Here is a 72,089-nt window from a genome sequence, read left to right as displayed (position 1 = left end):
AAGTTTTAACACATTTTAGAAACGCACATGTGTGAATGTGCACATAGTAAAAATTTTGAAATACAACAATGTGTGGCTTCTTCTTTCAATACCAGTTTTGTAAGTCATTTTGTGTTTACAGTGACAATGGGCTTATTTACTAAAGGAAAATCCACTTGGCACTACAAGTTCACTAGGAAGACCTAGGAGACAGCCAAAAGGAAAAGCAAGTAATAATGAAAATTCTAGATTTTATCAGAAAAATGTTTTAAGTCTAAAAATGTTATACATTGTCTGGCCTACCCATAAAATAATTAACATATCTCTCCCGAACTTCATGGGCTCTTTGGGGTGCCAAGCCAGTATGGGCAGTATCCAGGCCTGTCAGGGAATTTTCTGGAATAAATCTGGCCTCAGGCCCAACTGAGGCTAGATAATTATGGGAATGTTTATTCCGATGGGAAAACCGGTTGAGTGTACGCGGCATTAGTGTAATGCCCTGTGCACGCGGTCGAACTTTCCGACGGAAAATGTGTGATCGGACTGTGTTGTCAGAAATTCTGATCATGTGTGGGCTCCATCTGATTTTTACTGTCGGAATTTCTGGCACACAAAGTTTGAGATCTGGATCTAAAATTTTCCGACAACAAAATCCAATTGTTTAAATTCCGATCGTGTGTAGACAATTCCGACACACAAAGTGCCCCACAAGCTCAGAATAAATATTGAGACGAAAGCTATTGGCCTCTTTATAGTTCTGTCGTCTGTGTTGTACGTCACCTCGTTCTGAACGATCGGATTTTCCGACAACTTTGTGCAACCGTGTGTATGCAAGACAAGTTTGGGTCAAAATCCGTCTGAAAAAATCCAACGGATTTTGTCGTTGAAATGTCTGACTGTGTGTACAGGGCATAAGAGTGTTTTAGGTGGGATAAAAAAAAGTGTGCTATTGTTTCTCGGTCCTCTAATGGGTACAGGCAACAGCTAACATACACATATGTGGTATCGCTGTGACCATCAAGAGCAGAAGAATATATTTTGGGTTTATCTTTGGTGGTAAGTTTTATAGTAATAGCAAAAAATATAAATAACATTTTAAAAAATAATCTCAAAAGGCATCCAAGGGTATCTTAACCGATGAACCCCTTAAACAGACCCTAACAGGTCCTTACTGTGCTTGGATATGCACTCAATGTGCCCTGGGGCAGCTAAAAAAAAAAAAAACTCAGAATGCAGTCGGGACAAGAGACAGGAGACCAAGCATCCACAGGACAAGCACACATAGCCATAGCTGCAAAACCAACTAGTATAAGTTGCGATATAAGCTGCAGGGATACTGCATGGATAGTGCAAGGATAGTGTTGGGATGGTCAAGGCAGCTTGCACAATTTGACAGCTATGTTTCAGAGCACCAACACAAACAGCAGCAGCAGTGAGTACTTCACAATGATAGATGGTATAGGAACTTACTCTCTCCCAGAGTGGCACAGAATATCTTCTACAATGATGTTGGCTCCACAGACTGGACCTTGGATAGACACGCAAGCTGGTGATGCAGAGCTGCATCGGAGGAAGTTAGCAATAGCATAAGAGTGCGCAGTCTATTGCATTAGGGTGTGCAGCCCAAAGTGCAAACATTTAGGCATGTGTATATATATACTGACAGTCTCAGTAGGGCAGATATTGGTATCAGTAGGGGAGTAGATGGTGTCATTATATATTTTTTATTATTATTTTGTTTGCAATAGATTAATAGATTAGGTAATCAAGTGTCAGATCATTGTAAATATAATACAAAAAAAATTGTAAAAGGTAAATCCCAATTAAATTAAGCTACTGCTTGCTCAGGGAATACTATAATATAATCATATTATATTATGATTATGATCTGTAGCATAAACAATTCAGAAACATTACTCCAAAAAACATGCCTTCAACAGTTGATCCAACTCTAGCGCAATAGCATAATTAGAGATAGATCAACCATGGTGATAAAATGCCTTGAAGTGAAAGGAGCACTTATGTAGCTCCCACATTGACACTGAAAAATAAGAGGCACTAGGTGTCTCCATTTGCATCCATAAGGTAAATGTCATTAAGCATAAAAAGAGAGGAAAAGAAAAAAAAAGGGATGAAAGGAAGAAGAAAGAAGCAGGAGTTATGGGGCTTGAAGGTATTTAATCCAGGGGGACCAAACCTTTTTTGAATCTGTCTTGTTTGTCCCTGACCATGATCCAGGAAAGTTTATGTTTTACTAGATCTATATTGATCACTGAAGATTTCCATGCTCGTACTATAGTAATTTTAGCTGCTAAGAAAATTTTAAAAATTTGAGTTCGGAGATGTCTAGGGATCTCGTGCAGCAAGTCCGCCAGGGTACAATCTTGCCAAACTCACCCGGAACAGGTACAATTTAGACAGCACCTTGTAATTCGCTTCCACCAAGGAAGTATTGACTATTCCTCTGTGCACCATGGTCAACTACTACATCCATACCTCCTCCTTTATATTCTCACCCAGATCTGATTCCCATGCCGTTTAATAGGAGGTCTTAGTCCGTTAATTAATGAAGAGGACATAGAGCTCCTAGATCCCCCCCCCCCATGTGCCTCAGATCCACATATGCATTTGTTTTCAAACAAGTGATTATGTCTATCTGATCTGTATTCTCTGGTATCTGTAGCATGTCCAGAAAATAAGACTGTTGCCTAATCCCTTTATAATCTATGAAATGTGCTTTCCTGTAAAGGCCTTTGTTTACTCACCATGTGAATTGTTGGGGATTCTGTCCTGGAGGAAAACACTGGTTATTAATTATAAGGGCCACAGGGGTATGGGGAGACCTCAACGAGTGGCCTCCAGCTTTCAGTGTGTTAATTGTCAGTGAATCAGAGTTCTAATTTAATGGCTTGTTGAGGCGACAATAGTTACTTCTTAATTTCACTTTAATCATGAAATGTTGTTTCCAACATTACAAAGCACTTCTAATGATATTAACCGCACCTTGGATATAGGTTATGTTCTCTAAATTTGTCTTACAAAAACTTGTTTATTTCATCACCAGGATCCCAGGAAGGCCAGGTGCAACTTCAATGGCAATAGACACTTGGTTGGTGAAGTTGATTTAGAAAGCCTACATCTTTAGTGTTCCCCAAGAAGTTTCAACACAGCAATTATGTCACCAAAACTTTTTCATTGTAATAACCAGTTTTGCAAAGGGATTTTGTGCCTAAAGTAAAGAATACAATATATAATATATTAGAAGATCTGGATATTTTTTCTGCTAAATAGTTTCTTGAGAGGGGAAAATATTGGAGGTTTTTGTCCACTTTTTTTTGTTTTTTTTTTATTTCAGTATGTGTACACCTAGCCAGGTGCTTGGCTAGAGACAGAAAGTGATTTCGGACACTGTGTTGCCCCTTGCTCCCAATAGACGTTGGGTTACTATGATAGTTAATGGGCAATTAGGCTATAATTCCAAATGCAAACAGAGTATAAAGTGAGAGAGTTGTATTTTTCACAGGCTGAATACGAAGGGACTTTTTTTGCTGCAAGGAGACCAAGGTGTGCACGTTGCTGCTCCTGCGTGCACATCAACCTGCCACGAACCTGTGGCCATGTGCTGAGGACAGGCAGATCCAAAAGTGAGCTGACGTCGTAAAAGTGAGACCCCTGTTGCTGTATCACTGGGAGAGGTGAGAGGACACTGCTGCCATTAACCAGTTCCTGCTAGCAAAAACTAAGCACACAGGGTCTGGCCATCTAACAAGCAGCAATATTTACTGCATGCAGACTTTACTGGGACTGTGCTCATGTGTACCACCATAAAGACTGGACCCCAATGCTAGACAGCTTAGGAACTAGAGCTAAAAACTGCTCACTCAGATAGCTGCTTCACAAGAACTTTGCCTACTGTGCATAGTAAGAGGTAACTCTTTAGGGAGTTTTAAATTTAATCGCTGCCATTTATATAGAGTACACTCTTAAGGGGATATAGCCTACTCTTTGCGCAGTATTGATTTTCATTGCTGTTGCTGTTATGCTTTTACTATGATTTCTTTTTTTCTTTTTTTGTAGATCTAATTAGGTGATGTCGATTTTTATTGTATTTGGGTGATAATATGTTGGTTATGAGAAAGCTATGCAATTAGCGAAAGGCATAGACCAGCACATGACAATATACACACATCCTCTCCTAAGTTTTGAGTATAAATATATAAGAAAGAGGTGTCTGTATAGGGGTCTCAAACTTTATCAAATGACAAATTGTAACATGGCTGATTTTAAAATAGCCTACAAACACGTTGGCTTTAATTTAAGATTTTAAATACAAATTAATATTTTTTAGAACACAATTGCATTCTGTCTCATGTGGGTGCCAATAAAGTCCAACATCAAAAGGACTGGTTCCTGCAAAATTTTGTGTTTTCTAATGCTAATACTTATTGCTGATTTACCCAGTTTACTTTAATCTAGCTAACACAAAATAAAATAAAAAAGTAAAATGAAGCCCTCCTCCTCCTAATATCCTCTCTCTCTGGGAATTGTAGTCAGTCCATCACTCCACTTTCCCCAAGATCATTTCTCTAAACTACATCTCCCACAGTTCAATGCAGCCTGTACCAAAGTCTTTAGAGTTTCTTCTATTCCCTCTGCTGGCTGGAGGAGGAACAGTATTAACTATTTTGGTTTGACAGTTTGGTGAGAGCACACAGAGCAGCTGCATTACGATGTCCTTAATGGCTCCTCCTGTTTAGCCAGGTGCCTGGCAACATATAAACAGTACATCTCTGCAATAAATGCACATTTGCCTGTGTTTTATCCTTTTAAAAAATCTGCAAGTACAGAAAATTATCTGTTAATCCTGCCGAAAATCGCAGTTGTCTTATAACACCTTATAGTGAGCTAACAACACAACGCTTGTGCTGCACTAAAATCTCAGTGTTTTTAGCTATGCCCAGTTCTCCTCTGGACTAAAGAACTTATTCCCCATTATGGGCCGAACACCCCCTGTTTGGTTTGCACCAGAACATTTCGAACATGTTCTAGTGAACATACAAACTCTATTAAAGTCTATGGGACACAAACATGAAAAATCAAAAACCCTAGTTTTTAAGGCTTAAATGCAAGTTATTGCCATAAAAGGTGTATAGGGACCCGGTACTTCCCTGGGGGACATGTATCGATGCAAAAAAAATACTTTTAAAATAATCATTTTTAAAGGAGCAGTGATTTTAATGATGCCTAAAGTGAAACAATAAAAATGAAAAATTCCTTTAAATGGTGCCCGGGGGCCCTTATTCTGCCTATAAAGCGGCGCATCTGTACAACGTATAGAACTTGCTGCAGCAATAATTACATTCCTAAAGGAAAAAATTTAATTTAAACTTCCTCACAGTTGTAATGTCTTGCCGTCTCCCGGCAATACAGATTTCAAATATGCCAAAAATGGAACCCCCTTTAGGTCTGGTATGGAGTTTAAGGGGAACTACACGTCAATTTTTTTTTTAAATGGCGTATGAGCCCCCAGAAATCCATACCAGACCCTTAGCAGAGCGTGCAGCCTGGCAGGTCAGGAAAAGCGAAGGGTGAGCAAATGCCCCCCCCCCCCCCTCCTGAACCATACCAGGCCAAACGCCCTCAACATAATGATGGGGACAAGGGCCTCTTCCCGAGATTCCTGGGCTGTAGTTGTCAGAGTCTGCAGGTGGTGGGCTTATTGGAATCTGGAAGCCCCCTTTAACAAGGGGGGGCCCCAGATCCCGGACTCCCCTCTATGTGAATGGTTAGCCATTCACCAAAAAAAGACAAAAAGTCAAAAACACAGGAAACGTTTTTGACAACTCCTTTATTAACCACTTAATGATCAAGCCTCTTTGTAACACTTGTTATTTACAAGGTAAAATCCATTTTTTTTTGCTAGAAAATTACTGAGAACCCCCAAACATTAGATATTATTTTTTTAAGACACCCTAGAGCAGTGGTCCCCAACCTTTTTGGCACCGGGGACCGGCATTGTGGATGAAAATTGTGGCAAGGCCGAGGGGGGGGGGGGGGGGGGCACCTGGGTGACGATGTGGCTTTTCGCGGCCAATTTGTCAGGAAATGGCTGGTGTTAGCACTTCATCACAACATCGCCTGCCACCAGATGCAGATTGCCACATGCCATCAGATGCAGATTGACACATGCCACAGTCACATGTCACCAGATGCAGATTGCCACATGTCACCAGATGCAGATTGCCACAGACACATGCCACCAGATGCAGATTGTCACATGCCACCAGATGCAGATTGCCACAAACACATGCCACCAGATGCAGACTGGCAAAGACACATGCAACCAGATGCAGATTGCCACATGCCACCAGATGCAGATTGCCACAGTCACTTGCAACCAGATGCAGACTGACACAGTCACTTGCCACATGCCACCAGATGCAGATTGCCACTAGATGCAGCCTCTTAAATGCAAATTGTCACCAAGCACAAAGGCAGTGCAGTGGAGTGGAGTGGTGGGTTCCTCGTGAGAGAGAACAGAGGTGATGCGGGGCGGGCTGTGAGAGATGATGTAATCTCTCTGCTCCCCCGCTTCACCTCCAACAGTATACCGGCCAGGCTGTGTGGGCGGAACAGCGGTGATGTGGGCGGGCAGTGGGAGATGATGTCATCTCTCTGCTCGCCTGCTTCACCCCCAGCAGTGTAGCAGCGGGGCTGTGTGGGTGAAAGTGCGGTGATCTCTCTGCTCACCGCCGCCGCACCTCAGTGCACACTTCACAGGGGTTGGAGACCCCTGCCCTAGAGAATAAAATGGCAGTTGTTGCAAAATGTTGTCACACCATATTTGCGCAGCGGTCTTACAAGCGCATTTTTTGGGGGAAAAATGCACTTTTCTGACAGACTCCATGGCAGCCTACGTGTGGGTTAACCCCGCCTCCTCTCCAATGCTATATGACCCTATTCAAATAAAAGAGAGCTCACCGCTAGGTACTGTGTTCCTTTTTTGTCCTCCCCAATGGACCTACATCACGATTGTTCCTGTTGGCATCCGGTCGGAATGTTCCAGGATTAAGCATACCATTCATGCCGTGCAGCTCAGCGCCCAGCTACGAAAGGGCTAATAGTTTTTCATGGCACTAGATACCCCAGTGCTGAAGGGGAGGTTTCCTCGGTAAGCCTGAGGATGGACGCATCAACGGCTGGCAAGGACTGCAATTTCTTATTTTTCTCTATGGCAGCCATCTCTTTGTTTTGTGTTTTGTTCTCCCCGGTACTCTCTGGTACCTGCGTTTCCCCTCATGCACCTGGAACACTTCTCCGTTCCAGGCCGTCATGGTGCTTCCGGGTCGCGGCCGTTGCAGTTGCTCTGCACATGCGTGAGGCCTCCGCGAAAGCGAGGCTTGGCTCACGCATGCGCGGAGGGTCGGATGGTCTGTTCGGCTGTCTCCTGCGGCGTAGGCACGAGGTGGGGGGGGGGGCGGTGACGTCACTCAGGCGGGGCATTCGAAGGTCTGCCATCTCCTGTCAGAGCGGGAACTCCCGCAGACAGTGAGCGGCAGCTTTCCCCCGCCTGGTCTGCATTTGGCCTGGGACTAGTGGAATTTCCTCCCCTTAAAGGGGAAAGTAAAAAAAAAAAAAAAAAAGAATATATATATATATTGACATTATTAATATTATCTATACTCTTTTTGACAAAAAAAAGTGTGTGTGTCTATATATATATATATATATATATATATATATATATATATATATATATATATATATATATATATATATATATATATATATATGAGGGCCAGTATGGTGGCCCGTAATTTTGGGAGGAGCCCGGAGGGTATATAATCAGACCACCCACAACGGTCTGTGTCGGTTCCAGTGCAAGGTACTGCACATCAAGGGGCCGACTCTTCTCAGCTCGCTCATGGTCGACTATCTGTGCGTCCAATCGCAGGTGCACTTCGGCTTCTTCATTCGTGGTCTTCGTCGGCGGTTCCCGCTCATGGTCGCAGATAAGTAGTATCCGAATCTTTTCATATCATGTGCAAACTTGCGGCTTATGCTTACTATCCTGCACCCCTTTCGCAAAACCTACCTCTGAGTGGTTGACACTCATGTCCCGACATCTTTCGGCACAGGCATAGTACATTCGTAAATTCCTTCTACCAAACATACGATTCATTCATAGATCCAAGCCTCCGAGTCGCTGTCGGTCGTTCTCCAATATCACTCGCCATAGGCTTCACTAGTTATAAGATTCACTGTTCTCATCCTTTTTTGAGATAAACAGGTATTGTTTGTATGGGTTTCTGTGGCTGATTGAGGTGTAATTAAACCCACCTGATGTCTTTCCTGCACTTGACTAGCCTGGGGGGATGGGTGGTTGATAGGTGTTTGGTTTCACAGTAAGGAATGGCATACACTCTACAACCAATTTATATCAGATACTCCTTACTTTATATCAGATTCATCTCATACATTTTTTAAGCTGATTCGTGTCAAATGCATTGCACAGGCTGACTCTGCCAACTCACTGCGTGTCCACATAGTTGTACCTTTGAGATCGGTCGTATATCTTCATCGATTGTCCCATGCTCGGACCGCTACACACTCGCTGTTGCAGGTAGGACTTTGTTGTTACCGCTCCTCTAAACTCTAGTAGTTACGTTATCATGTTCGTTTATCATGTTAGTTTTGCAAAAAGTTGCACTTACGCCACCGTAAGTCTTTCTATGTCATCTTTCATGTATTTCATGCTTTCTACCCAACGCGGGTTTACTCGAGCCGTTCACTTCACGGCGATGCGGTCAAATCCGACATTCAAGCCCCTTACTCACCTCACATCTATGGCCGATTCGAATCTAGTCACAACTTCGCTTCTATGTTTCGGATCCTCGGCAATCACAAGCCCCTTCAAACCACCATCACCATTTAGTCGATTCAAACCCAGCCATATCATCGGCAATACGGTCGGATCCCATATATGAGCCTCTCAAGTCGCATCTACGGAGGATTTGAGTCTAGTCGCAGCATCGGCGCAACGATTCCAGTCCTTGCCAAACGCAACTCTAACAACCAATCCTTTCACTACATATTTTTACTTCACATACAGAATTTGACCTGCTCCTGAGGCGTTAGCAACTGTCACATACTTCTGTGCACTTCACTCTGTTTTCAAAGCACAAGCCTTCAATACGCAGACAAGGTCGCCTAATCTCCATACTTGCTGGCAGTGCAAGCATTAGTAGACCGAACCCACCTCAATTAACTACAGATCGCAACATTCCTACTTAGTATACCAGACTTCAGCTACCCACCCCAGTCCGCCCTGGGGCGCTCTGGTTCATTAGTCTGTGCCGAGCACAGACTGACACCCGAGCTATCGGTTACCTAGCCAGTCACCTCCTGGCTCATCTCGGTTGTCACGCATTCTTTTGAGTTTTCTAAAGTCACACTCAACAGTGCTCGAGCGCAAACCAACTGTCACTATGGCTGTCGTTCCTTGTCCTATTCTTCTTGTTTCCTTCCGCCTTTCATCTTATCTACCCAACGCAACTATCCCCTCCTACCTTTGCAACTTACCTCAAACATACGCACCCCCCGCCTTGCTTTTAGTTGACGCCATGTCGCAGGCAGACAGTGAGGACTTTGCCTCAGCCCTGCCATCACCCTTTACGGGCTCAGCAAGCGGCGGTTTACATTCTCACAAGAGCTTGGACCAATAAAAAAAAAAACTCATAGCAGAACGGTGTCGCAGGAGTAAATCCTACCCTGCCGCAGCCAGGAAACCAAGCTTTTAGGCTACTGTTTCCACCGCCAGTGGCAGCCCTTCCAGGCACCACTTCAGTCTATCTTCTTTGCGACTACTCAGCTGCACTCCTGGGTAACCACACTGTCAACATCAGTCGCCGAAGTCCAAGCAGAGTGACAGCCCTGGAGGTACGCTCAGCCGTGCCCCTACCAGCTCCAGTCACCACTGTCATTCCCGTACCTTCACTTACAGATACACCCAACTTCTGCACCATCGTCTTCCCTGCACACCTTGTCCTAGCAGGGCATCTAGGAGGACATCTTGGATGACAACGACGTTAACTCAGCATCCCTCCTCATAGCAGTACACAACTTGGCCTAGAACAAGTCATATTCTCAGGGAGATGTCTCCGTCATCCTGAAGACCAGAGACCCTTTACTTAATCGCAAGCTCACTGTCACAGAGTTTGTGCTGGCCTTGGGGACAGTCAGAGACATGCTAGGCAGAGCAACCCCAACAGGAGGGTAGAATTGGACCCGTATCTGCATACAGCAGGTCACAAGTATGCAGGGTGCCCATCCTTTGACTATCACCGCTCATTTTCAGCCAAGGCAGCAGCCAGACTCAAGGGGATCCTTTACCTCCCATCTTTTAGTGTTTCTCTTCCAGGTAAAGACCCTGACTAAATCCTTAAATTAAGATGTGCCAGCTATAGCAGATCTGCCCATGGGAGTCGAATTTCTCACAAATTGGAATGGCATGCCAATGTGTATTCCCTCAGCATCTCTCTCTTCATCTCAGGTAGTCATGGTCACCACAGCCTCCACAGGTCCTCGCCTCAATTTTTGGCCAAATTGGGTTCATAGGGCCATGGCCATCAGAAATCCTCTTGATTCCTGGGTTCAGTTAGTCCTCCTCTTTGTTCGACCTCTACCCCATTGTCGCAGCAGCTCAAGTCTGGTGCAACAACTGGGCAGGACAAACAGTGACATTCGCCACAGACAACCAAGCCACAGCGAGTATTATGAATAAAGGAGGTCCTAGTAGCCTACCATCATGGCCTTCCTGCGCAGGCTGGTGCCACTATCCCCACAGCACCAATCTAACGTCCTATGCGTTCACATCCCAGACAAACGAAATAATCTGGCCGACGCACTACCCGTTAACTTTGCTTCGTTATTTTTTGCAGGAACCTGGAACCGACCCGACCATGTCTCTTATCCCACACTGGTCGTAGCTAACCTCGGATTCAAACAACACTTTCATGACGCTACCTGCCTTATTAATCTTTCACTATCTCACAACAACCTGAAGGCCTACCGTGCAGCCTAGAGGTTCTATGTCAGGTTACTAGCCTCAAACCCCAGAGTAATACCAAGAGTTCTCCATCACATCCTGGTCTTCATATTATGCCACCACACACAGTTGGCATTGTCACACAATACCTTAGACCCCACTCAGCTGACATCCAGTATTGGTATATGTTGTTAGTATTGTGACGTGTTTATGTGTTCTTTCATATCTCTTAGAGCGGAGGGCTCCGACCATAAATAAGAGGGCCGGTATGGTGGCCCGTAATTATGGGAGGAGCCCGGGGGGGAATATAATCAGACCACCCACAACGGTCTGTGTTGGTTCCAGTGCAAGGTACCCACCCACCCATTTCCCTTCTCAGAGTACTTCACTTAAAACACGTTTCTCTACAGAAACATCCATTTACTTTCTTAAGGTATGCGGCCTTCTCTCGGCATATCGCCCAGCAGACCAGGGCTCACCGCCCAGCTCACCAGGGCTTACCTTACAGCAGACCAAGGGCACAATTCAGGTCTATTTTATGTTGTTAGTCTTGTGACGTGTTTATGTGTTCTTTCATATCTCTTAGGCCGCGTACACACGGGCGGACTGTTCGCCCAACCTTGTCCGCTGAACAGTGTTTGGGCGGACAGTCCGCCCGTGTGTGGGCTTTCAGCGGACAGTTTCAGCGGACAGTTGGACGGACAAAGTCTTTCGGAAATTCCGAAAAACTGTCCGCTGAAACTGTGTTTGAGCGAACAGTCCGCCCGTGTGTAGGCTACTTTCGAAATGAGCAAACTGTTCCCGCTCGGAAAGTCCGCCCATTTCGAGCGCGTGTACAGGTAGGCGGGGCCCGCGAAGGAGACGTCGCGGGCTCCGCCGCCTGGAATGGGCTTAAAGGGGAACCCCAACGCCGAAAAAAATCGGCGTGGGGGTTCCCCCAAAGTCCACACCAGACCCTTGTCCGAGCACGCTACCCGGCCGGCCAGGAAAGGGGGGCGAGCGAGCGCGCCCCCCCTCCTGAGCCGTACCAGGCCGCGTGCCCTCAACATGGGGGGTGCCTTGGGGAAGGGGGGGCCGCGCGGCCCCCCCACACCAAAGCACCTTGTCCCCATGTTGATGAGGACAAGGGCCTCTTCCCGACAACCCTGGCCGTTGGTTGTCGGGGTCTGCGGGCGGGGGGCTTATCGGAATCCGGGAGCCCCCTTTAAGAAGGGGGCCCCCGGATACCGGCCCCCCACCCTATGTGAATGAGTATGGGGTACAATGTACCCCTACCCATTCACCTGTGAAATAAAGTACAAAAAAAAACACAACACAGGGAAAAAATATTTTATTGCACAGCTCCTGGGGTCTTCCGTCTTCGGGGGTCTTCTCGCCGGACTCCTCCGCTATCTGTGTGTAGCTCTTTTACTAGCGGAGGAGTCCGGCTTTCTTCCTCCCCGCCGCCGGCCTCTTCTCCCGACTTCGGGGGTCTTGTCCCCCTCTTCGGTTCTTCTGCCGGGCCACCGCGCCTCCTTGTAGCTCTTTTGCAGGCGGTGGCCCGGTCTTCTGTCGCCGCTGTCGTCGCCGCCGCCGCCTTCCGTTCTTGTTCTTCTTGTTCTTCTTCTTCTTCTCCTGGAGATGTTGACTCGACGAGCTCTCCGGCCGGAATGCCAGGGACACGCTCCGCTGCCACTTATATAGTGACAATGGGGCGGTGTCACATGGTATATGTCACATGGGTTGGTCACATGGGTTGATGTCACATGGGGACTATGACATCGTAAGGGGGAGGGGTCACCATGTGACCAACCCATGTGACATATACCATGTGACACCGCCCCATTGTCACTATATAAGTGGCAGCGGAGCGTGTCCCTGGCATTCCGGCCGGAGAGCTCGTCGAGTCAACATCTCCAGGAGAAGAAGAAGAAGAACAAGAAGAACAAGAACGGAAGGCGGCGGCGGCGACGACAGCGGCGACAGAAGACCGGGCCACCGCCTGTAAAAGAGCTACAAGAAGGCGCGGTGGCCCGGCAGAAGAACCGAAGGCGGCGACAGAAGAACGGAAGGCAGCGGCGACAGAAGACCGGGCCACCGCCTGCAAAAGAGCTACAAGGAGGCGCGGTGGCCCGGCAGAAGAACCGAAGAGGGGGACAAGACCCCCGAAGTCGGGAGAAGAGGCCGGCGGCGGGGAGGAAGAAAGCCGGACTCCTCCGCTAGTAAAAGAGCTACACACAGATAGCGGAGGAGTCCGGCGAGAAGACCCCCGAAGACGGAAGACCCCCGGAGCTGTGCAATAAAATATTTTTTCCCTGTGTTGTGTTTTTTTTTGTACTTTATTTCACAGGTGAATGGGTAGGGGTACATTGTACCCCATACTCATTCACATAGGGTGGGGGGCCGGTATCCGGGGGCCCCCTTCTTAAAGGGGGCTCCCGGATTCCGATAAGCCCCCCGCCCGCAGACCCCGACAACCAACGGCCAGGGTTGTCGGGAAGAGGCCCTTGTCCTCATCAACATGGGGACAAGGTGCTTTGGGGTGGGGGGGCCGCGCGGCCCCCCCTTCCCCAAGGCACCCCCCATGTTGAGGGCACGCGGCCTGGTACGGCTCAGGAGGGGGGGCGCGCTCACTCGCCCCCCTTTCCTGGCCGGCCGGGTAGCGTGCTCGGACAAGGGTCTGGTGTGGACTTTGGGGGAACCCCCACGCCGATTTTTTTTGGCGTTGGGGTTCCCCTTTAAGCCCATTCCAGGCGGCGGAGCCCGCGACGTCTCCCTCGCGGGCCCCGCCTACCTGTACACGCGCTCGAAATGGGCGGATTTGCCTCCGCCTTACGTGGGCGAGTCCGTTCATTTCAAAAGTTGAGCGGACTGTTTGGCAAACAGTTCGCTGAAACAGTCCGCTCGTGTGTGGGCAAGTCCGCTCATGCAAATTTTGAGCGGACTGTTTGCCGAAACTGTTTGACGAACAAGGTCGGGCAAACAGTCCGCGCGTGTGTACGCGGCCTTAGAGTGGAGGGCTCCGACCATAAATATATATTGTACAGGACGCCGTGGCTGGGTCCTGGAAGGACGCTATGTTTCCCCTCAGTTTGGTTTGTGGTCCCTTTAAGGGAATAAAATTGATTAACCCACCTGTTAGCCCACGTACACACGGTCGGAGATTTCGGCAACCAAATCCGTCGGATTTTGCCCATCGGATTTAGTCCGACGGATTGTGTCCGAAACTGTTGCATACACACGGTCGGGCCAAGTTGTCTGATTTCGCAGGTGGCCAAGAACGCGGTGACGTAAGCCGTGTACGGCGGGACTAGAAAAAGGAAGTTCAGCTCCACGTCCAGCACCCTTTGGGCTCCTTCTGCTGATCTCGTGTGTATCTCGTGTTAGAGTTTGGTGAGAGACGATTCGCGCATTTCAGATTTGTGATTCAGATCGCTACAGCTCTTCAGTTTCTGCTTGTCGGTGCGTATCTGATAATCAGTGCGTGCAGTCAGTAAGTATTTGTTGATCATTGTGGACTATATCTTGGTATAGTACGCTTTGAAAGACAATTCTTATTGTCTGCTTGCTTCTGCTATTCAGGTCGTTCTTTCAGGCTTTGCTGTTTATCTGTGCTTTCTGGTGTCCACTCTGACCAGCCGACCGTTTTCTAACCATGTTTCCTCTACGTACTCGTCGTAGAGTTTCTGCTGTGCAGGGGCTTCGTATTGGGGTTGCTACTTTGACACAAGCCCGGTCCATGAACAGGGAGAGGAGGCGTTTGTGGACCGAGAATTGGTTGCGCCAGCATGACCAGTTCTCGCACATGCCTTTGCTCCGTGAGATCCAGGAGAATAATCCTGATGATTTCAGGAATTATCTCCGGATGACGGACCCCGTTTTTCACCGTCTGCTGGCTTTGCTGACCCCTTATATCACCAGGCAGGATACCTGCATGCGGCAAGCCATCACTCCGGAGCAGAGGCTCATCGCCACGTTGCGCTACTTGGCGACAGGGAGAAGCCTTCAGGACCTCAAGTTCTCTACAGGCATCTCCCCCCAGGCTCTGGGGATCATTATTCCAGAGACCTGTTCTGCTATCATTCAGGTCCTGCAGAAGGACTATATGAAGGTAAGTTTTATCCTTTAACATCACATTCTATGTATTTCATGATTGCTAATGTCTTGCATTTCTTTCCTCATTCCCTACTTACCATCATTGCAATATGCTCTAATTTATATGCTGTGCCCCTTTGTCCTCAGGCATATTTGCCTCTCTAACTTCCCCACCATGCTCTTCTTGGCCCCTAAAACTATAGTCTAGTCACTTAATGTCTTTTGGCAGCTCCATAGTATTGCTTTCCCCTAAACACCCCCTAAAATGTCTACAAATGTGATGTGTATGCTTCAGTTCATGCAGAGTGTTTTTTTTTTCTTTTTTTGGGGGGGGTTGTGCCAAACTCATTAAGAACCCCCCTCCCCCCAACTGCTAGGCCAGCTGATAGCAATCCTCTATCTGCTGACTTTACCAATACAAACTATACCTACCTTTTTGATGCTCACATTTATGGATGAATTCACCTAAGCATGTAGTGTAAGGGCCTGCCTCAATACTTTAACTTTTTATTTTTTTGGCTTTTAACCTATTAATTATCTGGATATGTAATAGCAGAATGTCAAAAAGTGCTTACATTTTGATACATTTTTTGTATTCTGACACTTCTTACCTGTCCGGTGGGCTGCCAATAGTGTAACTAAGGAGGGGCTTCCCAAAGTATCACACATTATTTAGCCATTCAGCTCTCAATCAAGTGGAGAGGGTTACCTGTCCTAAACATCCCCCCCTCATTTTTTAGCAAGGGCCCATCAGATGGGGGGGGGGATCCTCATAAGGGGACATTAGACTTTAGGCTTTAAATACTCAGTTCACAAAATGTTTAATGAATTTTGTCCCAAAATGTTTGTGTCTAATCTGCTTTGAATGTTTGGTCAAACTAATAATTTTTGTTCTTGTTTCAATCCACAGTGTCCTTCAATGCCACAGGAATGGCAGACTGTGGCCTCCCACTTTGCCAGTCATTGGGACTTTCCCAATTGTGGAGGAGCAATAGATGGGAAGCATGTCCGCATCGTCCCACCACTTGTCCAACTCGGGGTCATACTATTTTAACTATAAGGGGTTTCATAGTATCGTGATGTTGGCGGTGGTTTCTGTGACATATGAGTTTTTGTATGTGGACGTGGGGTAAAATGGACTGATGTCGGATGGTGGAGTGTTCTCACGGACGGAGTTCTACTGGCGTCTCCAGAGTGGCAGTCTGGGCTTGCCACCCCCAGAGGAGAATCAGGAAGGACTCCCGTTCGTCTTCGTCGTGGATGAGACGTTTGCCCTGACGAACCATCTGATGCGGCCTTTCCCCCAGAGGACCCTCACCCCAGACCAGAGGATTTTTAATTTCCGTCTGTCCAGAGCACGAAGAGTGGTGGAGAACACTTTTGGTATACTGGCCAGCCGGTTCCGCCTTTTTCTTACGCCTATTCACATGGCGGAATACAAACTCAATCATATAGTGCTGGCGTGCACAATTATTTGAAAAAAGTTTCTGCGAACTATGCGGTCTCAGTTGGCCAACAAGAAGCAGACTTGATGGACAATGCAGATAACCTCACGGGCCTTCAACGTGCTCATCCTGGCTTGCCCCCCCAAAGCACCCTGTGAGGTTAGAACCCAATACATGGACTACTTTGTGGGTAGGGGGGCCATTGATATGCCAGACAATGTCTGAGCAGCATTTTAAAATTAAATTTTTATATGAAACTCCTTCATTTACTGCTTGGCTTGGTTTTATGTGTCTCCTAGGTATAATTATGTTTGATAAAGTTGTGCCTTTTTCAACAACAGTGCAAACCCAAGTTCTGTGCGAGATGAGGGGACAGTCTCTTCTTCAGATAATGTTATTATGTTGTGGGTCTGCTACACACACACCTTCTTTTTTGTTAACTAATGTATGTAGTGCATTAGTGACCCAAATCGTGCTCATTTGGGTCATCATGGGGGATCAATGTACATGCTTTGGGGGTGCAACCCCTTCATCTCAGACACTAAACACAAAACACATACATTGATCCCCCATGATGGGAGATAATGCATGTTTCCACACTCTGTGCATCTTCCAAATGTCGAATTTGGAGAACTACAACATTTTGGTCTTAAAATTCCAAAAATAAGACCCTATCTAGTTTGGGGTGTTTCACACTCTCCCCAAAACATCAATGTTGTTTTTCCAATTTAAATTAACATCATTGATGTTTTTCAGGATATGTTCCCAATACCCATTGCACCCCATTATCTTCCTGATCTGGGCACTTTCACTGGTAAAACGGAAATCTTCTTCCACATCACCTATAAAACAAAAGAAAAAAACATGTAATTTAAATATGGTGACATACATTGATGAGCTTACCGGAAGCTGTGTTCTCCGACACTCACCTGTTGTGGTGACAATTTGCACATCCTGCACGATCTCTCCTTCCTCCTCCTCCTGCTTCTCTGTTTGTTCTTTTGGAAGTTGTCCTTCTTTGTGAGGGGTGGGGTCCCTGGTGTCCTCATACTTGCCGAGTCTTCTCTCCCCTATGAGATTTGTAAAAAATAAATAATTATCACACAGAGAGCATAATTAACAATATGAAACATTGTTTGGAAGTGTTGTTCAATTGTTTATTTTGGCCGAGCTTCAAGGTCATAACATTATTGGGGACACTGTGTTCAGCTAGAATACTTATCTGCATAACGATGTTTCCTACGAACGAATGAAACCATGAACTTGAAAGTGGCCATTTTAAAATGCACAACATGAACTCGAAGCACATGGAGCAGTATGCAAGCAATAATAATCATATGAACACACAACTACTTACTTTTGTCCAGAACACGCTTGATCCTTATGTACTGCTCGTGCTCCCTCAGTTTCAGGTCTGACCAGCGTTTTCTCAGTTGATCCATGGATCGGTGTACCCCAAAATTAGGCAGAAGACACTTCACAACTTTATTCATGATCTTGGCCTTTCTGATATTTGGGTTTGGGTAAGGTCCATATTTCCCATCATAGTCGGTCCTGTTCAATAAGTCGACCATCTCCAACATCTCTCCAAAAGACATATTTGTGGCCTTAAATCTTGTCTTCCTGGATCAGGACGTTTCAAGATCCGGCCTTTCCTCACCCTCCTCCTCGTTTAGTGTAATTATTATTGCGCACCTGTGTGCTCTGCCCACTGCACCGGAAGCGAAGGGGCGGGGAATAGTCTGGAAAGAACGTCAGGGGCGGGCGGAGTTGCACGCATGCGCACTGTATATAAAACGTAACACGCGTATGTCGTCCGTACGATCTGTGAACAGAGGGAGAAGCTGAGGCAACGAACGCGCAAACAAAGGTACAATTTTGAACTTGGCACATCACTAGGCTACACTGCTTCTAGATTGAGGCCTGCATTAGTGGAGTTTAGCCTGACATTAGTGTTTGTCTTGTGTTGTGTCTTGCAGACATGGACGGCTTTAATGACTACAGCTTCCTCCCTCTATTCATCGATAAATATCGAGACCTGCTAGTCCTGTGGCAAAACACCCATCCTTTTTACAGTAACAGAGCAAAGAGGCAGGCAGCAATAATGGAACTGGTTGAGTTTGTGAAGCCGGTGGTCCCCAGGGCAGATGAGAAATATATCAAAAAGAAAATTGGGAACCTCAGGAGTACATATCTGAAGGAGAGGAATAAGGTGGTGAAGTCCATGAAATCAGGAACTTCAGCAGCTGAGGTTTTATGTTCCCACCCTGTGGTATTATGACAGGATGAATTTTCTGTCAGACCAGGCTGAGGCCAGACAATCACTCTCTACTCTTCCTTCCACGCGTCCTATGCTCCATTCCACACCCGCTGAGTCTTCCGACGCACAACCTAGGCCTTCCACTCAGGAAGAACTGGAGGAGCCCAGCTTGAGCCAGGTATAGTATTGTTGTACATATTTGTGGAGTCAAAATGAATGATGTTAACTTGATTTCTGCTCCCTAATTGGTGAGTTTTGAAAGTGTTTCACAAATCAATAGACAGTAGTGGCCAAAACCTTTGGGACAAGAAAGAAAAATGCTGGGCTCAGAATGATAGTCTTTTCTATTGCTTAACAATTTGCAACAGTGTTGATGTAAAAATTGTGTGTGTTTGATGAACCAAAAACTCAAACGATGTCCCTTTTTCATACACAGGAAGAACTCAGCCAGGACCAGGAGGGTGTGGAATGCAGCAGCCAGGAGGTGGCTGTGGAAAGTGGCAGCCAGGAGGAGGCGGGGGTAAGCGTCAGCCAGGCGGTGAGGAGCCTCACCGAATGCCAGGTCCCTCCCCTCCGCCTTCCGCGCAAAAGGCGGAGAAAGGGGGGGGATGTGGAGGAGTCAGCCCTGAGGCTGATTGGTTAGGCTTCTGCAGCACTACAAGCAAAACGAACACACCAAGAGGCCTTGGCTGCCTTACATAGTTACATAGTTAGTAAGGTTGAATAAAGACATCAGTCCATCCAGTTCAACCTGAGTGAGTGTCTACAATTGTCCCTATCCCTTTACATTGCACACTCACATTGGTCCCTACCCTCAAGGAGCCACAATCCAAGATCCCCAGTTGTATACTAGGGCCAATTTTAGACAGAAGCCAATTAACCTACCTGCATGTCTTTGGAGTGTGGGAGGAAACTGGAGTACCCGGAGGAAACCCACGCAGGCACAGGGAGAACATGCAAACTCCAGGCAGGTAGTGTCATGGTTGGGATTTGAACCAGTGACCTTTTTTACTGCTAGGCGAGAGTGCTAACCACTACACCACTGTGCCGCCTTGATTGTGTGCAAGCTGGAGAAAATGGAGCAGGGGCAACAGATCTGGTGTGAGCAGGTTATTCTCCAAACCCTTAACACGGGTCTGTTGGGCCAAATGACACGAGAATCACACTTGTGTCATTTGGCCCATGCCCCTGCTCCTCCTCCTCCTCCTTCTGCCACACCTCCAGCACCACAGCCACAGCCTGGAAGGAAGCGTGTAAGGAAGACCAGAGTGTGATGACCTGGGTTCAGTCTGGTCTGCCAGAAGATTCATCCTGTTGTAGTACCACAGCCTGGGAACATAGATGTCATCTGCTGCTGTTCCGGGTTTCATGGACTTCAGGACCAGACTTCTCTCCCTCAGATATGTACTCCTCGGGCCACCAATTTTTGCTTTGAAATATTTGATGTGTGCCCTGGGGGCCAAAGGCTTCTCAAATCTCTCCAGTTTCAACATTGCTGCCTCCCTCTTTATCTGTTACTGACACCGAAATAAAGGTAATTTTTGTTTGGATGAAATACTTGCGTATGTGTTTTCCTTCCAAAAGGCCAGTTTATTTGTGAGCAGGCAGGTACATTTCCAAAAAACAAAGTGAAATAAATAACAAGGGGTGTTAACACTAAACAACCTCCTGTAGATTAAAAAAGAAAAAAAAAAACTCAAAAATCAAATAATGTTGTTGTTGTAAGTTTACACAAAATAAAAATAAAAATAAGGATAAATGAGCAAAGTATCTTTAAAGGAGATTTTTAGGGAATCCCCCCCCCCCCAAAAAAAACATCCCAAAAATAAAAAAAACAAATCAAACATTGTGTAGATGTGACGCAAACTAAAATTGTATTACTGAAATGGTTAAAAAAGAGTAATGAAATCCGTTCGGGAGAAGTGTGTGTGACTATAAGCATCAAAAGAAGTTGGTTCTTGCAGCATTGTAAAGAACAAGAGAATGCGCTTGATGAATGATTTTTTAACATTGCAGCGTGAACGAGCGCTTCCGTGTCGGAATTTGAATGTGAGCATGCGTGGCACTTGGTCCGATGAAAATGCTCTACACATGATCGGATTAGGTCCGTCCGGCCCAGTTGGTCGGGAAATCTTTCCAACATGTTGGAAAATTGGGTCGGGCGGAGATTCAGATGGAATCAGTCCGATGCATACCACACACAGTCGGATTATCTGACGACACGGTCCGATAAGACTCATTCCGACAGATTCTCCGACTGTGTGTACAAGGGCTTAGAGGAAGTGTGTTTAAAAACAAGACAGGAAGTGGTAGATGGGTGTGGAGGAGTGGAGAAGACATGGTGGATGGTGGATGGTGTTTGTTTTGGGTTGCAGCAACAGAGGTGGACAGCAGTGTCCTGCTTGGAAGCCTCTTGGCAGGGTAAGCTACCTGCCATAAAAGATCAAGCACTGTTTGATAGAGACAGCTATTCTGGACTTTGCAAATCGGTGAGACTAAAAACCTTTTTGTTTTGTTTTTGGCTGCTGTAAAGCTGTTTAAGTTTAATAAACCCCTTGTTGTGTGAAAAGCCTGTGTCCTGCGATCTACCTGGTCCCCCGGACATTACAAGTGGTGCTCGAATGCGGGCAGGACAAAGTAACAGGCGTTTTCTTGCAAATTTTTTTTTTTGCATTGGATTTGAACTGACATTTAAAGGGACAGTACAGTGAATTTATGTCCTGGGTTAAAGCTGCACAACTGTTGAAAGCTGAAACAATGGAGGAGCTAATTAAACAGCTGTCCTTGGCTAATATGCAAGCGCAGACTCGCCATGAGGAAGCTAATCAGCGCTTAGCAACCCAGCTGGAGGTACAAAAAACACACCACAACGAGGCGCTGGCTCTGCAGCAAGAAAATACTTGCCTGTTGGTGGCCCAGTTAGCAGCCCAGCAAGTGACCCAACAAGGGGTTATGCAGGCTCAGATGGCTGCCTTAAAAGAAGCAGTGCAGCAGCTTTCTCAGGGCCGTGAACAAGTGGCCGTTGCCCCTGGCAACCAGGTGACCATAAGGGCAAGCCATTTTTTGCAGAAATTGTCCCTGAGTGATGACGTAGAGGCGTTTCTGGCTACATTTGAGAGGACGGCAGAGAGAGAAGGATGGCCCCAGGACCAGTGGGCCGGCTTAATTGCTCCTTTCCTCACCGGAGATCCTCAAAAAGCCTATTTTGACCTACCACCAGAAGACGCTAAAGATTATCAAAAACTAAAGGCAGAAATACTGGCTCGGTTGGGGGTGACTACAGCTGTTCGGGCCCAACGAGTGCACCAATGGAAGTATCGTTCAGACCGGCCACTGCGATCTCAGATGCATGACCTGGTGCGACTAGTAAAAAAATGGCTGCAGCCCGAAGTGTTGTCTGGCCCCCAAATTGTGGAGCGGGTCGTGCTGGACTGATACTTAAGGTCACTGCCAGACGACCTTCAACGGTGGGTCAGCCATGGAGACCCCAAAACCGTGAACCTCCTTGTCGAGATGGTGGAACGATATACAGTGGTGGAGGATCTGCTTGGCTCCACCAAGCGTCAAGGGCCCAGTCTGCCACGGCCTTTCCGACCAACTACCGCCCTTCGAAAGGATGTCCCCAGGAGCCCTGGAACCAACACCCCGGAAGGCCAAGAGTCACACCCGTTACCCCCTCAGCGACCTGTTCCTGTTCGGAGAGGAGGGGAGGTACAATGTTGGCGATGTCATGCCTGGGGCCATACCCGGGCCCACTGCCCATTGCAGGAAGAACCCATGGAATGCGGGGTTCTTCAGAGGGGGTCTTTTTATGCCCATAAAGCGTGTACAACACATCTTGACCTTGGAGAGGGGAAATTTGAGTGTGAAGTCCAAGTGAACCACCACCCTGCACGGGCTTTGCTGGACTCTGGAAGCATGGTAACCCTGGTTCACCCTAGAGTAATTGGGAAAATTTTTACGGGTTATGTGCATTCATGGGGACACTAGAGAGTACCCTCTCATCTCGGTGTCCATCTCTACAGCATGTGGCACTGGTACTCAAGAGGTGGGGGTGGTAAAGAACTTGGTACATGACGTTATCATAGGACGAGACTGTCCGTTATTTGCAAAACTGTGGGAACAAGGAGAACTATCTGAAAGGTCCAGAGACTGGGAAGAAACTAGTCCCTCTGTTCCTGTTGTTGGGGGTAATAACCCTGATATGCCACATGTTCGTAATATGGACCCAGTTGATAAAAATGCTAAGGATTTGGTTAAGGGTGATGAAAGTAGTGCTAACACTGTTAAGGATGTCAAAATGTGGGGTTCGCAGACCTACCTGAATACTGAGGGGGGGGACCTTCCCCGCTTCAGGTAATGCTGGGGGAAGAGGATGAGGAAGTGGCCTCTACCCCTGCCTTGCCAGATTTGAGTGTTCCCCAGGGGGCATTTGGTACTGCCCAGATGCAGGACTCCACTTTGGCCAGGGCACGGGAACAGGTTGTAGTAATAAATGGGGAGCCCCAAGAGCCAGGTGCTAATGAGCGGTGGCCACATTTTGCAATATGTAATGAATTGCTTTATCGGGTTACTAAAGTGAGAGAAAATGTGGTAGAACAATTATTGGTACCCCAACAGTATAGACGCAAGGTCCTGGACCTGGCCCATGATGATGTTTTAGGGGGACACCTGGGAGTTGAAAAGACGGAGGCAGGGATCGCCGACCGGTTTTACTGGCCAGGCTTGAAAGCAGAGGTAAGGAGATACTGTACCTCTTGTCCCACCTGTCAGTTGACCGCTCCGGCGACCCATTTCCGGAGCCCGTTGGTCCCTCTGCCCATAATTGAGGTCCCATTCGAGAGGCTAGCCATGGATATAGTGGGTCCCTTGGTAAAGTCGGCTCGAGGTCATTCTTACATACTGGTGATCCTAGACTATGCCACTCGATATCCTGAGGCGCTACCCCTGCGGAATACCTCCTCTAAGGCTATTGCCTGGGAACTATTCCAGTTGTTTACACGGACAGGTTTTCCCAAGGAAATACTCACAGACCAGGGCACCCCGTTTATGTCGAAGGTTATGGCTGATGTATGCAAACTGTTCCAGATTAAACAGCTGCGCACATCGGTCTACCATCCCCAAACAGATGGATTGGTAGAACGTTTTAATAAGACCCTTAAGTCTATGCTCAAGAGAGTGGTACAAAGGGATGGGAAAGATTGGGATTGCCTGTTACCAGCTCTCCTGTTTGCTATCCGAGAAGTGCCCCAGGCCTCCACTGGGTTTTCGCCCTTTGAATTGGTATATGGGCGGAGACCTCGTGGATTACTGGACTTTGTTAAAGAAGAATGGGAAAGTGAACCAATTCAGCATAAGAGTGTTCTTGAATATGTCTCTCAAATGCAGGAGAGAATGCGAACTGTGATGCCGCTAGTTAAGGAACATTTACAAAAAGTCCAAGAGGCTCAACGACGGGTCTATAATAGGGCAGACAAAATTAGGAACTTCCAAGTGGGGGATCGAGTAGCAGTGTTGATTCCCACTGTGGAAAGTAAATTCTTGGCCAGATGGCAAGGCCCTTTCGAGATTGTAGAAAAAGTGGGATAGGTAAATTATAGAGTCCACCAGCCAGGCAAGAGGAAACCCTATCAGATATATCATGTAAACTTGTTAAAGCCCTGGACAGACAGGGAACCAGTGACCTTCCTGGCTAGTACAAAACTTGAGCCTTGGGTTGGGGTGGAGAGTGTCCAAGTAGCAAATACCCTGTCTAAAACCCAAAGTCAGCAGGCAAAGGAGTTCTTGCAGAGAAATAAAGAAAAATTGTCAGACTTGCCAGGGCTCACTAGTGTCATAGAGCATGATATTATCACAGAACCAGGAGTCAAAGTTTTTGTCCGGCCCTACCGCATCCCAGAGGCTCAAAGGAAGGCCGTTTCAGAGGAAGTAAAAAAGATGTTAGACCTAGGGATTATTGAGAAATCGCAGAGTGAGTGGTCGAGCCCAATTGTGTTGGTACCGAAGCCCAACAGGACTCTGCGATTCTGCAATGATTTCCGGAAACTTAATGAAGTTTCCCGGTTTGATGCCTACCCCATGCCCCGGGTAGATGAGCTTATCGAGAGACTAGGTCCAGCCAGGTATATCACTACATTAGACCTTACCAAGGGTATTGGCAAATACCGTTGACTAAGGCTGCTAGAGAGAAAACTGCTTTTTCTACCCCAGAGGGGAGTTTTCAGTACAAAAGGATGCCTTTTGGATTGCAAACTGCTCCAGCCACGTTCCAGAGAGCAATGGATAGGATTTTACGACCTCACCGGAAGTATGCCTAAGTGTACTTGGACGATATAGTCATTTTTAGCAAAGACTGGGAATCACATTTGCCCAAAGTGCAGGCAGTGCTGGACTCTCTTTGGAAGGAGGGGTTTACAATAAACCCTGAAAAATGTGCTTTGGGAATGGAGGAGGTGAAATACCTGGGTTATATCGTGGGTAGAGGGGTAGTGAAACCTCAGGTCAACAAGATAGAGACTATACAGAATTGGCCCCGCCCCCTCACAAAAAAGCAGGTACGTGCATTCCTGGGCATGGTGGGATACTACAGGAGGTTTGTACCCAATTTTGCCACGTTGGCGGCTCCGTTGACCGATCTGACTAAGGGTCGGAAATCGGTCATGGTGGAGTGGAATGCAGACGCTCAGAAGGCTTTTTTGGAGCTCAAGTCGGCGCTGTGCCAACACCCTGTCCTGGTAACACCTAATTTTTCAAAAGAGTTTGTTGTCCAGACTGATGCTTCCGATGTAGGATTGGGAGCGGTGTTGTCACAGGTTATTCATGGCGAGGAACACCCGATAGTCTTCCTCAGCAGGAAGTTAACACCATAGTTACATAGTTACATAGTTAGTAAGGTTAAATAAAGACATCAGTCCATCCAGTTCAACCTGAGTGAGTGTCTACAATTGTCCCTATCCCTTTACATTGCACACTCACATTGGTCCCTACCCTCAAGGAGCCACAATCCAAGATCCCCAGTTGTATACTAGGGCCAATTTTAGACAGAAGCCAATTAACCTACCTGCATGTCTTTGGAGTGTGGGAGGAAACCGGAGTACCCGGAAGAAACCCACGCAGGCACAGGGAGAACATGCAAACTCCAGGCAGGTAGTGTCATGGTTGGGATTTGAACCAGTGACCTTTTTTACTGCTAGGTGAGAGTGCTAACCACTACACCACTGTGCCGCCCTATGAACACCAGCGGAGAAAAACTACGCCATAATTGAACGAGAGTGTCTGGCCATTAAGTGGGCTCTGGAATCCCTCAGATATTACCTTTTGGGGAGGAAGTTTAGGTTATTTTCTGATCATGCCCCTTTAACATGGCTGAGACAAGGAAAAGGGACTAATGCTAGGGTTACCCAGTGGTTCCTGGCACTCCAGGAATTTAAGTTTGTAGTGGAGCATAGGCCCGGGAGACTGCATCAAAATGCAGATGCCCTCTCCCGAGTCCATTGTTTGAGCTCCACTGTTGCCTCCACCTCCTTGGCGTTGGGGCACAGGGGGGGATATGTACAGGATGTCGTGGCTGGGTCCTGGAAGGATGCTATGTTTCCCCTCTGTTTGGTTTGTGGTCCCTTTAAGGGAATAAAATTGATTAACCCACCTGTTAGGTAAGTGTCTTTAAAAAACAAGACAGGAAGTGGTAGATGGGTGTGGAGGAGTGGAGAAGACATGGTGGATGGTGGATGGTGTTTGGTTTGCAGCAACAGAGGTGGACAGCAGTGTCCTGCTTGGAAGCCTCTTGGCAGGGAAAGCTACCTGCCATAAAAGATCAAGCACTGTCTGATAGAGACAGCTATTCTGGACTTTGCAAGTCGGTGAGACTAAAAACCTTTTCCTTTTGTTTTTGGCTGCTGTAAAGCTGTTTAAGTTTAATAAACCCCTTGTTGTGTGAAAAGCCTGTGTCCTGCGATCTACCCGGTCCCCCGAACGTTACAATATATATATATATATATATATATATATATATATATATATATATATATATAAAAAAATAATTATATAATCTTTCTGGTTGGCTCAGTGCATGTGACTTTTCCGTGTCATCTGCTGACCGTCCATGTTTATGTTGATGCTCTGTCCAGAGGTCATGGACAGGTCACTGTTTTCATATGGCCAGCACTCACGCACAAGGTACGTGCAGGTAAGGGGAGGGGTCGAGGTTTGCAGTTTCAACGGTTTGAGATTGTGCTTGATCATCCACCCCCTATCTTTTTCAGCACTTCCAGATCGGACCCGCAAATCATGGTCCAGGATGACAGAGACCTTGCCAGGCCACAACATTTACAAGAGGAGATGTTCCCATACCTCCTCCAACTAAAGGAGATGTTGCCGTTCCTCCTCCACCTGGAGGAGATGTTTCCATTCCCCCTCCATCTGGAGGAGATGTTGCCATTCCTCCTCCATCTGGAGGAGATGTTGCCATTCCCCCTCCATCTAGAGGAGATGTTGCCATTCCCCGTCCATCTAGAGGAGATGTTGCCATTCCCCCCCCCCCCCATCTAGAGGAGATGTTGTCATTCCCCCTCCATCTAGAGGAGATGTTGCCATTCCCCATCCATCTAGAGAAGATGTTGCCATTCCCCCTCCATCTAGAGGAGATGTCCTCATTCCTCCTCCATCTAGAGGAGATGTTGCCATTCCCTCTCCATCTACAGGAGATGTTGTCATTCCCCCTCCATCTACAGGAGATGTTGCCATTCCCCCTACATCTAGAGGAGATGTCCTCATTCCTCCTCTAGTTACTGCACCCACCGTCATGACCGCTGCTCGGATCGCAGAGCCTGTTGTAGATGTGGGATATGAATCCAGGAGGGCAAGTCTTTATGTGACCAGTATTACGCCCAGGAGGTTGGGTTTAAAAAAAAAAAAAAAAGACGGATAACAAGCATGTGGAGTCTCTCGTGAAATATGTGATGCAGCGATCCCTAAGCAAATGGGGTATATCCTACACATGGAGCCAGTTTTATATCTACCCGGCTCCTTGGCTGACGTGGCCCAAAGGATTCGGGTCCTTCCCAGCACTACGCGGCTTCTCCGGATTCCAAGGTCAGCGAGTCGGAAGGTGACGAATATGTCGGAAGTCTTGACGCCTCTAGTTCCTCCATGAGTCAAAGTGGTTATGGAAGCCTTTAACTGGGTAGACCATTCTACCCACCTCTCTCTCTCTCTCTCTCTCTCTCTCTCTCTCTCTCTCTCTCTCTCTCTCCAGCTTATGGGTTTAAGGATAAGGAGTGGAGCAAGATAGACAAGAAAACCTCCAGATTGCATCCCTTTAAGGCAGGAGAAGTGAAATGTCTGGGTAACTTTCCCCTCATGGATGCAGCTTTGTTGCGTCTGGCAAAACAGGTTGTTCTATCTTTAGAAGATGCGGTGTCCTGAACGGGCTTGAGAGAAAATGAATCAAGACCTCAAGAAAAATATACAGGTTTGCCGATATGGCTTGTAAACCTGCCCTGGCTCTAGCAGCTATGTCCGGGGCTATGGAAACCTGGACAGAGATCATAGTCTCCTACTCAGGGGAGTTTTGGAAGAGTTATCCAAAAAGTTCAGCAGTTAAGGAGCTGGAGCTGGTGTCAATTCGATCCTCCGGTTGGCTTGGACTAAATGGTCCTCGGTCGAGGTACAACAGTGTTTAGGTGGCAAAGGAGTTTCTCAAATACCTCTGGTTCCATCTACAGTTCTTTATAAAATTCCTCTGGCCATAATGGCCCTCATCAGAATGAGAAGGGTACGTCTTTATCGCTGTTTTGATTACCTCCTGTTGCTGTCCAAAGACAAAGTCCAAATAGGTCATCTCCACCTTGACCAACTTTGGTCTCCAATCTCTTCACGGCCGGGGGCCTCATAGTGCCTAAAACTATTGGCTCGATGGTCTCCGTGACCCCTGTGGTCAAGTGGTCCCTGCAGAAGTTATACCCTGTCCAGTAAGGTTTTTTGCAGCAATGGAAATCAAAGGGCAACAGTCAACCTACTCACATGTCGTTATCAATGAGGAGCAGCCTTTTCTGGTGGCTTCAGCGCAAAACCTGCTTAATTGCCACTCTGTTGTCCTATCTCATGGGTCAAGGTCATGACCTATGCCAGCAGTACCGGTTGGGGAGCCCTCTGCACATAGGATCTTGTTTAAGGGTACGTGTTTTCTCAACCCAGGCTAGAACATCCTGGAACTTCGGGCAGCCTGGTGTGCCTTTTCAGTCCTTCTCCCATCCTCAGAAGGGAGAGTCAGTATTATTAAGAATGGATGACACAACGATGATCTCCTATGTGAAGAGTCATAAAGGTACCTGAAAGCTCCATACTATTCCAGCAGGTTGAACCCATCATGTCATGGGCCCAGACAACATTTTATCGGTCTATTTCCCCAAAGTCCTGATCATCAGAGTGGTTCTCCTGTCGTGCATTTGGTTAAGACATTAACGAGTGGTCTCTTCATGTACAGACATTCAAGTAGATTCTGTCCCTGGGAGTCGATCCCGAAGTAGATCTATTCTCTTCCCAGGCAACTTCAAGCTGGTGAGGTTTTTCACTGAAGTAGTCCTGCACCCTTGTCCGACTCTGGTGTACTTCAAGGGTGATTTCCACTTTCAGTAGCTCTATGGGGATGAGCACGAATTAGGTCATTAGAAGAAGATGGGCAGTTCAGGTAGAGATCCAAAATCTCAGGATATCTCCAGCTTTCTTTATTCCAGCCTAGATTTATCTCTATACATCAGCTCTTTTAAAGCCCAAGTCTCAGCCTGGTCAGCTTTCTTCTCCAGAAATGAGTGGGCTGTTCACCCTTTTAATATGGCAGTTGTTCTGTACGGAGTTAAAACTCAGCCCTTAAAGAAGACCGAGATTCCCCAATTGGGATCTTCCCCTTGTCCTCAACTTACTGTCTGATCTCAGTAATACGGGGTCCTCCCCGCTTTCTATTTTGAGACCTTTTCAACTAAAATCACTTGTAGCTGTTACCTTGCAAGAGGGTCTCGGAGGTTGTGTCCCTAAATTACAAGGAACCTCTTCTGTCCTTTTTAATCTGGATGGTCCTTTTTCCTATGCTCAGCTCAGCTCATCCAAAATTTACCTCAAGGTTCCATAAGAACCAGTAGATTGTCCTACCTACGTTTGGGTCCAGGAGTCCACATAGGTGGACATAGGCAAAATTCGGAAGGTATACCTGCAAGCTACTTCCAGCTTTGACTAGAAAAACTGCGGCCTGGATCATCCAGTTCATCCATCAGCCTTTTAGAACTAGGGGCAAGGCTCCTCTGGAAGCAGTGATGGCACGTTCTGCCAGGGCTATGGCGGCTTCATGGGCTGCAGACCAGCATGTGGCTCCAGACGCGATCTGCAAAACGGCCTCATGGGCCTCTATTAAAACCTTTTTGTCACATTACTATATTGAGCCTGCTTCGCTACCTTCTGTGAACTTTGGTTATAAATCCTGTCGGTTTATGGGTCAAATTCAAATTTATTGCTGTTCAGCATACCCACCCGTGGGGATTGGCTAGCTATTTCCCCCACGTAGGCTGCCGTGGAGTCTGTCAGGAAAAGGGAAAATTTATTATCAAATACTTACCGTAATTTTCTTTTCCTGATGGACTCCATGGCAGAAGGAGTTCCCACCCACCAGTTATTGAGTAGGCTAGTTACGGTGAGCTCTCTTTTATTTGAATGGGGTCCTATAGCATTGGAGAGGAGGCAGGGTTAGCCCACACGTAGGCTGCCATGGAGTCCATCTGAAAGGAAAATTACGGTAAGCATTTGATAATAAATTTTCCCTTGTTTTGACATAAAAAATAAGACAACAGAAAAGTTAGCAACATTTCTTTTATAATGTGAAACATAATGTTATGCCAAGTAAATTGATACCCAAGATGTCATGCTTCAAAATTGTGCCCGCTTGTGGAATAGCAACAAACTTTGACCCTTAAAAAGTTTCTACAGATTACCAGTTTTGATTTACAGAGGAGGTCTAGTGCTCCCCCGATCCTTATGATACCTCATATGTGTGGCTTGAACACAGTTTTCATATGCGGTCCCAACTTATGTATGCGTTTGCTTCTGCATGCGAGCTTGGCAGGATGGGAGCGCTTTAAAAAAATAGTTTTATTATTTATTTTACTTTTTTATTTTTACACTGTCCTTTTAACCACTTCAGCCCCAGAAGAATTTACCCCCTTTCTGACCAGAGCACTTTTTTGCGATTCGGCACTGCATTGATTTAACTGACAATTGCGCGATCATGCGACGTAGCTCCCAAACAAAATTGACGTCCTTTTTTTCCCACAAAAAGAGCTTTCTTTTGGGGGTATTTGATCCCCCCTGCGGTTTTTATTTTTGCGCTATAAACAAAAAAAGCGTCCATTTTGAAAAAAACAAATTTTTTACTTTTTGCTATAATAACTATCCCACAAAATATATTTAAAAAAAACATTTTTTCTTTAGTTTAAGCCGATACGTATTCTTCTACTACATTTTTTGTAAAAAAAAAATCACAATAAGCGATTATTGATTTTTTTTGTGAACGCTATAACTTTTGCACAAACCAAGGGGATGGTTTCATGGCATTTTTATTAATAATTTTCTTTTTTAAATGGCAGCGATCAGCGTTTTTTTTTATTTTATTTTTTTATCATGACTGCGACATTATGGCGGACATATCGGACATTTTTGACACATTTTTGGGGCCATTGTCATTTGCACAGAAATCAGTGCTATACAAATGCACTGATTCCTGTGTAAATGACACTGGCAGTGAAGGGGTTAACCACTAGGGGGCAGCGTAGGGGTTAAGTGTGTCCTGGGGCATATCTTTAACTGTGGGGGGCGTGGCTGTGTGTGACACGTCACTGATCTCTGCTCCAATCACAGGGAGCAGAGATCAGTGACACTGTCACTAGGCAGAATGGGGAGATGTTTGTTTACATTAGCATCTCCCCATTCTTCCTCCACGTGAGGCGAATGCTGGTATCCCCGTGGCGATCGACCCGACTTGCAACACCTGCTGGCAACCTCTTAAAGGGCAATGTACAGGTACGCGATTCTGCCTGTACGACCCCTTCTGCCAACGTATATCGGCGTGAGGCGGTCAGCAAGCGGATAAATAAAATGTTTTGGGTCACTTTTATTCCTATTGCAAGGAATGTAAATATCCCTTGTAATAGAAAAAGAGCAGGACCTCTTAAATGTAAGATCTTGGGTCAAAAACACCTCAAATCTCACATTTGCACTTAAATGCAATAAAAAAAACTACGTCCCCTTTTTAAAAAAAAAAAGTTTTTTCCCCTTTAAGACCATTGGGCGGAAGTGACGTTTGACGTTGCTTCTGTCATCCAATGGTATTGAGCCAAATGAGGGCCATCCCTCACTCAGCTCCAGGCCTGTCAGGGGAGAGGATGCGATTGTCTCCAACACTACCGATGGCTCCAGTAAGTGGTGGAGGCGACCGGAGCACGCCAGGGGGTGGTGCCCCTCTCCCACCCCCAATAAAAGTGATCTGCCGCAGGGAGACCTCTTTTTATCTTAAAGGCCACCTGCCATTGCTGAAAATACAGAGGGTATGGCAACAATGGTATTTAGCATCAAAGTACCGACATAGAGCTACGCCGATTTGCGGCAATTGGTAAAAATGTAAAAAAATAAAAAATATCCCTCAATGTAATCCATCGTCAATCACGAAGCTCGCCAGACCCGAAAAATAGAAAAAAAAAAAACTCAGACTACTGGGAGGACACCTGCCACCTGCCCTATCTCTGCTTTGACAGTTCTGATATAGGCAAGGAACAGGCCACCTGGTTCCATCACCCGGTGGCACCGCCCCTTATGATATCACATGACAGAGGCCTCCCAGGAGGTGGAGCACTTTTTTCTTTCTATTATTTGGTCTTGTGAGCCTCATGATTGACGATGGATACATCAAGGGATACTATTTTTTTTTTTTTTTTTAATAAAGGACTTGTCAATAACGGTTTCCTGTGTTTCTTACTTTTTGACACTTTTTTGGTGAATGGGTAGGTGTACGATGTACCATTCACATAGAGGGGGGGCTGGGATCTGGGGGCCCCCTTGTTTAAGGGGGCTTCCAGATTCCGATAAGCCCCCTGCCCGCAGACCCTGACAGCCACAGCCCAGGGTTGTCGAAAAGAGGGCCTTGTCCCCATCAACATGGGGACAAGGTGCTTTGGGGTTGGGGGGCATAAGGGTCTGGTATGGATTTTTGGGGGGACCCCACACTTTAAAAAGAAATTTGGCGTGGAGTTTGAAAACTTGAAATCTATACCCAACCCAAAGAGCCTGGTATGGATTTTGAGGGGACTTTTATTTTTATTTTAGCGTGGTGTTTCCCTTGAAATCTATACCAGACCCCCCCCCCCCCCAGTTCCCCTTAACCACTTTAATACAGGGCACCTTCACCCCCTTCCTGCCCAGACCAATTTTCAACTTTTAGTGCTCATTGGCGTCTCTGGGAAATCTTGGTCAGCTTGACATGGAATGATCATGGTCTTTAACACTGGCGTCTATAGGAAATCTTGGTCTGCTTGACATGGCACTGCTCCTGGTTTTTAACATTAACATCTATGGGAAATCTTGTCAGCTTGACATGGCACTGCTCCCGAACCATAAGTGACAGAGACACCAAACTTGGGGAGCACCGAGAGGGGACACAGGACTACAACATTTTGGGGTTGGCCAGCTTGCTTAGGTAATCAGTTATGCCTGTAAAAGACTATTGCAGTGCATGCATTGAGAAGTACAAAAAGGTATTGCTTCACTTTAAGAAGATTTTCATTTTACATACATGCTCTGGCCCCATTGTGTACTTCGTGGGGTATGCCTGTACACTACACTGACTGCACTAAACTGACTGAACACACTATCCACTAACTACCTGCCTAATCTCCATAATCACACACTATACACGAACGACCTGCCTAATCGTCATTATCACACACTATACACTAACTACCTGCCTAATCTCCATTATCAAATACTATACACGGATGCCGTTTAAGCAGCAGCCTTATATAGTGTGGGGCATGGACTTAGCCCCTGAGCCATGATTGTCCAAAGGCACTCCACCTTTGCCCAATCATGGCTATCATAGTACACTGTGCTGTGATTGGCCAAAGTATACAGGTCAGGTGCTTGCTTTGGCCAATCATCAGCAATCAATGCACTATGAGAGCACAGTGCATTATGGGGCGCTCATCAGTGGGTGAACTTCCCGCCAAGCACCCCATGTGTTCGTGTGTTCAGCAACATACGTTAGACTCAAACACACCATCCATCCATACTCCCCATATGTTATGAAGAAAAGAAGGGAAGGTTTTTTGTGATCCAGCATAAGAGAACAGAGCAGAATTGACAACAATACTTTGGATTTCAGTGTCAGCTTATATGGAATGTTTTTTGAAGTGGTACAACACAGGAGAATTCATCTGTTGCAGAGATGTACCAAATATGTATTTTTTTTTTCCCTAGTCTTTACATTTTAGGATTATACATCAAACAACTACATGTAATGCTGACTTTTCCTTCTGACCTCTGCCTCTGTGTTCCTGGCACTAGCAACCTTTGCTCAGTACTATCAGCATGTGATAAGCGTAGTTCAGAGAACAGTGAGATGTGGCATTAGTCATATGTGCACAGGCTCCAGCAAGCAAAACTCTGAGTCATAAAGCATTCCAGTGTAATAATCACAAGGCTGGACAGAAACAATTTAGAGGAAGAAGTCACATCCTACTTGTTTCTTACGTCTTCACAATACAGGCTGTTTATTAGGGTATGATGGATGTGTAAAGTACAGTGTGTACTGTCTTATAAAACACAATTTGCCTACAAGAAGCTGTCTTCAACAAGTGCCGGTCGCTGAAAGAAGGAAAAGCTGTTACAACACTCATCATAAAGCCAAGCTAACAACTGATTATAGAAAAAACATTCTATTCGTTGAAGCAGCAAATCAAAAAAGGTAAGAAAATAAACTGTACTTTCATTCCAAACTTATGAAACCTTTGTGCTGACTGCTGAAGGATATCTTGGATTGTCAGCTGAAGACCTTTGCGTATATTTAACGCATCTTAACTACTTTCCAGTGCAACAATGAATAATAATAAATTCAGAAGGGCATATTCCATGCGCATCCCACGCTCTCCAAAACCATCAACATTTCTTGATTCTTCTGGGGTTTATGATCGACTGGACGAAATGGAAATCCAAGATGACCACCATGGTCACAATGAAAGCTCAGGAAACAAGCACAATAGCTTTTCCTTAGAAATTCCTTTGATCTTGGAAGCACCAAAACTTCAATATTGCAGAAAGAAGTGGAGTTCAAAAAGTCTGCGGTTACCAAAGACACGGCAGGCAGAAGCAGTTTCTAACTGCCAAGCCCAAGAAGTAACACATTTGGACCAAAGCATTCAAGATTCAAATCAAGAAACTGATAAATCCAGCTCTTATGATGAGCAAAGATTGTCAAGTGACTCACAAAGCTGCCAAGAAGGAGAAGATGAAGGAGACAAACAGAAGGGCAAAAAGATGAAACATTATAAAAAGGTAAGTTGCTTACACTTTTTTCTCCTATGCGACAAAAGTGTAGATTCTTTTGTAAATTCTCATGTACTTTTGTCTCTGCATCTCAGAGCCCACAGAGAGTAAGACAAATAAACATTAAGTCATTTTCCCAAAACAAGCATATGTATATCATCTAAAGAGTAATTTTGTTCTTTTGAATTTGTGTCCTTAAACTCACATACACAAGTTCACATTACAGGTCACGTTTAAATGGGGTATCAATTTGTAAATGCACTCTACTCATTGTATTTATGTCATTTTGTCAACCTATAATGTTAAATATGTTTTATTATGTGTTCAATCTTGTAATCAATATAATAAAATGAGAGGCAAATATGTTGAAAGCACAGGCAGCTAGTTGTCATATAAGCAGCAATTAATAAAGATTTTAGAACCTTAATTGACTTAAATGATCATTTTGTACTTAAAAGGAATGTAATATTTTAATGTTAATTGGTCAGGGTGATGTCATGCATGCTTGAACGTTGAGCTCATAATAAAGTAATCAACATGTTGAAAAGTGTTCAGTGAACCTTGAGACAATAAAATAGATTTTTTTTTTTTTTTTTTTTGCTAGAACAATTTGTTTCTTTGTTTCCACTCATATTTAGTACATTAGAGTGGGAAATTATTTTTAACGCTCCCTTAGAATCAACAATCATGTGATTCCTTAGTTCCTCCTTTCTCACAGTATATATATATATATATATATATATATATATATATATATATATATATATATATTTGTCCAGTTAGGCTTTTTTTCACACAAAAAAAATCAGAAATTAGAAAAAATAAGAGTGTACATCCTATTTCTTATAGTCACTTAATGTAAACCTGTCATGTGGCTGCCATTGCTGTTCTTCTGAAATGCAAGTTTTCTGGCACTGTTTGTCTTCAATACTTCTGAGCAACAGACCTGTAACATGCATGTAACACATGAAAGTAGTGAAAAAGAAAAAGCATTAGCATGGGAGCCAGGGAAGTGACATTTTCTAAAACAGATGTCAGCAGTGTTAGCCCAGTAGTTTCTCCTGTGTCTGCTTTCCTTTAACTCAAATTACAAATCACACAAAAAAGTGCCAAATGCATGAATAGCAAATTTGTTAATTGTAACCACTTACCCACTGGGCACTTAAACCACCTTCCTAACCAGACCAGTTTTCAGCTTTCAGTGATCTCACATTTTGTCGGGCAATGCTGTACCCACACAAAAGCTTTGTCCTTTTTTTCACACGAATAGAGCTATCTTTTCGTAGTATTTATGCACCACTGGGTTTTTTATTTTTTGCGCTATAAATAAAAAAGACTCATAATTTTGTAAAAAAATTAAAATTTTGTGGAAAAAAAAAATCTTCATTTTGCAAAGAATTGTGGGAAAAAATAACAACTTCAAAAAACTCACTATGCCTCTTACTAAATACCTTGGAAAGCCTAATTTCCAAAAAGGTGTCATTTGTTTTGTTTTTTTGTACTGTCCTGGCTTGTTAGGGCCTCAAGAAATTAGGTTAGGCCGTCAGTACATCAGGTGTGATCAATTTTCAATGATTGGCACCGTAGCTTGTAGACTCTATACCTTTCACAAAGACCAAATAATTTACACTAATTTGGGTTATTTTTAACAAAGATATGTACCAGTATAAATTTTGGGCACAATTTATGAAGAAAAATTACTCATTTGCAAAATTTTATAACAGAAACAATGAACAATTAATATTAGCAGGTTATTTCTCGCACACAGCATATGCATACCACAAATGACACCTCAAAATACATTCTGCTACTCCTCCTGAGTATGGCGATACCACATGTGTGAGACTTTTACACAGCCTGGCCACATACAGAGGCCCAAAATGCAGGGAGCATTCTAGGGACACAAATTACACATTTCATTTGCTAACAACCTATCATACTTTTGAAGGCCTTGGAGCAACAGGACAATGGAAATGCCCACAAAATGACCCAATTTTGGAAACCAAACACCCCAATGTATATTCTATGAGGCATAATGAGTCTTTTGAACATGTCATTATTTTTGACACAAGTTTTTGGAAAATGTGGAAGGAAAATTAAAATGCATTTTTCTATGCATTTTTTACGGCACTGACAGCACTGATGAGAATCCACTGATAGGGTGGCACTGATGAGCACTATTGGGCACTTTAGTGGCACTGACGGGGCACTAATGGGACACATATGTGCACTGATGCATTGTAGAGCACTGATGTGGCACTGCTGGGCACAGATGTGGCACTGCTGGGGCACATATGGGGAACAGATCTGGCACAAATGGGCATTCTGGGGCATATATATGCCACAGATGGGCACTGCTGCACACTGGCAATTTGAGAGGAAAAAAACTCATGCAGCCTCACACTGCAGATTCTCCCTCCGCTGCTCACACGATTACCTTCCAGGTTCCATGAACCTCACGGGCACGGGCATGGACAGCCCCTTGTGCCTGCCCAAGGGGGTGCGTGATTCTGGGAGGACATCATAGTATGCCCTCCCAGAGTTATCAAGCCGCGCTGTAGCCATCATTTGGCTATGGCCGGTTTTAAAGTTGACAAAGTTCACGAAAAATTGCAATAGCAGTTCAAAGTGAACTTTTGGACAAACCATTTTCAGCATTTGTGTAACCAAATCTAATAGTGCCTAACATTATAGACATCTATTCAATTCAAATTACATATATGATTAGTACTGACCTACCCCAGAGATGTGAGTCAGTGATCTGCCGTACTTCCCAAATCTTTTATTGTGTGACATCCCTTGTGACTCCACATTTGTTACGCAGCAGTATCGACTGCATGAGATGTACTGCTTTTTACATACAGTTGTGTGACGCAAGTGACTGTTAATAAAATGGTATAATTACTTTCTAAATATAAACATATATTTCACATACAATTTTACATAGAATTACAAAACTATTTGCTTATTATGACAGTAAAAGCAAGTACAAAACCTCAAGCTTTGGTTTACCTGTATTGTTTGATTTAATTTAAATTTTAGTTGTTAAAAGAAAAAAAATGTATTACATAAACAAATTTACCCTAAGTAGTAATGGACCCTTTGCAATATTCACAGCAGGATTAATTAGATATTATAGTGATAAAAGTGAGAGTGCTTGAGAATAGCACCAAAGTTAATGTAGTAATATGGATTCCACTGGCTTGCACATCCTCATTGAGTTCCTAAAGTGACATAGCATGACACACCTGTGACCCAGAGTAAGAGTTGAGGGCCTCTGAGCTTCAGGCTAAAGCAACAGGTTCACTTGATAGCTTTCCCCTTCTACTGGTGATACTCACTCTCCAATGTTGGCCTGCTGGAGCCCTGGGAAATGCCCACAACTTCAGGGTAAGGACCATGTGATCATCTGTATTTCCTTCTACAATGCAGTGCTAAATTCTTGAGTGGCCAAACCCTGTCACATGGGTGAAGAGTGAGGGTAATTAGCCCTATGTAAATTTCCACCCACCCTGACCCTGAATTTGGAGAAGGCACTAGTGGATGAAAGAAGCAGAGGATTGAGGCAGGGTGTGAAAGAATCAACAGTGCACGGAGCAAGTGTTGGTCCACACATTGGCATGTTTGTAGATTAGTGTGGCTTTGCTTCTTCACTGGCCCCTTGGTGACTGGTTGGGGGAAATGACCATCACCAGGAAATCAGGAGGAAACTCAAGACCAAATAACAAAATTGAGCTAAAGTAGTGAGATTCTTGCACTACAGGTCTTCAGGTACAGTTTTCTCTCCAGCAAAAATCAGTGAGCAGAACTCACTCTATAACCTGTGGGAGGTTATAGAACACAGTCTGGTTGGACGCATTGGGTACCAATCTCTATCCCGGAGCCAATCATTGGGCGCGTTTGTCTCACTACGTAATCCGGGAAAGGGTACTTAAGGTGCCCGAAGTCACGTGGTTCTGGGTTCCGGTCCAGAAGTTGTTGCTGACTCCGTGTTCCTGGTCCTCCTGACCAGCCCTCGGGGGCCTCATGGCCTGGGGTGCAGATCCATCAGTTTCCGAGCCTCAGAACTGGCTAGTTCGAGGTGCAGTAACTGGAAGGAGGATTCTAAGGTGTTCCGGTGCCATCTCGGATTGTGGAGAGGCCCAGCAACTCTACACGTGACCAGGGGAGGACTCTTCAGTAAGAGTGCCACGCACAAGGCTGGTTGTTCGGTAAGAACCTGGAGGCTGAGCTGCCATGGACATTGATTGAATCCACAATTCTTACAGTATCGCCAGACCGGCTGAAAGATTCTGGTACAGTAAGAAAAGTTCCTACTTCTACCCTTCCAGTTGTAACTAAGTTTCCAACCAAGTCTGTGTGTGAGACTTTGAAAGCTAGAACTATCTGTTGGCTGCTAAACCCAAACTTAAAGATTTATCCAACAGCTAAAGAGTCCAGTTGCGGGCGCCTGTTCCCTGGATTGTGTACAGAGAGAGAGACTTTTATTGAAGTCAGCAGTTCCAAGCACTTGAGCTAAACTTTACCCTGATACCCTCTATTCCCAACTTAGAGACTGTTCAATTCTTTTATGCAAAAATAAAAATCCTAACAAGGAATTCAAGTGTCGGTCTCTACAGTTACTGGGTTTTCAACCCTGGGAACCCCTAGACAAGGACAACGAGTACGAGCTGCAGGAGGTAATTGGTAAGCCCAGAAAAATTCAGCAGCTCCTTCGGGGGTTAGTGCTACATGTGGGGGCTCGTCCAGAATTTGCTGTTACCTCCCGCAATAGAGAAAGACATACATGTGATTTTATTGGAATAGAGGGTGACGTTTTTGGACTGCGCCATCTTTACTAAGGCAGACATTCACTGTGGTGCGTAAGCGTGGGAGGAGTCCTACAGAGCCCGCGAAATTGCGCAACTGGAGGAACTAGTGGGAGGAGTCTACGCCTGTTTTGTCTTCCAGCACGAGGCAACGCATGAGTGTGTCGCAGGAAGAGAGTGTAATTAGTCATGCTTGCTGAGCTGCAACTATGCTGCAACTATGTTCCATGTCCCTGGTGTGCTGTCTGTTCCAGGACCTAGGATACCATGGGACAGAGGTCCTACCAGCATACAGATGTCTGCCACTGTACTGACTGACACGGGAATCCGCCTGCTGCCGCAGGGGCGGTTCATACTCTATACCGCCGGGGATTTTACTTTGTGGAGGATGTGACGGCCTGATTGCAAGTCCTCGGCCGTTTGCTCGCTGTTGGAGGTGCGGGGACTATGCTTTTAAGCCTACTGAATCGCCTTGGGCCTATCATATGGACTGGACCACAGGCGTGGCAACCGAGGAGACTATCATGTATGCTCCGGCTGTGAGGCCTACTGTTCCAGCTTCATCTACCATTGCTGGTGCCTTAAACAAGGACATTGCTTCTTCTCGGGCCAGAGAATCTACTCCCGAGGTTATGGACATAGCTTCGTCTACTACCATGCCTGCACTGGAGAAAGTGGGTCCATCAAAGCCTTCCCATAACCGCAAGAAAGGACCACATCCCAGTCGGGTTGCAGCTCATCAGAAGAAAGCGATCACCTGTGAGAAATCAACCTGGGGAACTTGTGGGGAAAGGGACTGAAGGGGGTTATGTGTTAATAGAGGAATCACCAGACTCTGATTTAGATTCCTCCTGTACCTCTTCTGAAGCTGAGAATGTTGAGGAACTGTTTGACGGAATGTCTCAGGAACTGTTATGGGCATGTGGGGATGATGTGGCCGCTACCTGAGCTGACATTTTGGGTTGGCTAGCCCTTACCTCAGGGGACGCGACGCCACAAGCGGAGACCCCATCTGTTAGTAGTGCATTGTTGCCAAGACCTGTAAACTTACCAACGCTTACAAAGGATGCTACGGCCCTAATGAAAAAGTCCCCGAATTCGTGCATACCCCATGGGGATGGAACCGCTCTCAATTTGCCGAGACTTGCCAGGTCTCAGAAACTTCTGAAGAAGCTGGTGGCAACGGAGTATGGACTTGAATTTCATTATGTTCCCAGGGAAATCATGGACATTATTAAGGAAAATCGTGAGAAGTGGTATGCGGAAGATGTCTGGGACTACCTTAAAGTTCCAAAGCCACTTCGTAAGAAGGCATTCTGTTGGGAAATGCGTGAACATTTTCTGGGATGTCTGCAACACTGGAGCTATGGTCGGCACATTTATGCGGACAAAGTGGTAATTTGCAGGCCAGATAAAGGCAGTGCCGTGTATTTTATTACTACCGTGGATGAACATGGAAGAGACTTAGTTTTGCCAGATCCCTGGTTTTACTGGTGAACCGCTTTTGGACTGAGTTTTTGATTGCAAAAAGAGTTCTTCTCCCTCTTTATTGCATTCTTCTTGAAAAGTATAAGAACTGTGGGTATTTTAGGCAGGTCAGCTAGCGAGAGGGCTATGTGTCAAGATTACCAGCTGGGTCACAGTACTTATCTTTCAGAAAAGGACTTGAAGTTAGAGAGGCTATGACCACTAGGTGGTGTGGGTCGGCGCAAAACACAGTGGTTCTTTTGTTTCAGGAAAATACAAATTTAAGCACGTATTTAGGAAAAAGAAGTAGGGGCCGTCCCAAGAACCATATCGTAGTGTGAACACAGCCTTGTGCTATGTGTGTGAACTGTACACCGATCAGCTATAACATTCTTACTACTAACATATATGGTGAAATGTATCTATATAACATGTAGGTCAGATCTCCTTAGAGGAAGTAAGACAGCCACAGCTTTGATCCAGCGGAGCATTTGAGCTTTTGGCCGGCAACAGCATGGACTGGTGAGCCTCAAGAATCAAACCCACTCTGCGTACTGTTAGTTCTTTTTTCTCTTATATGGTTTATTTGTGTGAACTTGGGATAATCTTCATTGGAATCAAAGTTTACCATAGATAGCTGATTAAAGGGGAAAACCTTTTTAAGGTTTATATTGCACTGTGGGATACACCAAACATTGATTGAGGTTTCCAATGTTTGGGACACTGATGCACATAAGAACTTTTTGGTTTATCACAGATGATAATAATTTAAACCTTCTCACTTTTGGGTAGATAGTAGGTCACCGTCGCTTGGAAAACATTTGGGACCTAAAAATAGATTTATATATTTGGTATATAATTCTTTAATGTAGCGTGGCATTGTTTTTGCACTAGATTAGAGATGGACCAAACACCCCTTGGTTCGGTTCGCACCAGAAATCTCGAACATCGCAAAAGCTCAGATGCAAACGACAAACCCCATTGAAGTCAATGGTACCCAAACAGGAAAAATCTAAATTAACCCCATTTTGAAGGCTTAAATTCAAGGTATTGGCCGTAAAAAGGGTATGGGGGCTGGGCAATGCCCTGGGGGACTGCCTTGAAAAAAAAGTAAAAAAAAATGTTTTTTAAAGGAGCAGTGATTTTAATGGTGCCTAAAGTGGAAAAATAAAAATGGAAAATTCCTTTAAATGTAGTGCTAGGGGGTCCCCTTAGTCTGCCTGTAAAGTGGCGCATCTGCACCATATATAGAACCTGCTGCAGCAAAACTGACATTTATAAAAAAAACAGCTTGGGAAGCAGTCTGTATGATGAGGCCACATTTTAGTGCACAAGGAACAAGATTAGAGATCTTTTGGATACATTCTGGTGTCTCTTTGGCAGACTGTGGATGGAAATATCAAAGTTTTGTACCACAGTGACCAAACCTAATGTGAAGAAGCCAAAATATAGTTCAGTCAGGTCAAGATTTACAATTTTTTTTAGATCAAGTCTGGTGTCTCTTTTGCAAAAATTGATCATTGGGTGTTGTTAGTGCCATCACCCCAGTAACCTTTCTAGAGTTAGTCTTGATGAAAGCAAGAATTGGCCTTGCTGTAAAAAGGTATTTTTTTTATTTTTTTTAAATAACAAACATGTTATACTTACCTCCACTGTGCAGCTTGTTTTGCACAGAGTGGCCCGAACCTGCTCTTCTGGGGTCCCTCGGCGGCTGTTTCTGCCTTCTCCCGCAGGTACTTCTCACGTTCATGCGAGCTCCTTCGCATGGTGAGAAGCACCTGCAGGCACCCTCCCGTGATACAGCCAGCAGATATAGCCGCTCGCTGTATCACACGCCCACCGGCGCGCCACGTCATTGGACTTTTGAGGGGCCAGGTAAGTAAAACGGGGGGGCTGGGGGCGCCGGTACTGTCAGATGTTTTTTCACCTTAATGCATAGAATGCATTAAGGTGAAAAAACATTTACCTTTGCAACCCCTTTAATTGTGCCCATTAAACCTATACCAAAAAACGACTTCAAGATAAAACCAACACCCACAAAGGTAGGCAGCCTAGACAGTCTTAAAGAGATTTGCAATCCTAATAACACTTAAGCAGTGACATTGGCATCAGAGACTTGGTAGCTGCTGCTAATCTAGGACTGATTCATTTTTACAAATGTCAGCCAGACAATGGAGTCTGTGGACAGACACGCTCTTTTATCTGTCACAAAACCTCTGGCAAACCCAAATGCCCCGAACACAGGCCAGCAGCTCAATTGCATACTGGGCAAATTCTGGACAGTGGTCTATTCTCATGACCCAGAAACCCAATGAATCATCAACCAGAAAGCTCTCCATGTCTGTCTTTACCCCTAGATAATCTTACACCATTTGATACAGACGCTGCCAATGGGATGTTGAAGCTGACATCCCTGGGTGGCTAGGACTAAATACATTTTGGTATGCATTACTTAGGAAGCCCCCTTCTCCACCGCTCCTCATTTGAGGAAAAACAGAAGCCTCAAAAGTAGCTTTTCCATAAGACTGTAACCTACCAATATCTGGAATGGGGTTACATGAACTCCTCTTTAAGGTGTCCCCAAGATATTTCATCCTCTGCTCCCTTTGTGAGGATGGGATGAGTACCAAGACTTTCCCCTTGTAACGGTGCTCAAGAAGCATTGCCAACCAATAATGATCCTTATCCATGATGCCACAAATTCTCGGGTCCTTTCACAGGCTTTGAAGAATAAGAATGGCTATGCACCGCAAGTTTGCATAGGCATGAGAAGCAGAGTCCTCTGAGTCACTGAGGATTACAGTATCTGGAACTGCCTCCTCCCAGCCATGTACAAATCCCAAGGTTTCTGGGGACTAAAAAAACATCTCTTAATGTTTTACGTATGTTTTCCTCTGCTTCAATGCCTCCAAAACTGCCACAATCCTCCTCCTCCCTTTCCTCTTGTGTGTTCTGTGGCATCGCAAGAATGGTGTCTGCATAAAGATGGCCTTGAGAGTTACCTGTCCATAGTGCCACGCAGAGTCTGTTCCAGCAGGAACACAAGAGGGATTGTGTCACTGATGCATGCATTGTCACAGCTCACCATCCTTGTCTCCTCCTCAAATTGTGACAGTACAGTGCATGCATCCTTTATTAGCAGCCATAGGTGTGGTAAAAAAAAAAGCAGAGGTTCCCTGAGCCTGTCATTGTGCCATGCTTATACAGGTACTCATTGACGGCCCTCTGCTGCATGTGCAGCTGCTGCAGCATTGCCAAAGTTGAGTTCCACCTGGGGGGCATGTCACAAATCAGGCAGGTTAATGGGTAAATGGAATTCTGACTGAATTGCAGCCAACTAAACACTGGCTGTGTATTACCACCTGAAATGGCTACAGTACCGAGTACCTGTTTAAGAAATGCTGCACTGATACATTGAGGACATTTGCCAGGCATGGCACATGTGTCAACCTTGCCTGTCCGAATGGCCTGAATGGCCCCTTGAATGCTTAGAGGGTACTGGTGGTTCATAGGACAATCCAGCAGAGGAGGGCATGAAGGGGGTGGAGCTAACAGATCTCGCATCATCACCACCAGCTGTATAGAGACATGGCGGTAAACAAGTCCTGCATCCTTCGTAGTTGTAAGCAGAGTTACCCAGTTTTCTGTGAACTAAATATATTGGCCTTGACCATGCTTTCTGGCCCATGAGTCAACAGTAAAGTGGACTCTGCAGCTGACTGCCTTTACCAACATTGCCTTCCACGGGGGGCAGGCAGGGGACAAAAAAAAGACACAAAAAAACAACAACAGGTAGCAACCGAAAAAAAAAAAAAAGTATACAGCAGCACTGCACTACACTAACACACTACACTGACAAACTATTCTCAAACACTATACTAACACTAAACGAACACTCAACACTCAGTCAAATGGTATGTAAAGCTGTGTTAAACACTGCACTACACTAAAACACTACACTGACACACTACTCTCACACACTGTACTAACAATAAACTAACACTCTGCACTTAAGTGTCACAAGAAGTGAACAGTGAACACACTAACTGCTAGTACCATGTTTCCCCTTAAATAAGCCCGAGTCTTATATTAATTTTAGCAACAAAAGACACAGTAGGGCTTATTTTCGGGGTAGGTCTTACCATGTAATGTGCTGTCTTCTCTCTCCCACTCTCTCCCGGCCTGACAGGAATCCCCAGTGTTAACAGAGTTAAAATGCTTGTAAAATCTTATAATCCACTCTATTACAATAGTATATAATGTACAATGTGTGTGTTTTTGTAATATAATTGTGCCAAATACCTTCATTATAGCACCGCTCTGTGCTTCTGTGACTTGCCAGAGCTCTCTTCCCCCACAATTATATTACAGAAACACACACATTGTACATCATATACTACTGTAATAGAGTGGATTATAGGATTTTACAAGCATTTTAACCACTTGCCGACCGCCGCACGACGATATACGGCGACAGAATGGCACGGGCAGGCATATGGGCGTATATTTAAGTCCCTGCCTTCCCACGGGTGGGGGGCCCGATCGGGCCCCCCCACGGTGCCTGCGGCGGTCGGTATTCGTTCGGGAGCGATCCGGGATGAGGGGGCGGCCATTCATTCATGGCCACCCCCTCGCGATCGCTCCCGATGAATGGAAATCCTTTGTGACATCACTTCCTCTCCTGTAATGTAAACACAGGCAGAGGAAGTGATGTAATCTCTCCTCGTGTCGGTATTTTTCGTTCCGGCACCGAGGAGAGAGGATCGGTGAGTTGCACCAACACGACACTTCACAGTAGAACATGCCAGGCACACTCACACCCCCCCTTTACCCCCCAATCACCCCCCAATTACCCCTGCCCCCCCAGTCACAGTGACACCAATGCATTTTTATTTTTTTTTGCATTGGTGTCATTTGTGACTGTAATAACTGTTAGGGCAGTTAGGGTTAGCCCCCTTTAGTTCTAATGTACCCCCCTAACCCCCCCCCAATAAAGGTTTAACCCCGTGATCACCCCCCGTCGCCAGTGTCACTAAGGCTGGGTTCACATTGCAGCGGTTTATGAGAACGGATGTGATTCGCACCGCACTGCAGTGCAAATCACATCCGATCTCTGCGATTCGAGTTCAGCCATTCGCCGCACCCGCCGCACCCGCCGCAAATTCGCACGGGACCCTTTTTTTGGTCCGCAGCAGAATCGGATCGCATGGGTGTTCACACCATGCGATCCGAGTTTGCAGATCGCACTGCGATATGCGAACTGATCTGGGGGTGTCATTAACATTTCACTGACACTCCCAGCAGTTCGCATAGGGCAGTGTGAACTGCCGCCGGGAGGCATGCGATGCGGGAACCCGCCGCGGATTCGTGGCGTTCCCGCATCGCTCCAGTGTGAACCCAGCCTAATAAGCTATCGTTTTTCTGATCGCTGTATTAGTGTCACAGGTGACGCTAGTTAGGCAGGTAGGTATTTAGGTTCGCCGCAGCTTTTTATAGCGCCAGGGACCCCCATATACTACCGCATAAAGCCCCCTGATTGCCCCCTAGTTAACCCTTTCACCAGTGATCACCATATAACTGTTACAGGTGACGCTGGTTGGTTAGTTATTTTTTTATAGTTTCAGGGCACCCGCCATTTATTACCTAGTCTCACTAGTGTACCTGTAAATTTAGGGGTGTCTACTTTCCAAAATGGGGTCATTTGGGGGGGGTTTGTGCCATCTTGGCATTTTATGGCCTTCAAAACTGTAACGCCCTTAGAAAGCCTGAAGGCGGTGCTTGGTTTTCGGGGCCCCGTACGCGGCTAGACTCCCAAAAAGTCCCACATATGTGGTATCCCCATACTCAGGAGAAGCAGCAGAATTTATTTTGGGGTGTCATTTCACATATGCCCATGGCATGCGTGAGCAATATATCATTTAGTGACAACTTTGTGAAAAAATAAAATAAAATAAAAAAGTTTGTAATTTTCCCGCAACTTGTGGCAAAATATAAAATATTCCATGGACTCAACATGCCTCTCAGCAAATAACTTGGGGTGTCTACTTTCTAAAATGGGGTCATTTGTGGGGGTTTTGTGCCATCTTGGCATTTTATGGCCTTCAAAACTGTAATAGGTAGTGAGAAGTGAAATCAAAAATTTACGCCCTTAGAAAGCCTGATGGCGGTGCTTGGTTTTCGGGGCCCCGTACGCGGCTAGGCTCCCAAAAAGTCCCACATATGTGGTATCCCCGTACTCAGGAGAAGCAGCAGAATTTATTTTGGGGTGTCATTTCACATATGCCCATAGCATGTGTGAGCAATATATCATTTAGTGACAACTTTGTGTAAAAAAAAAAAAAAAAAAAAAGTTTGTAATTTTCCCGCAACTTGTGGCAAAATATAAAATATTCCATGGACTCAACATGCCTCTCAGCAAATAGCTTGGGGTGTCTACTTTCTAAAATGGGGTAATTTGTGGGGGTTTTGTGCCATCTTGGCATTTTATGGCCTTCAAAACTGTAATAGGTAGTGAGAAGTGAAATCAAAAATTTACGCCCTTAGAAAGCCTGAAGGCGGTGCTTGGTTTTCGGGGCCCCGTACACGGCTAGGCTCCCAAAAAGTACCACATATGTGGTATCCCCGTACTCAGGAGAAGCAGCAGAATTTATTTTGGGGTGTCATTTCACATATGCCCATAGCATGTGTGAGCAATATATCATTTAATGACAACTTTGTGTAAAAAAAAAATAATAATTTTTTTTTGTCATTATTCAATCGCTTGAGGCAAAAAAATAAAATATTCAATGGGCTCAACATGCCACTTATCAATTTCCTTAGGGGGTCTACTTTCCAAAATGGGGTCATTTGGGGGGGTTTTGTACTGCCCTGCCATTTTAGCACCTCAAGAAATGAGATAGGCAGTCGTAAACTAAAAGCTGCGTAAATTCCAGAAAACGTACCTTAGTTTGTAGATGTGACAACTTTTTTGCGCAAACCAATAAATATACAGTTATTGACTTTTTTTTTTACCAAAGACATGTGGCTGAATACATTTTGGCCTAAATGTATGACTAAAATTGAGTTTATTGGATTTTTCTAATAACAAAAAGTAGAAAATATCATTTTTTTTCAAAATTTGCGGTCTTTTTACGTTTATATCGCAAAAAATAAAAATCGCAGAGTCAGTCAAATACCTTTAAAAGAAAGCTCTATGTGTGGGAAGAAAAGGACGCAAATTTCGTTTGGGTACAACATTGCATGACCGCGCAATTACCAGTTAAAGCAGCGCAGTGCCAAAGTGTAAAAAGACCTCTGGTCATTTACCAGCAAAATGGTCCGGTCTGAAAGTGGTTAAACTAGGGCTTATTTTCGGGGTAGGTCTTACTTTCAGGGAAACACTGTAGCAAAATTAAACCCTGCTCTATCTATCTCTAATCCTACAAACTACAAGTGCTGGCTATGAGAAGTTAGCCTTTATAGTGTGGGGTGAGTACTAAGCTGTGACTGGAGAAAGTAATCATCACTTTGTCCAGACAGGGTTTTGACAGTGGTCAGGGGCAAGGCTTCATCCAATTAGGGCCCTAGAATGCACTGTGAAGCGCACAGTGCATTTTGGGGCACTAGGTGGGCAAACATTCCGCCGAGCTACCCGCAAATTGGGATGTTTGCCCATCTCTACATTAGATATATTATGTGGATAGTGCAGCTTGATTATATGTTACTGATTTTTATCATTTATTTTCTATACTGTTTCACATTTAAGGAATGAGCGTGAAAATAATTTTTGATTTACAAAAGACAAGATTGTTTTGACGCCATTTATTTGCAAAGTGAAACATGTACAGTATATTGATTAAAACACATTTCCAATTACAATAATGTTTTATTTATTTTTTTCATTTATGCATTTTTGCATTTATATAGTATTAATAAATAAAAAAAAAAACTGTGGTGATCAACTATCACCAAAGGAAAGCTCGATTTGTATGTAGAAAAAATACATAGATTTAATTTGAAATTGCCAGTTAAAGTGGCACAGTGGTGAATAGCAAAAAATGGTCTGGTCGTAAAGGGGTAAAACCTTCCAGTGAGCAAATGGTTAAACTTTATAATACCTATACTGTATACATCCAACAATGAAGATATTCCTAAGTAATGTTATAAAATCCTAAATACATTTCTAATACACTATTAGTATATTTAATTTTGTATGAAAACCACAATCAAACTATGTATATACTGCCATGGATGTAAACACTGCTGGCTTGGTATATACAAATACAATACTTGAAAGAGAGTAGTCATCACAAAATGACAGCTACATATTGTATGTCCACTAGTATCGCATTTATCTCCAAACAATATGCAAAACAACTGCACATACATTAAAAATGATGCAACCCATATCCCCACAACCTTGTATTTAGGGATTCTGTGGACTTGGATACATGTAGCACTAAAAGTAGATAAGAAATCAGGAACTATGAACCTGGTATCATATACTGTATTCATCCATTCACAGAACAATTGGCAATTGTTAAAACTAATATTAGGCTGTGGTTTCTACATTTTATACAAGGTGCGAGTAAAAAGTTTGGTGAATGGTATCAGAAAACAACCTTTATCGGCCTTCAAAAACGCCATCCTTCACAACACACTTTTGGAAACCTTAATAAAGCTTCTGGAAACTGTCAGCAAATGCCTCTTTAAGAATCGATCGCAGGACCTCTGTCACACATTCTTGGATTGCCACCATATCTGCAAAACGTGCGCCTTTCATGACGCTGTTCAGGCGGGGAAACAGAAAGAAGTTTGCAGGCTCCAATTCCAACAATTGCCGATTGGATTCCGGATCAAACTAGTAGCACCAGTTCTCATCCCCTGTGACCATGGTTCTCAGAAATTATGGATCCTGGTCACACATGGTAATGAAATCTCCAGAGGTTTCCATGCCTTTTGCTTTATGTTCGTCTGGCAGCTTGTACGGCACAAACACATTGCTCCATTGCACTTTGAGCCAACCTCTCACACTGTTGACCAGCCTGCAGCGGGTTTACCCTGACATGTACTCTACGCTAGGTGGCTCTTCTTGACGTGTCTCTGTTTGAACTAGATGGACTTTTGTCGTTTATCAACCTGAATAACTATGTAACTATGTCTCTGGATAGCCATATGCATGCTTGTGCACCTGGCCCATGTTGCCATTGAGATTCAAACCTCATACATTATAATTGTAGCACCCCCTGGGTCTTCTAGAAGCAGGGAGGGAGCTAGCATTTACCCAGGGCTATAATAGGGAGTTTTGAACAGAAATTGGGCACCAGTCACTTTTGATCTTTTTAAAGCTTTAATGTAGAACCTAAAAAGAAGGTAGTAGGAGAGAGGGTTAGGGGTCTCAGATACCAGGAGAAGATCACATACAGACTCCTTGGATCCAGAAAAAGTACAGCTTCATAGTACTTGAACCTGTAAACCGACCTGGCAATACTGTAAACACATTTCAGATTGTAGAACAAGATCCAGCTTCACATTGTCAGAACCGTTAAGCTGACCTGGCAACACTGTAAGCACATTTTAGATGTAGGTGCCTCCTCCAAACGAGTCAGCAGGCCCTATTGAGAGACCAGCCTTCATCCTGACTCTATCCAGCAAGGGTCCCCTGGATCTTCTCTATTTGGCTGGGCTTCTTCAACGCCGGGCAAGACAGCCTAAGGACCACCTCAGAATTAGTAGGCCCCAGACAGGATTCTTGGCCTACTTGCACATGGCCCCACCCAAATATATATCCTCTCCCAGAATTCACCACTGGCCAAGAACCCCCTACTGGGCTGGCTGGAAGGAAGATAAATATTCATAACGCAACATAGTTGTACTATCATATACTGACCTGTGGTACCAGTGACACCTACTGGTGACAGCGAGAAACGCACAACTTAATTGAGATTAGGGAAAGATCAGACAAACTGTACAATCAATCTGAGCTGCCTACAGCCCAGCAAAAATTAAATTTACATGATAGCACCGGTTTAGGACCAGGGGGCTACACAATAATACATAGTAGTAGTAATAATAATAATAGTTATAATGTTATACATAATAATGTTTCTTCTCTTATGGTTCACTTATGGTTAACCACATGCTGACCGCCGCATGCCGATTTACATTGGCAGAATGGCATGGGCAGGCAAAAGGGCGTACCCATACGACCCTTTGAAATTCCCATCCCGCGGGCGCGCACGCATGCCCGCTGTGGGAGCGTGCCTGCGGGTCCTGTGTACTTGATGTTCGCCGGCGTCCTGCTATTGCAGGGAGGAGAGACAAAACAGGGAGATGTAAACATGGCATTTCACTGTTCTGCCTAGCAACATGACAGGGATCTACTGCTCCCTGTCATTGGAAGCAGTGATCTCTGTCATGTTGTAGTGAGCCCACCCTCCCTACAGTTAGAACACATCCAGGGAACACACTTAACCCCTTGGTTGCCCCCTAGTGTTTAACCCCTTCCCTACCAGTGATATCTATACAGGAATCAGAGGCTATTTTTAGCTCCGATCGCTGTATAAATGTCAATGGTCCCAAAATAGTGTCAAAAATGTCCCATCTGTCCGCCACAATGTCACAATCATGATAAATGCAGGTCACCACCATTACTAGTGAAAACAAAAATAATAATAAAAATGCCATAAATCTATCCCCAATTTTGTAGATGCTATAACTTTTGCGCAAACCAATCAATGTACACTTATTGCAATTTTTTGCCAAACATATGTAGTAGAATACATATCGGTCTAAACTGTGGAAGAAATTTTTTTTTATAGATTTTTTGGGGATATTTATTATAGCAAAAAGTAAAAATTATTGTTTTTTTTCAAAAATGTTGCTCTTTTTTTTCGCTCTTTCTTTTAATCAGGGCTCAGCAGCCCTGATTACCGTGGTCAGCACAGACAGTGGGACACTGGAATTGGCAGGATCAATCAGGTTTTTATGTAGCTTAGAGAGGGACAAATGACACAGCACAAGCACTATGCCGTGTATCATGCTATAAAGGATGGCAATCGCTTTAAGTGTTTTGCATAGCCAGCCACAAGTCTTCTGTTGCAAGATGTTTGTTGTTCATGAGCTGTCTGTTTCAAATTCCCCCACAACATTTCAATATGATTCCAATCAGGGCTTTGACTGAGCTAGTCCTCTGTTTCTTCATTTGGAGTCATCCTTGGTAGTGTGCCTTGGATCATTATGTTGAAAGATCAATTTCTGGATAAACTTCTTTCTCATCATGCACATTTTGATATGATGCAGAATTCATAGCTGAAATGATGAATGTTGTCAAGGGTTCTTCTTCTGAAATGCTTCTCTGGTCTGTACCAAACATTTCTACTGTTACTGTGGCCATACAACACTATCTTTGATTCATCAGTCCACAGTACATTGCTCCAGAAGACCTGGTCTCTGTCTATATGTTCAAATGCAAATGTAATCTTGTTCAAATGCTCTTTTTGGTCAGCAAAGTCTTCCAGCAGGGTTTACGTGTATGTGGATTAGACATACACTACATATACACCAGAACTTCGCATAATGGGGAAAGGGAAAGGGGAAAATTTGGGACTTTAAATGAGGTCATAGCCTCCATCCCTATCAAATGTAAGACAAAAATTAAAAACAAGAGCTGGGCGGGACTTTATATGAAGTACGGGGTTAAAAAGAGACAAAATGGCTATTGAAAAGATTATTTATTAGTTTTATATCTAGCAAGGCATGATTACATGTATATTGGAGAGGTGCGCAGGCAGACACATCATTGACATCAACATTTCACTTTATACATATTGTAATGACAGATACAGAATAAGTTATAAAAGCGCACCTCAATTATATACATAAAATAACCAATAATAATAATAAAATGGACAATTCATAAAGTATGGCAACTACAAGAATCTATGACTTCTTGGTTGCTGCAGTGAATTAATGAAAAAAACATGATTTGTACAGTATTTCAAAAATCAATGCTGTTGAAATTGGGGTACCAGAATACACGGCAACTAGTAGCTCTACGCGTTTCGCGGCTTACTGCCGCTCATCAGGAGCAAGCTCGTGATTGGTCTGAAAATACAGAGTAGTAATAAATTAATAATTGCAATAATGGAACATAGGGAGGTTGAAAAACCCACCTAATAGTCACTTACACATAACCATGCAGTCGTAGGCGCAGTATCGGAAGCCACAAAGCACCCAAAGAGACGGTACGGGAGCTGAGGAGGCCCATCCAGCGGCAGTAGGGCCCACAGAATTCACACACAGGCAACCACCAGGACAACCAGGGCATTTGACAAATGGGAATGAAATCAGCGTGTAAGTAAAAACCTAATGGGTGGAAAAATACATAATAAGATCTACAAGTAGTGTATAAAATATATGGGGGGGAAAAAGTGCAGTGAAGAGAGGTAGGTTGAGTGTGTGTAAAAGTGAGTAGAATTAGCAGGGGGGGGGGGGAAGAAGGGGTGGCCAATATATACCATCCCCCAATCTAACTAACACAGACAAAGTGATAATAAATGGGAGATGAAAAGAAAGGGGGAAACTAGGACTATAAGTGCTAGGATACCTATTGAATGGAGAAAACACAGAAACAAAGGGTGGCAATGTATAATAGGTGGTTAGCACCAGTTGTTCCGGTCCAGCCTGCCGCCGCCAACCATGGACAACACCACGCCGCCGTCAGAAAGCCCCCAACGTCACACACACAAAACACCATCATGCGGTGGATGCTGGGAGCTCAGCGTCATCGCATCCAGGAAGTAAATGCCTGTGGGCTTCAAACGCCCACAGTGAAAATGGAAACCGCCGGACTGCTTTTTTAAAAGTTTTCCTTTGCAATGAAATCATCACGCCGGGGGTTAAAAAGACTCCGATCGTGACTGCAAAGACACCGTAGGAATCGCCCACCAGTGACACAGGTAAAAAAAAAAAAAACGGCAGCGGAATCCCGCTTTAACCTCCGCCCCAGTCTCAAGACTTTTGCAGACTCTAACAGGTTTTCTTCTAAGATTGCCCTGGATTTGGCTCCATTCATCTTTCTATCAACTCTGACCAGCTTCCTTGTGCCTGCTGAAGAAAAGTATCCCCACAACATGCTACCACCACCACGTTTCATGGTAGGGATAGTGTGTTCAGGGTGATGCAGTGTTAGTTTTCAGCCACACATAGTGTTTTGCTTTTAGGCCAAAAAGTTACATTTTGGTCTCATCTGACCTGAGCACCTTTTTCCCCATGTTTTTGTGTCCCCTACATGGCTTCTCGCAAACCGCAAATGGGCTTTCTTTCAACAATGGCCTTCTTCTTGCCACTCTTCCATAAAGGCCAGATTTGTGAAGTGCACGACTAATAGTTGTCCTGTTGACAGATTCTCCCACCTGAGCTGTGTATCTCTGCAGCTCCACCAGAGTTACCATGGACCTCTTGGCTGCTTCTCTGATTAATGCTCTCCATGCCAGGCCTGTAAGTTTAGGTGGCCATGTCTTAGTGGGTTTGCAGTTGTGCCATACTCTTTCCATTTTCAGATGATGGATTGAACAGTGCTCCATGAGGTGTTCAAATCTTAGGATTTTTTTTATAGCCTGACCCTGCTTTAAACTTGTTCACAACTTTATCCCTGACCTGTCTGGTGTGTTCCTTGGCATTTATGATGCTGTTTGCTCACTAAGGTACTCTAACAATCCTCTGAAGGCTTCTCAGAACAGCTGCAGTTATACTGAGATTAAATTACACACAGGTGGACTCTATTTACTAATTAGGGGACTTCTGAAGGTAATTGGTTCCACTACATTTTAGTTAGGTGTATCAGAGTAAAGGGGGCTGAATACAAATGCACACCACATTTTTCAAATATTTATTTGTAAAAATAAATTGAAAACCATTTATCATTTTTCTCCCACTTCACAATTATGTGCCACTTTGTGTTGGTCTAGCACATAAAATGTCAATAAAATACATTTAGGTTTTTGGTTGTAACATGAAAAAATTTGGAAAACTTCAAGGGGTATGAGTTTTTTCAAGACACTGTATATCTCAAATTTGCAGTACAGTTTTTTAAAGTGTATGTATAGCCTAAACATTTCTCCACTTTCTGTCCTCGAGATGCTAAAGCAACATCTTTACAATGTGGGGGGAATTCTCCTCTTAGACAGTTGTCGCAGGACCAGAAGTCCTCATTGAAACAATTTAGAGCCTCCACTCAAACAGTAGGTAGTAACATAGAGGGGCTGATTCTATGGCACAGATAGCAATACAACTTGACAGGGGTTCTAATCCAGTCCTACTCTATTTAAAAAAAAGTTTGGCTATACATACATTAAACATACTGCATGAAAGTGTGTACATATCTTAAACAAACAGTAAAGCTTTGAACCAAACTGTCCCTGACCATTCTAGTTGTGTGCACTGTGAAGCAATTCATTCTTAAATATCCTCAAAGACTATAAACTCAGGTTTCAGTCAATTTCTTACAGTTTATAAACACTTGGTGCTCCTTTACATTAATTCAGTGCTTCTGTTATGAATTTTCAAGATTAATTTGTCCACAATGCCCACAGCTACGGAGGGGAATAAATGGTTGTTAAAGTGATATTACGGCCTGTTCAGGATATGTACCGTAAATACTTTATTGTGCATAGTCTTAATACATTTTCACTCTGAAGCCTTCTATCTCCCACTAAACTTTGTTGTTTGCATAATGAGAATTTGAGTCTCAGTGAAGCTTTTGAAGTAAATCTTCTTTTATGTTAAACGTATTTATTCCTTTTTTTTCTAGACTATTGACCGGGCTTTTCGTCGTGGCTGGGGAACATTTATCACCAACATCTATACTATTTCTCTTGCAAGAACATCTCAAGATTCCCCTCATCTTGTTAAAGCTTGCTAAGTATTTACAGCAATACACGAGCAACTGTAATCCAAAATTAACAGAGAACTTTATAAGAACCTCAAATCTAGAAAAACAAAACACACCAACAGGATTGATTAACTCGGCTCAGATGTTTTATGTGCATACCAGTTTGGATCCTATGCTCTCAATACATTTACACAGAATTAAGAAAACTCTGTACTCCACAACAGTGGGTGTGTTTTTGTGAAATACAATCCTAAAGTAGAAGAAAAAAATATTAATATTACATTTTTTATTTAAAGAAAATCTGTGGTCACAGCATACACTTTCATTTTATAGCATCAGCATTGTGATAGCAGTACAAACAATAGTTATTTTTGGCAATCAAACATCAGCTTACTTGAAAAATCTCCTTTCTTGATGTAAGAGCTGTTTATCTCTCTTTTCACAACTTCCAGGATACCCCAAGCTGTGACTCCTGTGCTCTCCCTGCCTCCTGCAACTCCTCCTCAGCACCTTTGTAGTTCAGAAGGCAGGATCTGTGCATTCTGTGACACAGCACTACCTATCAACTACTAGGGCATAGTGAATGATGTCACAGAATTCAAGTAAAAGTGTGGGGCACATCACAATGCCAGTTTGCCAACTTTAGGATCATTCAGATTAATATAAGTACCGGTAGGTAAGCTTTGCAACCTCTCTCTCTCTCTCTCTCTATATATATATATATATATATATATATATATATATATATATATATATATATATATATATATATATATATATATAATATATATATATAAAATGTAAAAGCTGTTCTATTATTCTTCAACTACTTAAATGCAAAAAAAAAAAAAAAACAGTGTTACACTGTTTTGACAGTTTTTTTTTTTAATTTTTAAAAAAAATTTTTTTTTACCATTGTCAGATGTTAGTGTGGTTTAAAGTAAATGACTTGTGTTTTGATTCTTATTGAAAGCAGTTATGAAAACCTGCATGATGGAATCAATTTTGATGACGGCTTTTTGAAACCACTCAATAGTAATATAGTACTACTTCAAATAGATCTAAGACTGAATCACTAAAATCTTACATGGACTTCAGTGTCTTAAATGTCATTTCAAAAGTTGTTTTTGATCTTTGTATATGTGCATCTTACTTTAAAACAATACCTGGTGATTCTACCATGAAGGTCCTCGTTCGGTTACTTCCTGTTACAGAGTAAATGCTGCCCTGGCCATGCCAATACATATTGCACATCTGTGGACCATCGGTGTTGCTCTTAAAGAAGCCTGTTTAGAGCAATGATGATACAGAAGCTAGTGAATGTAAATAGGAAGTGAATGAAAATGGCTGGAGGAGATCAGCAGTGCTAAGATGCCAAAAAAGGTCAAAACATTATTTACTGTCCAGGATATAATGTGAAAAATGAAAATAAAATAATTCAAGGCACTCACCAGGAAACCAAGAATCTCCAGTCCTATTGACTTCAATGGGCATGTTTGGCAAATTGAATGAATTCAACAAGGTATGCTGTCATTTTCACTGATCCTTTGCAGGCTGTGTAAACTTTAACTCTGAATTATATTAATACCATTTTACTGACACATCCTGGTACATGGATGGGTAACATGAGGGTAAAATGGTGCATCCAGTGATATTCCTAATTTACCTGCTGCAATCTTTTTCCTGAGTAGCGACAGACTTTATACAAGGCACTTACTAGCAAGTCAACAGAAGAATAAAACACATTCAGAAGTATTTCATTCTTTCAACTGTTGCCCTGTCTGCTCAGTTCACAAAAACAATTATGTACTAGAGGCTTTTTGTTCCTCAGCGAGCCTCACTTTTTTCGGGGTTAACTGTCTGTGGGGACCCATATTTTTTGTTTATATACTGTATCAGAGGTTAGAGGACAATCCCACACATTACCCACTACACGTAACTTTAGCAGACCTGGTTTTTGTTTTCTTTTTGTCAGTTCACAAAAGTGGCAAGGCAGTTTATTCATGTTTTTACACCCCCACCCAACTGCCTACCTACCTACCTATCTACAAACTCACAAGGCCATGCATTAAAATGTCTCTAAAGCGACACTTATTTTGGTTAGAATAATGATGGGTTAGAACCCCATTTTTTATTGTTTGCCCTCTCTATTAATCCTGATAACCAATGTCATCGGGACCTGTAGTGAGTGAAGTAAGTGAGTGAAAATCCAAAATGTTGATTTGTTGCCAGAAGAGGAATAGTGGAGAAATCCACCACTTGTTTTGGTGACAACTGGGGTCATTTCCCTGAAACTGGCCATACACAAAACAAAATTAGTGGATTTAGATGAATTGGCTGAAATTCGCTCAGTGGGTGGCCCTGTCAGCCCCCTCCCACCTGACAAAAATCGAAGGAGCTGGGTGGAAATGTATCAATCAAGCAGCACCTGCATCCAATCAGATGCAGGCACTGATAACGTACAATAGCCACAGCAGGAGAATCTTCTACTCATGTTGTGAAATGTGGATGTAGGAATCTGTTAGATTTGTTTCCGTTCGGCTTGCAGGCTGAATAGACAAAAATCAAAATGTGTATGGGCAGCTTTAATATGGAGAGATTTTCTCTTAACTCCCATTTTGTCTATGTAATAGGAAATCTCCCCAATAGCATACAAAATGGAAATACTAACAGGGGTTTTAAGCTGGCCATGCATCATACAATTTACTTATTCATTCTTTAGATTTACCTTCAACTATGTAGTACAAGGGCCTGCCTGATTATGTACAAATTAAAACTTGTTTAGGTTTGACCTAATATTATATGGGTTTGGTAAATCTAAAGGCACGTTGTACAAGATAATTGTATAATGTATGGCCAGCCTTAATATTTCCTTTAGTTTCCTAAAATTGCATTCAATAGGATGTATTACCACACATTATCCAACACATGCTTCCCTGCATTTTCAAATGCTCTGTGTTTTTGAAGGACCTAGTTTAGCTGATTTGAATGACAAAATGCATTTCAATGCACCAAAATTGATTTCTGGACACTATGGGGTTGATTAACTAAAACTATAGAGTGCAATATCTAGTTGTGCATAGTAGCCAACCAGCTTCTGAATTCAGCTTATTCAAGTAAAGAGGAGGTTCTGCCTAGGTGAAAAAAAATAAAAGTCAGCAGCTACAAATACTGTAGCTGCTGACTTTTAATATTAGGGCACTTAACTGTCCAGGGAGCCCACAATGTCAGCACCCCTTCGGATCAGCTTATCTCCCGGGTAAGGGAACCCAGCAGTGAAGCCTTTCGGCTTCACAGCTGGTTCCCTACTGCGCATGCGCGAAGCGCACTGTGCTTTCCAATTGGCCCGGCGGCGGGGGAAGGAGGAGGGGGGCCGAACTTCCGGAGTTGGGGGCTGCAGCCCGATCTCCCGGAAGTGGAGAAGGGAACCTGTCAAAAACTGGTCCCCGTTACCATATAAACGTAAGTTCCACTTTTGACAAAAAAAAGGTAAACCTGCTTGGTTCCTTTGTAGAACAATGTATTTTTTCATTTCTATTATTTTGACTGTGCCAGAAAAAAATATTTTAAATCACAACTTATTTCGTGAAAACAAACCATAAGAAATATTACATAAACCAAATAATGCTTTCTTCTTACTGACTATTTTAATTATTCACTGTTTTAGTTTACAAACCAATAGTTTGAAACCAGTAAAATTTGTACTATGTAATTTATTTCAACAGTTCTTTTGCTCCATTTCATTAAATTATTGTTTAAGTTATATTTTGTTTAATTTAAATATAAACATGATTGGTATTTGAAGGTATAGATGTGTTTTTTGTTTTTTTTTGTATTTTAAGAAAAAAACATTTTAATTTAAATAAAAACAGTGTGTTAAATTAAACTTGCTATACTTGTAAATTGTCAAACAAATTTTATGCTAGAAATTTATCTCTAGTTTATATTTTCCATTTTCTTTTTCAATAAATTGACATAGTTTCGATCAAGCAGTGAATAATTTCTGTGACATGCTTAACAAGTCATTAGTTAAATCTATGCAAATATTAAAAGGAAATAACAATATAAATATCTTGCAGATGAAATGAGTATGTATGTCTATACTAATGACCGAACTTTGTGCAATTACACTCAGCCACATAAACCCATTAAATATAAAACCTCCAAAAAGTGTAAATGTAATAGATCAGAGAAGGGAGGATGTTTGAATCATGAGATTTTCCAGAGGTAGACTGCGCTGAGAGTAATTTCCTTAAAGTTAATACAAATAATGTACATTGGGCTGAGTAAGGAAACTCCCTTATTCATACCTCAGCAGGACTGCAATGAGTGACAGCTATAAGATGTTATATAACTATCAGATTCCTGTTCAGACCTGCAATAACAGTGCCTGGCATGAAAAAGCCTTTTAGCACAGACATTCTATATTGTTCTCAATATATTATGAACATTCTGCCATTTTTAATGATGCAATATTTTAGGTAGTGTTTTATTTAGGTGAGATTGAGTCATTTTAACAGAGGAGTAGAGACTGCTCCAAAAAACATTGTTTGGAGGTGCTGTACTTAGGGTTGCCACCTTTTCTTCAAGCCAAACCCAAAGACTTTAGCAGTGGCGTTTTTTGTTTTTTTTGGGGGGGGGGGGGGAGGTATACGCTATAAGATTGTAAAAGACCTGGGACACTTTTGCTGGCCTGAAAGAGAGTAGTAATGTGACACATAGCTCGCCACAGCAAACAGTGCACGTGGCTGAATTGTGAGTGTTCTACACAGAATGCAGGGATAAGATACGTCCTGGGGAGAGGGCTAGTGCTAGCCGGGGAGTGGGGAGAGTTAGATATGTGCTGGGGGGCAGTGGCGGCTGTTGCTCAAAATTTTTGGGGGGTGCAAACAAACTGAAAAATTCTGAAGAAAAAACATCAAATGCAGCCACTGTGCCCATAAAATGCAGCCATTGTGCCCCATCGTATGCAATCACCATGTCCATCATATGCAGCCACTGCCCCCCCCCCCCCCCCCCACTGTCTGCCCGGGACTTACTAGACTTAATAGACTCTGTTACCTTTTGGTCTGCTCTAACCTACTCCATTCTTACACTAGTCCTTATTGCCCTGCGGACATCTGTGGTGCACCGCTCTGCCAATGGCCCTACTTGTGGTATGTGTTTTCTGCTTTTGAACTGTCTGTAACTCTTCCGAACTGTTTTGCTGACATTTAAACTCCTTACCTGACATTTGAATCATACAGAGTGCAGTGGTCAGTGAGCAGTATGTCCCTTACATTACCAGTCTGCAATTACAAAATATAATTCTATAATGGGCATCAGTGGGCACTAAAACTAAAAAAGTCATAGTGCCAACATTTTAAAATAATTCATTGTGACACCTTGAATAGATTGAGAAGGTGGTGCACTACATGGGGAGCCTGCTGCCGGTCTTAAAATAATTTAAAAGAAAAATTCCCATGTGTGGGTGTAGACAATAAAGTGAGTGTTGCCTCATGATGTATGGTCTGTAGTGTGCTACCTTTCTCCCTTTACTTTGCTATGGGTTAAACAAAGTATGGCCTGGGAATATACTATAGAAATGGTGGGAGTAAAATAAACCCAATTGTTGGTGTCAGTGACCGTAATTATAAAAGTGCTCCTGCGGAAGTTGCGTGCCAGTACCGAAACACGTAGAGCATGTCTTCCAGTACAACACCTTGTATAGCGCGCATGCTAAAGGGCCCAGCAGCATTTCCTGTGTAAAATTCTCATAATATTTACCCTGTGAGTGCAATAATCTTTGTATGTGTGGGGTTCTAATAAAACTGGTTTATACTAGGAGAGGCATTCCTTCTTCTCCTAACTTACCATGTTTTGTTTGGAGTAATTATCCCCTTGAGCACGGTCTGAAGGGTCAAGAGGTCTTAAAGGGGCAGAGAATTGCATTGAGCATTTGGAAGGAAGACCTTGGCCATGGTACATGAGTGGAAGTTCAAAATGGATCTATTTTTATCGTACATCAGGTCACCAAAAAGCGCATCTTGACTTTCTTGTCATTTGTAAGGAGTCAGTTAAAATATGGTGAGTGTAGTGTGAGGTAGAGTGGTCCAATTCACAGGGATTTTTTTCTTTATTAGAGCACATGTGGACTAATATAAGAGCACGGATCATTATTTAGGTGTGGACTTATTACCAAGGCACAGAGCACTAAGAAATATATGTGGACTTGTTTATTTCTGAATTGTCTTGATAATATACATGTGATGCACAGATAATTAAGAGGTTATGTGTGTAGCACTGTCTTACCCTATGATATAGTGGTTCATGATTTATAATTGGTTGTCAACACAAGACTAAGCTTTGTGTGGTTAAATTTTAGCCCCAAGTTTTAAAAGTTCACACTGTAAAGTGATCATGTGTCAAACAAGTATACAAGGCCACTTTTTTTTTGTTCCACAACAAGGTTTCCAATATAGGGTTTAGTCTTCCTCTGTCATGGTGGTAAAACCCTCAGAAGATATGGGTTCCATAGGAAAACGGACCATTGCCCTGAACTTGTATAGCACGCTGCACACAGTGTTGAGGTAAGGGCCCATGCACAACCCAGTGCCCTAAACAACATTACAGACCATCCCCACGACATAGGATCTGGGCACAGCTCACAGCCCCAGTTAGAATAGGCCCCCAAAACAGCCATTCTCAAATGTAAAAATCAATATTACAGTATTGTTATCAACCCCCCCAAATATTGTAGTGAACATGTTCTCAGTATTCATTCATGTGTGCTTAATCACCAGTTTGAATAGGACCATCATTAGTAATTTTTACATCTAGAGATCAAACACTACAGTATCATTTATTCCCAGAAAATGCATCCCCAATATTGTGGTGAGTATGTTACTCTAGTGATCTCCACTAGCTTTCGAATCCTGTGCTGATCGACTGCCCTGCTGAATTGTGAACACAGGAGGTTTGTCACTCTGCACTATTCAGAGATCACATTATATTTTCTCAAAAACTGCAAAGAGTTCTCTCACTGGACAAGGTGGGAAGACGGTGGTTAAGTCGTGCTCTCCAATACTCCAATCAGAGGATATGGTTGATTTATTAAAACTGAAATCAGAAACTGATTTCAGATTTAAACTGACTGACTACTATGCACAGTTGCACCAAATTTTGCACTCCCAGTTTGTTCAATTAAAACGTATGTAAAGGAATTTTAATTTATTATTAATAACAAAGATCTCTATACTTACCTGCTCTGTGCAATAAAATTGCACAGAGGGGCTCGTCCTCCTCTTCTCAGGTCCCATGCTCCTGGCCCCTCCTCTCTTGCTGGTGCCCCTGTTATGTCCCTTCGACACAGTTTCTCAGGGTGTTGCTCGCAATGCTGCCACATGGTGGAGTCATATACAACAGCCCCCAATAGAAAATCAGTTCCTGGATAGAGAGAGGAGGAAATTCTAGATGCCGCAGATCCATGTAGGTGTACAGTAGTGAAATGACAACCTCAGCCTGAGCTCCTGCCAGGCCATGCCCCCAGTGCATTTCGCTCCCCTTCTTAGAGCTTAATCATATGGAACTGGTTCCCATGGGTGCTCTCGTGCGGGCTTGCTCCCGAGCCCCGCTGCTGTATTCATTGACACAGGCAGTGGGACTCAGCCCCATCCCCTCGTGACTGGAGTTGATTGACAGGAGCCAACGGTCCCGTTGCTATTGATATCCCCAGGGGGATGGACAAAGCCAGGAGAGCGACACCACTCATGCACAGCACTGGATCGCAATGTTCAGGTAAGTATAAGTGGGGTGAGGGCAGAAGCGGCTCTCTAATTAGGTGGTCGTCTAAGGACTCACACTCACAGGGGCCTCGCGGCCACCTAATTTGCCTAATTGAAGAGCCACCTCTGTAGCAGAGCTCCCTGCTCTACAACACCGTTTGCTATGTTTTGGATTCCCTGCCCGTGTCCTCGTCTGGCTCCTCATGTTCTTAATGCAGCACCTCTCAGCTCAGTGTCCTCCCCAGCCAGAGTTGCATCCATTCTTTTCTGCAGTGCTCCGTAGGTGCTCTGCAAACTTCTCCCTTGCAAAGGAAGTTTAAGTACACATGTGCAGCAGCCCTATGAGAGCCAGAGGATGCTGCAGGCTTGTCTGCTAGTCCCCACCTCCTCCCCCATCATACACAGATCTCTCTTGCCTTGAAGTAATGCTACTGATCACCCTGTCTGTGCTGTTGCTGGAGGGAGCCCAGGCAACCATGAATGAGTGTCCTGCAGCTTGGTTATGCTGAGTAAGATGACCCCATATGCCCCACACACCGCCCCATCATCTCACCTGGGGACAGGGATCCCATATCCCTTGAGGACAGGGCCTCCATCCCCCTTGAGGACAGGGCCCCCATCATCTCCCCTGGGGACAGGACCCCCCATCATCTGTCCTAGGGACAGGCCCCCCTTATCTCCCCTGGGGACAGGGACTCCTTCTTCCCTGGGGATAGTGCCCCACCTTCTTCCCTGGGCACAGAGCCCCCCATCATCTCCCCTGGGGACAGGTCCCCCACCATCTCACCTGGGGACAAGCCCCCATCATCTCCCCTGGGAACAGGGCCCCATCATCATCTCCCCTGGGGACAGGGGTCCCATCATTTCATCTGGGGACAGGGATCCCATCTCCCTTGGGGACAGGACCCCCATCCCCCTTGAGGACAGGGCCCCCATCATCTCCTCTGGGGACAAGCCCCCCATCATCTCCCCTGGGAACAGAACCCCAGTGAGATGACCCCATATCTCCCACACACCATCCCATACCACACCCCTCCTCCCCTGGGGACAGGGCCCCCTATCATCTTCCCTGGGGACAGGGCCCCCCATCATCTCCCCTGGGGATAGGGGTCTTATCATTTCATCTGGGGACAGGACCTATCATCTCCCCTGGGGACAGGGGCCCCATCATCTCACTTGGGGACAAGGATCCCATCTCCCTTGAGGACAGGGCCCCCATCCCCCTTAAGAACAGGGCCCCATCATCTCCCCTAGGGACAGGGCCCCCATCATCTGGCCTGGGGACAGGGCCCCACCATCTTCCCTGGGGATAGGGCCCCCATCATCTCCCCTGGGGACAGGGTCACATCATCTGCCCTAGGGCCAGGTGCCCCATAATTTCATCTGGGGACAGGGACCCATCATCTCCCCTGAGGACAGGGGCCCCATCATCTTACCTGGGGACAGGGACCCCTTCTTCCCTGGGGACAGGGCCCCCACCATCTTCCCTGTTGATGGGGACCTCATCTTTCCTGGCGACGGGAACCCCATCTCCCCTAGGGAAAGGGACCCCTTCTCACTTGGGGACAAGGCCCCCATCATCTTCCCTGGCAAAAAGGCACCTTCTCTGTGGACAGGGCCCCCACCATCTTCCCTTGGGATGGGGACCTCATCTTTCCTGCGGACAGGGACCCCTTCTATTTTGGGGCAGGGTGTACACCATCTTTCCTGGGGACGGGAACCCTTTCTAGCTTGGGGACAGGGACCCCTTCTCCCTTTGAGACAGTGGCCCCTTCTCACTTGGGGACAGGGACCCCTTCATCTCCCTTGAGGACAGGGACCCCTTCATCTCCCCGGGGGACAGGGCCCCCATCATCTCCATTGGGGACAGGGGCCCCTTCCTCTCTGGAGACAGGGCCCCATCTATCTTCTCTGGAGACAGGGCCCCTATCTATCTTTCCTATTTCCTAGGAACAAAAACCCCATCTCCCCTGTGGACAGGGACCCCCTCTCACTTGGGGACAGGGCCTGCTTTTCACCCTTGGACAGGGACCACATCTACCCTAGGGACACCATCTTCCCTGGGCACCAGGACTTCATCTCCCTTAAGGACGGGAACCCCCATCTCTAACCATCCATCTCTAACCCACCCTAGGGTGCCAGGATGAGGGAGGGGCAGTAAAATTCAAAGAAGATATCAATTCCTTTTATATGCAGTCTTCCCCACCGCTCCACCTATCCAGCTTTCTTCCACTGTCCCCGTGTGCTCTCCAGCCCCTGTGTGATCACCCCTTGTCCCCTGCAGTGCTACTGGGTTCCCTCTTCCCCTCTCCTGCTGGCTGCTGTGGGGGATCTGTCAGGACGGAGAATGGGGAATGGGCCAGTAAATGTGCCATTTTCCAGCCCCTTCTTTTTTATGAATGGAGAGTCAGTGGTCTGTACCAATCACTGACTCTGTCCATTCATAACTGTGGCATGGTTTTGTGTGCTTCAGTTTAGGAATTGACAGGAAGTTCTGTACAGAGCTTTTAACAAAGGGGACTCCTAGATCCCCCCCCCCCGTGTGAAGTGGTAATGGGGTACATTGTACTCCTACCATTTCACCCCAAAAAGTGACAGAAAAGGGAAAAAAACACACACACACACACACACACACAGCTTGACAGAAGTCCTTTAATAAAAACAAAACAAAAAAATTCCAGCGATGTAATCCTTCTATGATCTATGAACGATACAGCCGCCGTAAGAGCCACCCGGCAGAATGACATGCGACTCGGATGACAGTTCTTAAATAACCAAGGACAGGGCCACCCTTGACATGTACTGGTGACCCCGCCCCCTCTGACACGTCTCGAGAAACCCCTGTTGCATCAGAGGGGGAAACCCCCGTTGCCAAGGTGATCTTTATTTATATTGGCCATATTGTTTACTAAGAGCAATGCTATTTTATTCAGATTTAATGTGAGGCTCTCATTAAGTATATATCATTTAATATCATTTCACACAATTGAAAATAATTCAAAGAGCTTGAGAAGAAAAATTAGGTGTGCGAAGTGTGCTGCCAAGAGGGCATGGGGGTACATCATTGGTGTTAGTGAGAGTAAAATAAATCCCATCATTTGTGTCAGTGGGCTAAAATAAGTCCTATCACTAGTGTCAGTAGAAGATAAGTCCTATCCCTGGTGACAATGAGCACAAACCAAAGCCCATCATTGGTGTCAATGAGAATAAAAAAAATTCCATCGCTGGAGTTAATGAGAATAAAACCGCCAAGGGCGGAGCCAGCGGCGGACATGTAAACAGCACTGAATGAGAGCTCCGGCTGGGACGAAATCTCCTACTGAAATCCTGAGTGTTAGAGACACAGATCCTGACCCACAGCGGCACCTTAACACACCCTGGAGCAAGCAAAACAATTGGAGATCGCTATATACAGACCAACACCCATGGATTAAGCCGCAGAATGTCTGTGCCGTTTTGCATGGGGATCCCAAGATGGCGGCCACCATGATGAGACGGACCAGGGCCCCAGCATTCCCCTGGGGCTGTGACATCATAAGGGGTGGGGTCACCCTGTGACATCACCTGGTGACCCCACCCCTTATGCCTATATAAGTCGCTGCGCAACGTGTCCCCGGCTTTACAGTGGGAGAGAGTGCCGTGTTAACATCGGAAGAAGAGAAGAAGGAAGAAGAAGACTGCGGCAACGAAGACGACAAATGAGAAGACTGGGCCAACGCTAGTAAAAGAGCTGAAAGAAGATAGCGGCGGATCCCTGCAGAAGAACCGGAGAGGGGGAGAAGAGGTCGGAAAGCGCAGAGAAGTCAGAAGAAGGCCCCCGAAATCGGAAGAAGACCCCCGGATGGCGACAAAGAAGATGACCCCCGGAGCTGCCTAATAAACTACTTTAAAAACCTGTGTTGTGTGTTTTTTTATTGACACTTTTCCCCTCAGGTAAATGGGTAGGGGTACGATGTACCCCATACTCATTGACATAGGGTGGGGGGCCGGGATCTGGGGGCCCCCTTATCAAAGGGGGCTCCCGGATTCCGATAAGCCCCCCGCCCACAGACCCCGACAACCAACGACCAGGGTTGTCGGGAAGAGGCCCTTGTCCTCATCAACATGGGGACAAGGTGCTTTGGGGTGGGGGGGGCCGCAGGGCGCCCCCCTTCCCCAAAGCACCCACCCCCCATGTTGAGGGCACGTGGCCTGGTATGGTTCAGGAGAGGGGCCGCTCGCTCGTCTCCACCCCCTTTCCTGACCGGCCGAGCTGCGTGCTTGGATAAGGGTCTGATATGGACTTTGGGGGACCCCAACGCCGTTTGTTGGCATGGGGTTACCCTTAAAACCCATACCAGGCGATGGGGCTTGTAAGGTGTCAATCTCGCCGATGAAAGCGGTGACACTGACTTCCTTATCTAGTCCCATCGTACCTGAGGTCACGTTCAAAATGAACGGACTTTAGTCCATGTGTGGGCTAGTCTGTTCATTTGGAAAGTCCGGCGGACTAGCACACAGATGAGCGGATTGTCTGCCGGAACACCTAGTCCGGTGGATGATTTTGAGTCAAGTCTTCTTTCAAAGTCCGCCAGATTTTTGGGAAGAAAAAGTCCGCCGGGGCCCACACACGGTCGAATTGTCCAGCGGACTCTGGTCTGCCAGATAGTCCAATCGTGTGTACGCAGCATTACTCTTTTTTTTTTTAAACTGAGGTCTATTAGACTCTAGATCTCTCCTCTACCCTCAAAGCATCTAACCACATCAAGATTGGTGTGATAATATGCTTTCCCAATAGCGCTGTTTATATCCGGCGAAACCAAAGTCATGAAATGCTCGTAGCTTCCAGTTTCTTAGGCCATAGAGATAATTGGAGCTTTTCTGGTCTTCGACCAGCTCTATGGTCAGCTGGCGGAACAACTGGCTGCATTCTCAAGTTCCCCAATGGGACAATGGAGCCTGAGAAAACCATGGAAGACGGTGGGGGGAGGGGGACGTTCCCTCCCACGGCTTGTAAAAGCAGTCTAGCAGCTAATTATGCTTCGGCATATATGCTTTTTTTTTTTGTGGTGGTGAAATCACCTCCTACATCGCTGGAGTCGCTGATTTACGTATCGTGAGCAAACGCTGTTACTGTCAAGATAAATAAATCAGTGCTACAGCTGAATGGCATACCTGAAAAGAAAATAATGGTTAACAATAAAACACAGTAAGTATAAAATAATTACATACCTGAAAAGCAGACATGATACAACATAGTAACAATAAAACATTGCAGTTAAAAAATACAGTTAAAAGAGCAGAACAATAGAGAGAGAATAGAGAGAGAACAATAAAACGACTATTTTTTATTATTTTATTCAACTATTTTTGTCACTCATATATCCATGCTTGTTACAGACACAACGTCTTCTTTGGGGTGATCGTTGGATAGGGGTACCAGGGAGGACATACGGAAAATGCCTCTCATGCAGCCAGCTCACTGCATTTGGATTGGGAAGTTGGTCCACGGCAATGTCTGGAAACATAAGGGCTGTGATGATCTTTTCCTGGAATTTAAGGAAGGATACAGTTTGTCCTGACACTTTGTATAGCACATAAGCATTCAGCAGATCCAATTGGAATAAGTACAGACACTTTTTTGTACCCCCGTCTGGCCTTACAGGCAACTAAGCACGGCACCATCAACCGATCATTGAGGTCTACCCCTCCCATATTAAGGTTGTATTTGTGGACACAGAGGGGTTTGTCCACAACACCAGTCACCATTGGAATTTGGACTGTCATATCTGCGTGAAGGGAAGACAGAACAAAAACATTCCAATTATCCCTCCAATTCACTGCAAGCAAATTATTAATTCTAAAGCAGGCTCTCTCCCCCAGTCTAAGTTGGGACTCTACAAGCTGCTGGGGTAAGCCCCAGCGATTAGATCGCATGATGCCAAATGCACCAATTCCATGGTAAAAGAAGTGACTAATAATTGTCCACGTACACGTGGCACCCCTTTCCAAATAAGGGTAACACCAAGTCCCAAACAATCTTCCAGCACTCCCTATGAAGTCTGGGCAGTTCTCGGGGTCCACGTGACCATCTTTTCCCTCGTAAACCATAAAACTATACGTATAGCCTGTTGCGCCGTTACAGAGCTTATACATCTTGACCCCATACTGTATCTGGCACACTTGCTGGAAAGATACTGTTTGAAAGATGAGCGGCCAGAAATTTTAATCAGGGACTCATCAACGCAGACAACTTGATCGGGAGTAAAGAAGGCTACAAACTGTTGGTTGAAGTTGTTTACGAGGGGCCAAATTTTGTGGAGTCGATCAAATTCAGGGTCACCCCAAGGACGACAGAGTTCATTGTCATTAAAATTCATGAACCGCAAGATCTGCTTGTATCTGGCCCTGGTCATGGATGCAGAGAACATGGGCATTCGGTGAATTGGGTTAGTGGACAAATATGACTGCAACTCACTTTTTTTAGTTATGCACATGAGGAGGGATAAGCCCAGAAAGGTCTTAAATTCGGAAACCGTAATAGGTTTCCAATCTCTGGCAAGGGTCAACTGGGGGCCAGCTGCGATTAATTTACCAGCATACAAATTGCTTTGGTCCACAATAGATCTATAGAGATCTTTTGTGAAAAACAACAAATAAAAATCAAGTGGCATAAAATCAACTGTTTCCACCTGAATTCCGGGTTGGCCAGTGAATCGGGGAAGTAAGGGTGCTGCAGAAGTGGTTGGCTCTCAATTAGGATTGGCATATTCTGCAGGAAGGGCACTTTGGGCTCGACGGGCATGTGTTAGTTTTCTTGGTGGCAGCAGGGTGGGGACGCTAGCCACCACACCAGCTTGAACTGCACTTATGAGACTCGCCATGTCACCACGTGATACTGCAGTGAAGGAAGTATGACCAGGGTGTACTAGGTCGGTGCTTGCCAGTTCACCAGAAGGATGAACGGCACTAGTACTGGCTCTCTGCTCCATACGAGAGCCCTGCGGTTCTTGCACCTCAACAACAGAAGAAGAACTGGGTCAGGTATGCCTGACTTTAGCAGGGACCACTACTCCATCCCTTACTCAGGGACCGCTGTCTGTCAGGGTGTCGCTGCTGTTTACCGGTTCATATTCTGAGCCTGAACCTGACAATTGGGTGACTTCCTCTTCACTCTCATCTGTCATGCTCAGAAACGTGTAGGCCCCTGTTTGGACATTTTGGCCTATAAATTTACAGGTACAACCAGTGCAACTCACAGGCAAAAAGAGCGACTGGTTGACAGTGACTGCTTCAATCGCTACCAAAAAAACTGTTAGCTTTCGCAGGGATCAGTGAATTCTGCAGTTATGTGTTTTATGTAAGTGACAGTGACCGATTGCTACTGCACTTGGGTGGGCTGGGTGGAAGGGCTAAATGCTAGCTGATTCCACTAAGGCTGGGCTGATTCTGCTAACGCTGCATTTTTGGGAACCCTAAACTACTGGGGAATTCCAGTATAGATCTGATCAGATCAAAGATATTAATCCGTTCAAATACTATACTGTTAAGGGAGGTGTATGGTGTATACATGGGTGTTAGCGTTACTGACACTAATCTGATGCTGCCTGGGACTGACGCTGACCCTGACATTAAAACCTGACGTGACCCGCCGGGTGATCAGGGGGTTAAACCTTTATTAGGTAATATACGGCGGGTACCCAGACGCTATAAAAAACTAACCAGCGTCACCTGTGCAACTAATATGGTGATCACTGCTGACAGGGGGTGAAAGGGCTAACTAGGGGGCAATCAGGGGGTTAAAACCTTTATTAGGTAAT

The 72,089-nt window shown here is 44.8% G+C and overlaps 1 protein-coding gene across 1 annotated transcript; it reads left to right on the top strand.

Annotated features, from left to right (window-relative positions):
• Positions 1 to 34,440: 34,440 nt before the first annotated feature.
• Positions 34,441 to 56,733, top strand: LOC143933688 (uncharacterized). The gene is made up of 3 exons (XM_077456673.1): positions 34,441 to 34,802; positions 34,927 to 35,389; positions 56,447 to 56,733. The coding sequence occupies exons 2-3, from the start codon at positions 34,934 to 34,936 to the stop codon at positions 56,555 to 56,557; spliced, it is 567 nt and encodes a 188-aa protein (XP_077312799.1). The 5' UTR covers positions 34,441 to 34,802; positions 34,927 to 34,933; the 3' UTR covers positions 56,558 to 56,733.
• The last annotated feature ends 15,356 nt before the right edge of the window (positions 56,734 to 72,089 follow it).

This window comes from Lithobates pipiens, unplaced genomic scaffold (genome assembly GCF_037356315.1).
Source record: "Lithobates pipiens isolate NorthernLeopardFrog02 unplaced genomic scaffold, aLitPip1_a1.2 Scaffold_10, whole genome shotgun sequence".
Classification (NCBI taxonomy): Eukaryota; Metazoa; Chordata; class Amphibia; order Anura; family Ranidae; genus Lithobates; species Lithobates pipiens.
Note: the sequence above shows the minus strand (reverse complement) of the source record. Positions and strands in the feature narration are given on the sequence as shown.

Excerpts from the sequence above, each read along its gene's own strand:
- LOC143933688 (XM_077456673.1), top strand. The coding sequence starts at position 34,934 with ATGAATAATAATAAATTCAGAAGGGCATATTCCATGCGCATCCCACGC. Across the intron at positions 35,390-56,446 it reads AGATGAAACATTATAAAAAG|ACTATTGACCGGGCTTTTCG; the intron begins GTAAGTTGCTTA and ends TTTTTTTTCTAG.